This window comes from Pelophylax lessonae (genome assembly GCF_965119305.1).
Source record: "Pelophylax lessonae genome assembly, chromosome: 1".
Classification (NCBI taxonomy): domain Eukaryota; kingdom Metazoa; phylum Chordata; class Amphibia; order Anura; family Ranidae; genus Pelophylax; species Pelophylax lessonae.
In genome coordinates this window covers 329490145-329562233 of record NC_138768.1, presented here as the reverse complement: position 1 = coordinate 329562233, position 72089 = coordinate 329490145, and the positions used below count along the sequence as shown (strand labels likewise).

General features: G+C 42.9%; 1 protein-coding gene across 1 annotated transcript; it reads left to right on the top strand.

Moving 5' to 3' along the window:
• The first annotated feature begins 17879 nt into the window (after nt 1-17879).
• MMP14 (matrix metallopeptidase 14) lies at nt 17880-70735 on the top strand. Its single transcript, XM_082252648.1, has 10 exons — nt 17880-18233; nt 59382-59530; nt 61772-61894; nt 61981-62288; nt 62402-62569; nt 63458-63621; nt 63704-63842; nt 63989-64139; nt 65688-65803; nt 68462-70735. Exons 1-10 carry the CDS (start codon nt 18153-18155, stop codon nt 68791-68793), a joined length of 1731 nt encoding a protein of 576 aa, XP_082108774.1. The 5' UTR covers nt 17880-18152; the 3' UTR covers nt 68794-70735.
• Nucleotides 70736-72089: the final 1354 nt, after the last annotated feature.

Below are 72089 nucleotides of genomic sequence, written 5' to 3'. Positions count from 1 at the left end.
AGGGGAGTTTACTTCCTCTTTAATAGGCCTGTACACACATACACATATATAACAGTAAAACTGCACGACATTTAGATCAGTAAGAACAAAAAAAAATTCAAAAATTTGTGTTACTGGTATGTATTTTATCCATACACCGGTATATATGAATATGCGACAGTACGCACATACTCACATGTGTATATCACACCTCCCCCCTTCATAGTAGATTATATATTTTTTTGAATATTTGGCCCCCTAGCCACAGGTAACTGCTACATGTGTGAAAACATATATAGCACCACCTTTGTAGGAGTTGCAAATGTCAGGGTTCCCCACTGCTGCACAGCCAGGCACAAAGCATCTTCAACTTTCATAAAGACAAAGAAAAGGGTCCTTGTGCTTGTTGTTTTATTAGGGGATAATAACTAGGATAGGGATGGGAATTATGTGTAGCGGGGTTAAATATGCCTAAAGATACTGTTTGATATGTGAGAAGGAACTAGGCTCCCTCTAGTGGTAGCTGCATGGAATTTCCCGGGCTGTGACTTCCTTTTGGCAAGATGAAGAAACGACATCTCCCATGCTGCTTTGCAAGATACAGGGTGCACGGCTGCACCGCACGGCACTATGGGGGAAGTTATTTAAAGGAAGAGAGAGGCTAAGCCCAGGGGGGGCGCCTTTCTGCGCTGGACTCTGAGGAACCAGCGAGCGAGAGTGGAGGACTGATGCTGGATATTGGGCCAAAGCCTCTTAGCCTGGAGGGACGACTTTGAACCGTCCCATCTCAAGCACGAGGCACATTCCTGGAGGTCATACTGCTGTTTGCAGAGACCGGAAGTCATCCGCCAGAAAGACCTCGTGCGGCTGGCATATAGCCAAAGGACTGAGACCGCAGTGGAGCGCGCGAAGGAGGAACTTCTGTTGGTGAGAGGGCACATGCCCAATAACTGACTTTATCTGCCAAAGAGATAGCTTTGTCTACAGATAGCGGTAGCGCAACAGGAGGTGATAAACCCTGGGGTTTATCAATAGGAGACTCATAGACAAACAATAATATCTAAAAAAGGAGTCGCCAGAGGCTTACCGTTTTCGCAGAAGCTATTGTTCAGTTACACAGACACCCTGCGGTGACAACTAACAGCTTGCTGTTTTTTTTCCCTCTCTCTTGATCTTCATTCCTAATTTGGATTACAAATGAGCTCTATTCAATAACCTTGCTAGCGAAGATCAACAAGAAAGAAGAGAACTCTGGGGGAGGGACTCAGATAGGCCGACCTATCTGGTACTGTGTCTAGCCTTAATGAAGGAGGAGTGTGGGGGTATTTCTTTTATCTTTTTAAAGTTGTTTTAAGTAACCTTTTATGGGCTTGTATGGTATTGTATCTCCCTTACTCAATTTGATACATAGTAAACTAAGTTTTGATTAATTACAATCCTGTGTGCTGTTCCATTGTGTCACCCAGAAGGACTACTGTTAAAGAAGGTAACAAGGTACTGTTGCATATTGAAGTATTGTATTCCAATCTGTGTATCCATTTGATAGTCCAGTCCTATTCTGGGTCAGTTGTGCCTGAGGAGGGATCGAGCCAATTTGATTGGGTTGTTAGGCAGGGAGTAGACCCAATAACATAATCAGCAGCTCCTGCGGGGGTGGTGCTACACGTGGGGGCTCGTCCGGGATTTCTACAGTCCTGCAACACAACCCTCTCAGCCACAGAATCCCCTCCCACGCAGAAATGGATCCTGCCGCTGCTGCTGAGTGGTGCAAGGAAGAGAATGTCATAGTGGAAAATGGCCTGGTGGTTGAAATCAAGGGAGAAGCCTGGACTGAAGAAAAGCTCCTCCCAGTTTTAAGGGCACTATCCACAGACTGGGTGATTGACATAAAAACTGACACCACTGTCCCACACACGTATGCACTGTGTGAGTGGAGGAAAGGGGTCCCTGATTATTTCAACGGAAACAGTGTAAAAACTACTGACCAAACAGAACTTTTCCTGATACATCCAGGAGTTCCTACTGCGGGTCCCTCATCCACCACTCCTGGGGTATCCAGCCAAGAAAAAGGTGTCCAAGAAGGGCATCCTGAGTCATCACCTTTGTCGACTTTTAGCTCAGAACTGTGTGCTGTTCTTGGGGAGATTGTAGCAAAATGTAGTAGGGACTCCTCGAGCTATCTGATGACTGGATATAGGAAGCTCCGGACATTCTCTGGGAAACAGCCTGTGCCTTCAGCAGAAGATGGGTTCGAAGTGTGGTTAGATACCGCCACTCAGGCTTTGGAGGAATGGGAGGTACCAGAACAGCACAAGAAGCAGAGAATCACAGAGAGTTTAAGGGGACCTGCATTAGAGGCTGTACGTAATCTAAAGCTTAGCAAGAAGAACTGCACTGCACAGGATTATTTGGACATTCTGCAAGATGTGTTTGGTCGGACGGAGAACGCGGCTGAACTTCTCTACCAGTTGGACCACTGTTATCAAGAAGAGGGGGAGAAGTTGTCCGAATTCATTAAACGTCTGGATAGGATTATCCACCAGATCCTGTTAAAGAAAGGAATAGACCCCCGGAAAATAGATGAGACTCGTGCACGACAGGTTCTGAAAGGGGCTCAACCTTTAGATCCCATTGCTATACTGTTACGAACTCGTCAAGATGGCGGCATTCTAGAATACCCTGACCTGATTCGAATGGTTAGAGAGGAAGAGGTCATGTTGGACAACAAGAAGAAAAGTCGGCAGTTTGACTCAACTGCCCGGGTTGGAGTGATAAGTGTGGAAGAGGGTGACTCTCAAGTTGAACTCCTAAAGACCCAAGTGTCTCAGTTGATAGAAATGGTGTCCATCCTGACTGGTCAGGTATCCACTCTACCCAAGGGGAGTATATCGGAGAGGCCAGATGAACCTGTTAGTCTCAGCACAGATCCAGAGCCACGGCCTGCAAGATTGTTAACTTGTTTCAACTGCGGGGGAGTTGGGCATGTTAGAAGGGTATGTCCCAGCTCAGGAAAGGTTGCCACGAAACCTCGCGAGCCAGCGGGAAACTTCAGAGGACACCGGTGAAGGAGTCAACCGGGTGTCCGCCAGTTTTAAGGGACTCCAGGAGTGGTGCAGGATCAGGGAAACCGAGTCAGGGGGTCAGGCCCAAATACAACATCCCCAGTTCTAGACTCCGGGTTACTGAGGGAAGGAAAATCAATGCACACCGGGTTCAGCAGGGGCCCAGATCAAGGAAGAAAAAGGAGAAGAGGGCCAGGGTACAGAGGACTGAATCAGACAACAAGGCTACATCAAGAGAATTCCCAACTAACTTGGTCGGGCCCTCCCCAGTGGTCTCGGTTCAGGTAGAAGGAATTTACACAAGAGCCCTCCTTGACACAGGGGCCCAGGTGACTCTTTTGTATAGAGACTTCTATGATAAACATCTTACCCATCTACCTTTGCAGAAGTTGGAAGATCTGGAGATATGGGGTATCGGGACCCAAAGTTTTCCCTATGACGGGTATCTGCCAATCAAGTTGACTTTTGATCCATCAGTGGCTGGTGAAGCGGAAACCTTTGACACCTTAGCGGTGGTCTGTCCTCGTCCACCAGGGGCCAACAAAAGCTCTCTCATCGTAGGAACAAACACTGACCTGGTAAGGCGCCTTCTGATACAACTGGTCCAGGGACAAGATGCTCAGGCGCCAAGGATCCATCCCATGCTACGGCAGGCCTACCAACGATTAGTGTTGGAGCAAGAGACCCCCGCAGAAGGAGTTGGACGACTCTGGAAGCTGGACAGAGCGGAAAAGGTCTTACAGCCAGGAGAGGTGGCCTGTTTTAAGGCTTCTGTTAAACTCACATGGCAACAGCCGGGTCCTTTCATTATCTTTGAATCAGGTCAAAAGGAGAGACAGAGAGGGATAGAAGTGATCCCTGAGGTGATCCCTTTGAAGGTGTTACAGGAAAACCGTGGAAGGGTTTTAGTGAGTGTCAGAAACACCTCTATTACACCGGTGAAGGTACCGGCCAGAGTGCTCCTGGGCCAAGTCAACCCGGCTACCCCAGTTGCCCCCATTGATTTCAAAGAAAAGGAACAGGGTGAAGCGGTTATAGAGGAGCTCTGCTCTGGAAATGCTGCCCTCCCGCCGGAATGGGTGAAGAGGGCTAAGGCACAACTTGCTCGATGGAGGGAAATATTCTCTAAGGACGAGTTTGACGTGGGATGTGCCAGGAGTGCCACTCATAAGATCCGCCTGAGTGAGGACAAGCCTTTCAGGGAGAGAGTCCGGCGAGTCCCCTTAGGTGACTTAGAAGATCTACGTCAACAGCTGGCAGAGCTCAAAAAGATCGGTATTATCCGAGAATCCAGGAGCCCGTATGCTTCCCCGATAGTGGTAGTCCGGAAGAAAAATGGATCTCTGAGGCTTTGTATCGACTACCGAACGATGAACAGAAGAACCATCCCAGACCAGTATACCACTCCTCGAATCGAAGATGCCCTACAGAGTCTGTCAGGGGCGAAGTGGTTCAGTGTGATGGACTTAAAGAGTGGGTATTATCAGATCCCCATGCACCCTGAAGATCGGGAGAAAACAGCCTTCATCACCCCTGTGGGGTTCTTTGAGTTCAATCGCATGCCTCAGGGGTTGTCCGGGGCCCCTGCTACCTTCCAAAGGCTGATGGAAAGGACCGTTGGAGATATGAATTTGATAGAGGTACTGGTATACTTGGATGATGTTATCGTGTTTGGCAGAACTTTGGAAGAACACGAGGAGAGGTTGGAGAAGGTCTTGAAGAGGCTACATGAAGAAGGTCTGAAACTTTCTCCTGAGAAGTGCCAATTCTATCAGTCCTCGGTCCATTACCTGGGCCATATCGTGTCTGAAGAAGGGGTGGCCACTGACCCGGACAAGCTGGATGCCGTTGCTTCCTGGCCGAGACCCACAAATGTGACCGAACTCCGGTCATTCTTGGGCTTTTGCTCCTATTACAGGAGGTTTGTGGAGGGGTTCGCCCAGATTGCCCGACCCCTAAATGAGCTCCTGAAGAATGAAGAAGATGATGTCCCTGAGTTGGTAAAGCCGGCGAAGTCCACCATGGGACCCCGGAAGGCTAAGGAATCCATCCAGGATCAGTGGACCCCGGAATGCGAAGGGGCCTTTGTCCAGCTGAAGAAAACCCTAACCACTGCCCCTGTGTTGGCCTATGCGGACCCCACAAAACCATATGAACTGCATGTTGATGCCAGCCGAGATGGGCTGGGGGGGGTACTTTATCAGGAGCATGAGGGTCATCTGCGACCTGTTGCCTATGTGAGCAGAAGCCTACTGCCTGCTGAAAGGAATTATCCTACCCACAAACTTGAATTCTTGGCCTTGAAGTGGGCAGTGGTTGACAAATTGAAAGACTACCTGTACGGAGCTGAATTCATTGTCAAGACCGATAATAATCCCCTCACCTATCTGTTGACTACGGCCAAGCTGGATGCAACAGGACACCGATGGTTAGCTGCCCTCTCTAGCTTCAATTTTAGCCTGAAGTATCGGCCAGGAATCGGAAATAGGGATGCAGATGCCCTATCCAGAAGGTTGCATGCTCCACAGGAGCCTGCGGAAGAATGGACTCATTTGGCTCCAGAAGGGGTGCGTGCCTTATATCAGGGAACTGAATTTCGATCCCGAGGAGGGTCAAGAGCAGAAGAGATTGGGGTTTCGGCTATCGGAGTACCCAAATGCTACTGCCAGGTGACCCAGGTTGAAGGGGAGGGTTTGCCCCGGCTGTCCAAAAGGGACTTGCGGAAGGAGCAGTTGGAAGACCCTTTGGGAAAACTTCTCTTGGAAGCCTTGGAGATCCAGAGCCCTGAGTTGCTTCTAACTGACTCCCCTCAGGGGGCCCGTCTGTTACATAGAGAGTGGACCCGGTTACAGATCAGAGAAGGAGTGGCCTACCGGAGAGGTCCATCTGAAGATCTGGAGGAGAAGTGGCAACTGTTCTTACCAGCTAAATACAGAGAGGGAGTTCTGGCCGCTCTTCATGATAATCATGGCCATCTGGGGCCCGAAAGAACCTTTCAGCTTGTCAGGGACAGGTTCTACTGGCCTTGTATGAGGGCCGAAGTTGAAGGATACTGTCATTCTTGTGTCCGGTGTATACAGAGGAAGACTCTGCCACGTCAAGCAGCCCCAATGGGCCATCTACAAAGTCAGGGACCCATGGAGCTGGTGTGCATTGATTTCCTTTGCTTAGAGCCTGATCTGAGTGGCCAGGGGAATGTCCTTGTGGTAACAGACCATTTTATCAGATATGCTCAAGCATTCCCAACAAGGGATCAGAAGGCCTCAACGGTAGCCAAAGTTCTTGTAGAGAAGTTCTTTGTACATTATGGGTTACCACAACGCCTCCATTCTGATCAGGGAAGGGACTTTGAAAGCAGACTGATCAAGAGACTGTTAGATATGTTAGGCATTCAAAAGACTAGAACCACTCCCTACCATCCACAGGGGGATGCCCAGCCTGAACGATTTAACAGGACTCTTTTGGATATGTTGGGGACTTTGAGCTCAGAGAAGAAACAGCATTGGGGCAAGCATGTAGCTGCCATTGTGCATGCCTACAACAGCACTGTCAGTGATGCTACTGGATATTCCCCTTATCGGCTGATGTTTGGAAGGGAGGCTCGGTTGCCAGTGGATTTGGCCTTTGGCATTTCGCCTGATCATACCTCTTCAGCATCGCATAGAGGATATGTGGACCGACTGCGGAAGAGTCTGAAAGCGGCCTATGACAAGGCTCAGGCCACATCTGATCAACGTGGACTGCGGAATAAAAAAAATTTCGACCTAAAAGTTCGGATCCATGACCTGCAACCAGGGGACAGGGTTTTGTTGAGAAACTTGGGTGTCCCGGGAAAACACAAGTTGGCAGACCGCTGGAAGTCCCAACCTTATGTTATCTGCAAGCAACTGCCAAACCTTCCTGTGTACCAAATTCGGCCTGAAGGAAGTGTGGGTCCATTGAAGGCTTGGCATCGGAACCATTTGCTGCCTCTCTCTGAAGCGGTTCGTATGCCCCCTGTGGAAGACTTGTCAGAGGCCCCTTCGACTTCTCGCCGGTCCAGACCAGTTACCAGATCTCAGACGACGCTCCCAGATGAGGGAGAGGGAAGTTCTCCATCTGAAGATTTGGAAGAGGAAGAGGAGGTACCCGACTGGTTGTGGTCATCTCAGTTGCCAGAACCCACACCTGCCTCCCTGTCTTCATCTGACTTGGCTGATAGAGGAGCCCTTCGGGCAGAAGCCCTTGAATTCATACCCTTTCATATGCTTCCAGAAGAAGCAGCTGAGGATGAAGATCCTGAGGAGGAGGTTGCACCCTTCTCTGAAGAAGAACTGACCGCTCTTGAACCATCAGGTTCCTCTGTGTTGGAACATGAGGAGGTGGACATTGAAGAATCCTCAGAAGTGCCTGATCCTAGTACCTCTGAGAGTATGCCTCCACGGAAACAGAGGGAAAGGAGAGTCATTCACCCACCTAAGAGACTGACTTATGATCAATTGGGTGAATGTTCGGAAGAAGCTGTTTTTACCTCCAAAAGATCTCCTGACCAGCCTAGCTCTTCCACTGTAGATTTGGTGGGGGACAACCCTAGCTCACCCCCAGGCACATCTGTACAAGCCACCCAAGTTTCGGGGGTCTGTGAGAGATCATGAGAACAAAGTATTGAAGTAGAAAACGTTTGCATTTAAGTTTGTACATAAGGATATTGGGTTTGGCCATTATAATAAGCATAGTTTTTGATGTTCACAGTTTGGTTTACTTTGTGAGTTAATGTTTGTGCACATTTTGTTGCTCTGACCTCACTATATGTTTTTTTTTTTCTTTTCTCACCTTTGATGTTTTTTTTTTATTTACAACACAAACTTTAAGATGTAAGTGTTTAAGAAATTGCAAATGCACATGTGCTTTTTAAAGGAGCACTATATTAAAGCACTAGAAATCAGCACTATATTAACACTGTAGAAATCACCTATTTGCTTATCAATTGCACTTTATCGTTTTACTGTTGCACTACTTACAGAATACAAAATTGGATATATTCAGATTGACTTATTTTAGCAAAATGTTAATGTTTTTGTTGTATAATGCCAACCTATGCACTAGGGTACATACTGTTGACCTCTTTGGGGACCAAAGTTTCTCAAGTGGGGGGAGTGTGTAGCGGGGTTAAATATGCCTAAAGATACTGTTTGATATGTGAGAAGGAACTAGGCTCCCTCTAGTGGTAGCTGCATGGAATTTCCCGGGCTGTGACTTCCTTTTGGCAAGATGAAGAAACGACATCTCCCATGCTGCTTTGCAAGATCCAGGGTGCACGGCTGCACGCACGGCACTATGGGGGAAGTTATTTAAAGGAAGAGAGAGGCTAAGCCCAGGGGGGGCGCCTTTCTGCGCTGGACTCTGAGGAACCAGCGAGCGAGAGTGGAGGACTGATGCTGGATATTGGGCCAAAGCCTCTTAGCCTGGAGGGACGACGTTGAACCGTCCCATCTCAAGCACGAGGCACATTCCTGGAGGTCATACTGCTGTTTGCAGAGACCGGAAGTCATCCGCCAGAAAGACCTCGTGCGGCTGGCATATAGCCAAAGGACTGAGACCGCAGTGGAGCACGCGAAGGAGGAACTTCTGTTGGTGAGAGGGCACATGCCCAATAACTGACTTTATCTGCCAAAGAGATAGCTTTGTCTACAGATAGCGGTAGCGCAACAGGAGGTGATAAACCCTGGGGTTTATCAATAGGAGACTCATAGACAAACAATAATATCTAAAAAAGGAGTCGCCAGAGGCTTACCGTTTTCGCAGAAGCTATTGTTCAGTTACACAGACACCCTGCGGTGACAACTAACAGCTTGCTGTTTTTTTCCCTCTCTCTTGATCTTCATTCCTAATTTGGATTACAAATGAGCTCTATTCAATAACCTTGCTAGCGAAGATCAACAAGAAAGAAGAGAACTCTGGGGGAGGGACTCAGATAGGCCGACCTATCTGGTACTGTGTCTAGCCTTAATGAAGGAGGAGTGTGGGGGTATTTCTTTTATCTTTTTAAAGTTGTTTTAAGTAACCTTTTATGGGCTTGTATGGTATTGTATCTCCCTTACTCAATTTGATACATAGTAAACTAAGTTTTGATTAATTACAATCCTGTGTGCTGTTTCATTGTGTCACCCAGAAGGACTACTGTTAAAGAAGGTAACAAGGTACTGTTGCATATTGAAGTATTGTATTCCAATCTGTGTATCCATTTGATAGTCCAGTCCTATTCTGGGTCAGTTGTGCCTGAGGAGGGATCGAGCCAATTTGATTGGGTTGTTAGGCAGGGAGTAGACCCAATAACATAATCAGCAGCTCCTGCGGGGGTGGTGCTACATATGGGATGCCCAACTTGACAATAGCGAACAGAACCAGGGACAACTTCCTCCCTATTTACAGCTTCCACTTCTTCCTCCTGCACAATAACTTGGTCCTTTTTACAGCTCCACTTGGTTCACTCCTTAGAGAATGAACAGTCTTTTGTTAGCTTAGCCACAGCCCCTTACAGGCTAGGAACTCTCAGTCCCTTAGAGAAGTAGCACATGTGGAGTGATCTGCATCCTGCAATACCTTCTGCTACCTGGTAGATAATGATTCCAGCTCTACCTCTTGCAGAAAAATGCTAGCCCACCTGGCTGCCGCTTCACCAGCCCACCTGGACGCTTCTTCTTTCCAGTCCACTCGACTGACAACAGTGCACCAGCCCTCCTGACTGACACACGGAAAATCTCCCAGGGCAAGGCCAAAGATTTAAGCAGACGGCTGTCTTCAGGAGAGACCTGCTACATGTGGCAGTCTCTCCCCTTGTCTGTCCCTGCACCATTCTGATCTACTCACTCTGTCCTTCCTTGCTCCCACTACCTCTCCGGAAAGCAGGATTACAGACTGTCAGTAAATTCACGGAGCTTGTAAAATTAATGATTTTTCCATCTGTCCGATAATGTCCATTATGGATATGCAATTTGAATGTTCATAATGGACATTCATGGACAGATGTAAAAATCATGAATTTATTGAGTTGGCAACCCTGCCGGAAAGCCTCCTTCCAACTGCCTACTGTGGTCAGATCCTTCCAGGCCAGCCACTGACTTCTGGCCCGAGGTAAAACCTCTCCCTGGCAGGAGTCCCTCAAGGGCCACCAACAGTCCCCCCCCAGCACTGCATCTCCATCTTCCACTGACTCCCCTGCTTGCATGACTCATGTCTATTTAAGGGCTCACTTAGTTCCCTGCCAGGCCCACTTGCTGGGGATTAGCTAAGGGCCCCTAAATATGTCAGACAACCCTCCAATATTCTACAACCCAGAGGAGGTACCAGAAAGCTGCCTGGGTGAGTCATCCAGCCCTGGACTCTATTGAACCCTGACCCGGATTTCATGGCTCAGGCTTAGCCCTGAGCCAGACTATAATTTACCTGCATTATCTCTAGTAGTACACTAGAGGGTGCTACACATACTAACAGCGACAGCTCATCTCAGCCTGCAACGCTTTAGTGTGAAAGCAGCTTTATAGGAGAATAAGGGCTTGTTTACATTTGTGGTTTGAGGGCGGTAAAACCTTATAGTTCATTGTGGCCTGTGACCTGTTACCAAATCACTTTGGTAAGTGGCTCCCCACTCTTCAAAAGGTTGAGCAACCCTGCTCTATGCACACAATGTTAAGGAGGCCTAATGCTTATACCGGTGTTAAAACTTTTTATTAATTTTTTTATTTTGTAATGCCTAAAAAGCATTGTAAAGAATATTTTTGTAGCAGCATACTGTGTTTTTGTGTACTGAAATAAAATTTACCCATTATGCTATGTGTAACTTGCAAGCTGGACTTTTGTGTTTACAAGTGATAATGGTGAGCAGGGAGCAGAGGGCCTGAGCCAAAGGTGGTGGAACTGAGTTCCACCAAGTTCCAGCCAGAAAAAAAGCCCTGCCTGTGACAATGATCATGTGATTGGGAACCATACTATAGGCTCACGTTCATAAACAGTGATTGGGAGCTGTCAGTGACAGGGCCATCACAGTACTGGGGGTGATGAGTGATGCTGGCTGTACATGTTTGTGGCAGCACAGCGGTACCACCATCCTGCTGCTACATATATGTGTGTGGCCGGCATTGCTACTGTGGAATACACCAAACTGAGATTAAGGCTGGGTTCATACTTATGCGAATTGGTAGCTGGTTTCCCTACATCCAATTGGCATGACAGGAGACTGTGACCAGCTCTTAATGAAGTCAGTTCACACACCTCCAGGGCGGCCGCGGTCCACACTGGAAAAGGGTCCTGTGTGTCTTTGGCTCCATTTCAGGTCCAAATTCAGGCAAAAATTCAGACCTGATTCTTACTTGAAATGGAGAACAAGGATGCACCAGATCCCCTGATGCGAGCTGTGGTGGCAGCTAGTGTGAACCCAGCCTAAAGCAAATGTCTCTTCTTGGTTTTTCCAGCAGGTCACCTGAAAAGGGTCCTGTGTGTCTTTGGCTCCATTTCAGGTCCAAATTCAGGCAAAAATTCTGACCTGATTCGTACTTGAAATGGAGAACAAGGATGCACCAGATCCCCTGATGCGAGCCGTGGTGGCAGCTAGTGTGAACCCAGCCTAAAGCAAATGTCTCTTCTTGGTTTTTCCAGCCAGTCACCTGATGACACTTGCAACTGCCCCCTAATGATGCCTGCATGTCAGCAGGGTGGGGTGGCTGCAAGAACCAAAAGAGACAGCGGTCCCCTGATGACATAAGTAAAGAAGATAACAGCATGAAACCTGGCAATGCGGCGGATCAGCAAATTGCTGGAATTTCAGGATGGTAGAGTATGTATCTTGAGGATAACCCAGCAAGCAAGGTGAGAGGGGATTAAAAAAAGAAAACATGGAGGGAATGAGTCAAGTTCCTTGGATAAAATTCTTCCAGTGGAGCAATTTACTACTAAGTATGCTGGTTGAGCATATTGACAAAGTAGGAGCGTCAGTTTTGCATCCCACTTCAGTCCCTCCTTCCTGATTTTTTTTTTCTTTCCTCTTACCTGTTATCCAGAGTTGTCCTCAGTTCAGATAATAACCTGCCCAGCGAATTCAGCATTGTCCTGCTGTTATCCGCAACCTGGGTCCTGTGCCACCATCTTTCAATCCGACATCATCGGGAGCGCAGGAGGCCAACCCCTGATGATGTTTGCCAGCCAGGCCCGCTTACTTGTCACTGCTCTTGCAACCTCCTGGGATATCTAACATGACAAAGCTTAGGTAACAAAGGTGGCAGGGTTGCAGTAAAAAAAAAAAAATAAAAAAATGGAATTGAGCCTATTTAATATTTCAGAGGTATATCAAAAAGTTTTTTTTGTTTGTTGGATGTGTGTAGGGGAGGTTCTAACTAGAAAGATGTGCCAGTGGAGGGTATCATCATATATGGTAAAAAAAAAGGCTAAATAGTAAGATTTTAAATACCCATCCCGTGATCACACAAATACACTTTTGTAAGAAAAAATATATACAAAATCTTTTTTACTAACAATAAAATATTTAAAAACACATATCAAAATATCATAGCTTGCATAATGATACAAACAAATCATTGTCTGCTACAAACATGCATGGCTCGACCAACAGCATGCATGTTTTAGCAGACAATTAATTGTTGGTGTAGCAATATTTCCAGGCATTGAGCCTGATGTGGGTCGGCCATTGTTACCGGTAACACTTCCAACACATTTAGGTTGAATATCCAAGTGTGAGATTGGAGACAATGACCATTCCGGCATCTTTGGTTTGTTTTGTTTATTGTATAATGGGGATGGAAGAAGAGAATGAGTGGGATACTCCTCTGGCTCAACTAGGTTTAAGTGGGACGCTTGATAGAAAAATGCCTGTTGGCGCTGTTTTGACGCCAGCTGAATGCCGACTAACGCTTCCTGGCGCTTGGAGATCCTGTTTTGCTGAACTGTGCTAGATCAGAAGATCCAGGACTGTAGTGACACTTGACTCTTGACACTCTCTTTAGCTCAAAAGTCCAGTGAACAGCTCCCTCCAGCCTTTCACTGACTGAGGTAGCTCCTTGTAACTGCTTGTGCTTCTGCAACTCTCAACACTGTGCACTGCACGCTGTACACTTAACTCTTCAGGGCCCAACCGCTGGCGCCCCCTCTGACACTTCAGGGTCCTCTCACTAGGTACCCCCTCTGACACTTCAGGGTCTTCTCACTAGGCACCCCCTCTGACATTTCAGGGTCCTCTCACTAGGCACCCCCTCCACACTTCAGGGTCCTCTCACTAGGCACCCCCTTTACTACTAGCTAGCTCCTGGATCCCAGGGACCTGCACCGGAGTGGTCCCCTTTAAGCTGGGCAGACCCCTAGGGGTAGTTCACAGTACTCACGAACTTGGAATGCTTTCCTGGAACTGAACCCCTCTTTCTCCGCTGGTCTTTGGCACACCGGATCCTCTCTGCAGCTCAGCTCAGCTCTCTCTCTCTTTGGATTCTCAGGCAAACCACCCGAGACACCCAATCCTTCTGACAGGAGGAGAGACAGCCATACTCTCCCTCCTGGGACTCTGCTTCCCGCCAAAGACGCTGCGTCATGCGCTCCCTTAAAACTTAAACCCACTCCCAGAATCCTCTGCGACATAATCTGCCTTCTGGGTTAGATACAGGCCTGCATGGACCACTGATTGGGTTTCCTCCACTACCCAATGAGAATCCTCTCATGGAGACTCCCCTCTCAGCAGCCACACCTGGGAGACATGTCAGCCCAGCTGAAAATCATGGCTCTGCTGTTAGGCAGCCAAGGCTCACTATACTTTTACCTAGCACCTACCCTGTAGAGTGTTACATTGGTATCAGTAAGCAATCTATGACATTTTGATACAGTATCTTACAAGAGTACACCACTCACATTTTTGTAAATATTTTTTCTTATATCTTTTAATGTGACAATACTGAAGAAATTACACTTTGCTACAATGTAAAGTAGTGAGTGTACAGCTTGTATAACAGTGTAAATTTGCTGCCCTCCTCAAAATAACTTAACAGACAGCCATTAATGTCTAAACTGCTGGCAACAAAAGTGAGTACACCCCTAAGTGAACATGTCCAAATTGGCCCCGATTAGCCATTTTTCCTTGCGGGTGTCAGGTGACTTGTTAGTGTTAGAAGGTCTCAGGTGTGAAAGGGGAGCAGGTGTGTTAAATTTGGTGTTATCCCTCTCACTCCCTCATACTGGTCACTGGAAGTTTAACATGGCACCTCATGGCAAAGAACTCTCTGATGATCTAAAAAAAGAATTGTTGCTCTACATAAAGATGGACTAGGCTATAAGAAGATTGCTAAGACCCTAAAACTGAGCTGCAGCATGGTGGCCAAGACCATACAGCAGTTTACAGGACAGGTTCCACTCAGAACAGGCCTCGCCATGGTCGACCAAAGAAGTTGAGTGCACGTGCTCAGCGTCATATCCAGAGGTTGTCTTTGGGAACTAGACATATGAGTGCTGCCAGCATTGCTAAAGAGGTTGAAGGGGTGGTGGGTCAGCCTTTCAGTGCTCAGACCATACGTCGCACACTGCATCAAATTGGTCCCAGAAGGGAGCCTCTTCTAAAGATGATGCACAAGAAAGCCCGCAAACAGTTTGCTGAAGACAAGCAGACTAAGGGCATGGATTACGGGAACCATGTCCTGTGGTCTGATGAGACCAAGTTAAACGTATTTGGTTCAGATGGTGTCAAGACTGTGTGGCGGCAACCGGGTGAGGAGTACAAAGACAAGTGTGTCTTGCCTACAGTCAAGCATGGTGGTGGGAGTGTCATGGTCTGGGGCTGCATGATTGTTGCCAGCACTGGGGAGCTACAGTTCATTGAGGGAACCATGAATGTCAACAGGGCGGCACAGTGGTATAGTAGGGCGGCACAGTGGTGTAGTGGTTAGCATGTTCACCTAGCAGCAAGAGGGTCGCTGGTTTGAATACCAACCACGACACTACCTGCCTGGAGTTTGCATGTTCTCCCTGTGCCTGCGTGGGTTTCTTCCCACACTCCAAAGACATGCTGGTAGGTTAATTGGATCCTGTATAAAATTGGCCCTACTGTCAGTGGCGGTTTTAGGCACGGGCGAACGGGGCAGCCGCCCGGGGCGGCATTTTTTCATAACACATGGGGGGCGGCATGCCCGGGCCGCGGACCGGTACCGGTCCGTGGATCAAATGGTACCGGACCGCCCGAGCCCCGTTCGCCCATGCCTTAAACCGCCGCAGCCGAGCCGAGCAGCAGAGCATTGCTCCCCCCCGAGCCCGCCCATTGTGTGACAATAGCGAATGAAAATTCGCTATTGTCACACTGATCCTCCTCCTGGCCAATCAGGGAGCGGGTCCGCCATTGGCCGAGGAGGAGGCGCCGCGGGAGGACTGAAGAGACGTGAAGAGAAGTGAGGTAAGTGCTGTGCACGGACGGGTCTCGCGGGGCGGGGCGGGGACGCTGGCGCTCTGCATTGTAAAGTGGCACTCTGGCATGGCATGTCTACAGTGAAAGGGGGCATTGCTGTGGCGCTCTGCATTAAAGGGGGCAATGCTGTGGCATCTCTACATTGAAAGGGGGCATTGCTGTTGCGCTCTGCATTGAAAGGGGGCATTGCTGTGGCGCTTTGCATTAAAGGGGGCATTGCTGTGGCGCTCTGCATTGAAAGGGGGCATTGCTGTGGCGCTCTGCATTAAAGGGGGCATTGCTGTGGCGCTCTGCATTAAAGGGGGCATTGCTGTGGCACTCTGCATTAAAGGGGGCATTGCTGTGGCGCTCTGCATTAAAGGGGGCATTGCTGTGGCGCTCTTCATTAAAGGGGGCATTGCTGTGGCGCTCTGCATTGAAAGGGGGCATTGCTGTGGCACTCTGCATTTATTGGGGGCAACAATGCTGTGGCACTCTGCATTTATTGGGGGCATTGCTGTGGCACTCTGCATTTATTGGGGGCAACAATGCTGTGACACTCTGCATTTATTGGGGGCAATGCTGTGGCACTCTGCATTTATTGTTATGTTGTCATGTTATGTTATTTTTTTTTTTTTGGGGGGGGGGGGGGGGCGCCGGGAGGGAGTCTTGCCCGGGGAGCAATTTAATGTAGAACCGCCACTGCCTACTGTGTATGTATGTGAGTTAGGGACCTTAGATTGTAAGCTCCTTGAGGACGGGGACTGATGTGAATGTGCAATGTATATGTAAAGCGCTGCGTAAATTGACAGCGCTATATAAGTACCTTAAATAAATAAAAATAAAATGTACTGTGACATACTGAAGCAGAGCATGACCCCCTCCCTTTGAAGACGGGGCCACAGGGCAGCATTCCAACATGATAATGACCCCAAACACACCTCCAAGATGACCACTGCCTTGCTAAAGAAGCTGAGTTTAAAGGCGATGGACTGGCCAAGCATGTCTCCAGACCTAAACCCTATTGAGCATCTGTGGGGCACCCCAAACAGAAGGTCTCTAACATCCACCAGCTTTGTGATGTCGTCATTGAGGAGTGGAAGAGGACTGCAGTGGCAACCTATGAAGCTCTGGTGAATTCCATGCCCAAAAGGTTTAAGGCAGTGCTGGAAAATAATGGTGGCCACACAAAATATTGACACTTTGGACCCCACTTGGACATTTTCACTTAGGGGTGTACTCATTTTTGTTGCCAGCGGTTTAGACATTAATGACTGTGTTGAGTTATTTTGAGGGGACAGAAAATTTACACTGTTACACAAGCTATACAATCATTACTTTACATTGTAGCAAAGTGTAATTTCTTTAGTCCCGGTTCACACTACCGCAACTTGTCAGGCGACTGGTCAGCCTGACAAGTCGCGGTCCATTCTGTGCTACGGGAACCATTCTAATAGGAGCGACTTAAGTCGCTCCGACTTAGAAAATAGTTCCTGTACTACTTCGGGGCGACCTCGGAGCGACTTGCATTGACTTCCATTATGTGAAGTCCGTGCAAGTCGCGCCGAAGTCGCGGTGCACGCGACTTCACAGGTTGCCCCATAGAGTGAACCGACACTTAGTGTTGTCACATGAAAAGATATAATAAAATATTTACAAAAATGTGATGGGTGTACTCACTTTTGTGAAATACTGTATGTGTTTTTAAATATTTTATTGTTAGAAAAAAAAATTGTATATATTTTTTCTTACAAAAGTGTACTTGTGTGATCACTGGAGGGATATTTAAAATCCGACTATTTACCCTTTTTTGCCATATATTAATATTTCAGAGGATAGTGGGGCAGGCTGCAGATGGAAAATACTATTTTGGGATGAAAGTCTGCTTTACAGATCCTTATTAGTTAGGGGACAAATTTTGCTCACTGATCACAGTAACACTTCTTGAGGGTAAGACATGCTACTATGTGCAATCAGTTTGAGAAGAGTTCCTCATTAACTTAAACATGAGTTCAGCAACTTTTTGTGGATAAAGTTAGGTATTTTATTTATTTTATAATAATGATTTAATCCAGTTTTAAAGTTTTTTTTTTTTTTTCAATTTGAAAAAAAAAAATGATGTATGTTTATTTTACATTAAATAATATCAGTTATACTTAGGTAGTTGCTTAAAACCTACAGTACAAAAGCACATTAAATCTTTCTTTGTTCTTTGGTTACTTTGAAGAATGTAGGTGGGAAAGGCCCATAGATTGCTGAATAGCTTGTTTTTTGTGTTCCCCTCTAGAGGGCATAATGAAGGCATTGAAGAAAGCATTGAAGAAAACCCTTCAATCTCCAGTGGTTGAACAGACCACGTCTGCAGTCTGGATAAAGGAGCAGAGGGGAGGGCACACAGGAGGCTTGGAAAGTGGGAGTTGGGAGGGAGTGAAGAAAAAAAAAAATTAGAGAGATACACAGAAGCTTTGGAGAGAGTGTGTGATAGAGGAGGGTAACAAAGAGTGGATGGAGGGGCAGAAGAAAAGTAAATGACAGTGAAAGTAGACCAAGCACACAATAGTTAAAGAAGGAAGAGGGTCAGGAGACTATAGCTGAAAAGGGTGGAGGTGGGAGAGCATAAGACTAAAGGTTGATAATTTTTTGAGGTTTCCAACTCCTCACCTCCAATAGTCTCAAAGACTTGTGTGCAGTCCCTGACCCTCAGGATGGACTCTCTGAGAATTGTCTGGATATGGCTCCTGCTCTGCACGGTATACAAGTCCAGTATTGCCAAGTTCAGCCCAGAGGTAAGTGACCTTACTTGTGTATCTGTCTATTCATCTATTGGTCTGTCTTTGTATATAGGCATCCTTTATTACATCATTATCCCAGTCTAATAGTAACCTATAGCAACCATAAATCTCTCTCTGCATTCTAACTTCACAAAACAGAAATCCAATGCTATATTTTACGACTTTTCCAGCTTTGCGCTCTGTCCTGATTAGTGAGTAAGTCCAAATGTATCAATATTTTCATGCACTCTTTTTCCCCTTGAAACCCTTTGCTCCTTTCCCTCCCTTCCTTTTTTTTTTCCTGGAGAAGCCGTTCTGGGCTCTCCCTGGAATCTGAGGTCACACATGAATCCTGTTAAAATCTGGAATTGCTCTCTGGAAAAGATTCAGTGTTTAGAGTGAGCACAGAAGGAAAAGATCCAGCAAGAAAGTGTGTTCGGGAGGAGGGGTTGGGTTAGGCGCTCACAGTATTGTGAGAGCACACTTGAAGATTTCTATTTTCTAACAGGAAGAAAAGAGTTAAAAAAAAAAACTAGAAAGGAAGACTCAGCATGAAAGGCGAATTCGGGACTCCTTTAAAAAAAAAAATAAATTAGGGTAAAGAAAAAGAGATCAACTAATGCCAATTTCAAACCTTTGGATGCTTTGGTTAATTTTGGTTAATTTTGCAGCTCAAATTAAAGAATTAAAGCTAAAATTGGATTTGGTTTGATTGGAGAAGTGCATAGATCTATTTTTCCAATCATATTAATGCACTTGCAACAAGAAAATTGATTCTGTCAATTTGTTAACTGATCCTCAAAGAGAAAATCATGAAACAGTAACTAAATCTGCATGCATGGGATATTAATGTCTGTAGATGAGACCATTGTATCCAATATCCAGTTTGGCTTTCATCATAGAATACTCAGAACTATTTTTCTGGATGAAACTTACTTTGAGAACAGTTGATGTCATATAGTAGGGTCCAGTCCAAGCAGGGGGTGACAGAAGGGTAGAGAGAGGGGAGGGATAACGGGCAGGCGGTACAGTGAGAGGCTTTGGAGGAAAGAATTAATGCATCCTAAGTCAAAGCCTTAACGCTATTCCAAGTATGTTTTTAAAAGTGTTTATTTTCTGCTTTATGACTTACAGTGTCACTTTATGGATTTGGCCTTGATGTCAAAGGGCAGAATTAAAAATGCTACTGAGAGGTCTACCAGGGAAGAAAGGGTGCAGAGAAGAGGGAATGAGGAGAGCCATTGTGGGAGGAAAAGGAGGAGAGAGAGGCCACTTGGAGGATCTTCCATTTGGGCAGGCAGCTTCTCTTTGGTCTCCTTGTCCTAGCTAACCAGAGACATGAGGCTCAACAACAGGGCTATTTGTCTTGTGAATGCTGCATGGCGACTCTATTTACATAGTTATTGATTGCATAATGGAATTAATTTTAAACTTTTTGTTTTTGTAATTTTGCAGCAAGGGTTAGCTCAACGGTTTCGGTACTGGTCCAGGTATTTAGCCAAGTCACACAGCTGAATGTCTGGTTTGAATTGTTCCAGTAATAGTTTGAAATTCAGTGTGCAGTTGCAGCCTGTGCTTTAAAAGTGCCTATAGAAACATCTCTTGCATTCCACGTCATTGGATAAGGAAAACATATGATTGTTTTCCATTTTCTTTATTCCTTTGTTCTTGTCTGAAAGTGGTAATTTTAACATTATACTCACCAAATTTGATTGCAGGCAGAATTATACTTCATTATACTACATTCTTTGCAGTATCCACTGAACTTCTTCTGAATTTTCCTGGACCCGGTACTCTTGGCAAAGGGCAGTGTTATAAATTAAATTTGTATGCTATAACCGCCCAATCAGTCTGCAACCATAATAACTGTCCTTAGCTATGTGCTACGTCGGCATAGGAAAGCATCTTGAAAGGGTTGTCATTAAAGCTTGAATTCATTGTAGCATTTGTAGCATAGAAGGTATGCTACTAGCTAGACAGTTTTTTTCATCTGGTGTATCTGTCACCCCCATCCCTCCTTTAATTCCCCATTTTTTTTTTTAAAGCACTCCCCCAGTGCCTTGTTTTGCATTGGATAGTCAAGCAACTATATTTCTCACAGCTCTTCAAATTCTGCATACTGAAGCATTACATTCCATATAACAGGTTTCTAGATAAGGCTGCCCCACCTGAAGAAGGGGGAAGGAAGGGCCTTAAATTGAACCTGTGGCCAGGTTATGGACATTCAAGCATATTATTACTCTTAACAAGGAGTAAACGAGCTTTAAAACAACCCCTCACTGATCTCTTTAGCTGCAGACACTGTGAAGCAATTCATCCTCAAAGTTCACAGCAGAAACACTGCTATCCTTTTCAATTGTTCTCTCAGCAGTTGCTTACCCTGCTAACCCTTCCAGCAGTGATTTGGCAGCCTTCCAGCCTTCTAATCTCGAATGTAAACAGGAGCTCTGAGAAGGGGAGCAGGGGGAACACAAAATTTACAACAAACATAAAGGAGTTATGGACTCGGTTCACACTATGGCGATCCGACTTCGGGGGCGACCTGTGAAGTCGCGTGCACCGCGACTTCGGCGCGACTTGCACGGACTTCACATAATGAAAGTCAATGCAAGTCGCTCCGATGTCACCCGGAAGTAGTACAGGAACTATTTTCTAAGTCAGAGCGACTTGAGTCGCTCCTATTAGAATGGTTCCCATAACACAGAATGGACCGCGACTTGTCAGGCTGACCATTCGCCTGACAAGTCGCGGTAGTGTGAACCAGGACTAAAGCATACACCTTTATAACATAAGCATTATAATAGCAGTACAATCAATAGCTATTATTGACAATTCAACATAAGCTTACCTGAAAAATCTCTTTTCATGTTGTGAGTTCTATCTAATGGCCATCTCCTTCCACAACTTCCTAGATTCCCTGGATGCTTTGCAGTTTTCCTCTCTTGGTTTATTCAGTTTCCTCTCTAGGTTTATTCAGGACTACACATCCAATGATACCTTGCTTCCTGCAAGCAGTGATTCCCGGACTGACCGTGCTTTTTAAAACTCATCATTACCTATTCACAGGGCAACTTAAACTTTCAATTTTAAAATTTTGACAATAGCTATGCTTTAATGCTTCTGCTGTATACATTGAAACTTTAAAAGCTTGTTACCTGTTTACGAAGGATAAAATTATTATAAATGCCCACAGCCTTGCCACAAGTCCACTTTAAACATTTTAAATTCTGACTCATATTACTTTTAGTAATACTTTGTCATACTTACCTGCTCTGTGCAGTTGGTTTTGCACAGAGCAGCCCAGATCCTCCTCTTCTTGGGTCCCTCTTCTGTGCTCCTGGCCCCTTCCTCCTGTTCAGTGCCCCCACAGCAAGCAGCTTGCTATGGGGGCACCCGAGCCGAGCCGCAGCTCCCTGTATCCATTCAGACTCAGAGCCGTGGCCCAGCCCAATCCCCTTTCTCTCCTCATTGGTTAATTGAGTTTGATTGACAGCAGCGGGAGCCAGTGGCTCTGTGCTGCTGTCTCAGCCAATGAGGAGGGAAGTCCCAGACAGCCGGGTCGCTCGTGCAACATCGCTGGATGTAGATGGACATCAGGTATATTTTAGGGGGGCTGAGGGGGGCTGCTGCACACAAATTTTTTTTATTATGCATTAAGATAAAAAACCTTCTGCCTTTACAATCACTTTATAGCTAACCTAAATAGGTTAGCTTTGAAGTGGTTGTAAAAGCAGAAGGTTTATTTGCTGTAGAAATGATAATTAAACACTGAAGGTTAATAAAACCAGGATGATCTGATGTACAATGGTGTAATACATTAAAGATTCAAGAGGGTGTAACCTTTGCTAAACTATTTTTTGTCCCTTCTCATAAGGACATTACCAACTGTAGCAGTGCTTCAAACAAAGGCATGCTGCAATCCCTACTATTCAATTGCCCTTTGGTTCTGCTGTACATACACTTGACCGCATATGGCCTGTTTTTATCTCCATGGGAGTTTGAGATAGCGGGTCAGGTGACAAAACCTCTCCTTGAGCACAAAATTGTAGATTTGTGCAGATTGGACATAATATGTAAAGCTGCAATTACCTTTGTGTTTTATAGCCTTTGTATACATTTTATCAAGGCCGTCTGTAGATACATGCTAACATTATGACACTGGTAGCACCTGACAGGGGTATCCATCCGCAAAGATGCATCTGTTTTGCCAGTATGTAATAAACTTTAAGGGATAGTCAATCCAGAAGTCAAACCTGGCTCAAATTGTGGCCAATTCCTGCTGAAATGGCCAAAAAACAATCCATGGGTGGCCCTACTGGCACCGCTTGGCATGAACATTGTCAGCCGAAAAGTGACTGTATCCATTCCAAAATAATAGTCAGCAAGGGAGGTTCTTTAAATCAAGATGTTTAGCGTGGATAGAGAATTCTATGTGTGTATGGCTAGCCTCAGTTAACATCTTACCTGCCAGTAGAAGGAGATCTCTCTAGGTTTACCCACTGGTCATGCCCATTTCCAGGAAATCTTTCTAGTACTGTTTTTTTTTCACATTTAGAGAGACTGCAGTGAGGGGAATCTCAAACTTCTTGCTTCAGTAGAGAGATTTCATGTAAGGGAGAGGATTTCAGCAGCAGAATTTCAGTTTTATTTGAACAGACCCATTCTGTATGATTTTTATTGTTGTGATGCCTAGCCAAACCATGACTTGACGTTCACTAGCAATGCAACCAACCCAAGCTGATGTTAAATAGCCAGAGCAGTGGTCAGCATATAGCCGCTAATATTCAAAGACAGCAAGCATTCTAGCAACATGGAAATTTCTGCACATGACAAAGGATTGTTTCCTGCTCTCCAAAGAAAAGCGAACAATTCACTCACTGCTCCCTGGGAGATCTGCCTTAGATAAGTCACGAGGTTCTCCCCTTTTCCCCTAGAAGAATAGGAGCCTCAATATTTTGCCCATTGAATACACTAGACCAGATGTTTTTTATTTTATGGCCTGTGGTCTAGAAAGTGGGTCACCATGCCATTTTGGGTGAGTCATAACAATCCTCTGGTTTAACAGTTAAAAATGTCTATCTACACTGCCATGTTCTGCCATGTGATGTAAAACTTGCCGACAGTCAATTTAAATACATTTCCAAATGTTATTTTGTAATGGCAGTCACAGTGGTATTATTAACTTATTAAATGTTTTCCATCCACCATATTTATCAAATGCAGTGTAGTCTTCCCCCCACCAAATGTTGTATCTGCCTTTTTTCAGAGGCGTGGCCTAGCCCTATCATTAATACTCCTTGGATCTGTCATGATAAAGGGATTTTAGAAAGGACCACAAACCCAGTTGTCCGGTGTGAAACAGGGTATACCGCTAGACCACTTTTTCCCAACTTGTAGTTTACACAACCCTCAGCAAACTTTTTACAGGTTCAGGGGTACTTCATAGTAAAATGTCCCTCTTGTCATTGCCAGTTTTGGAAAATACTTATGTATTGGTTTAGTAGGCAGTGCCAGGTGACTGCACTTGGCCTCAGTCAGCTTCTCGATCATTCTGGCAGCCCCAAAGCCAAGGGAAGTCCTAAAATTTTAAACGACTTGGCCTCACCTCCTTTTACCTTTAGTGACTCATAACTGACCGAACAGTGTGGTGAGTGGCCTTTCTTAGCAATCATAAGACCCATAAGTGGGTCATGCAGAATGGTTCTGGTAGTGACCTTAACTGACCCATTTATGCAGACTGAAATGACTGGGACTTCTCATGAAATCGGTCCTGGACAGTTGCCCATTTTCTTTGCCAACTTCATGTTTGTGGTTAATTGTACTCTTAGTTTTAATATAATCTGGAAAGCTTCAGCAAAGACAAATGCAATTGTAAAATTTCCAGGCCCAAATATGATCACCTACGACTGCTAAGATATTAGTCAAAATGAGTTTACAGCTATCATTTCCTTTCATTTTTAGGATATGTTATAAATATAAGTGTTTGGAACTCACTGAAATTCAGATGATTGGAAATAACTGTACAAATCATGTAAAACCATCTCAAAAGAAATGTTTGCCTAATTCTCTATATATGATAATTCTAAAGATATTAGAACATCACATTCTTAATGTGGAACGTCACCCTCTCTTTTTTTAATCATTTTTATTAAATGTTTCTTTGTTAAGTGAGAAAAAAGAGAGGAACAATTCAAAGCAGAACAACAAAACAATGTGTACATAGCTATGTATACATGGTAAAGTTGGTACACAAAAAGAAAACAAAAGGGATTATGGCTCCATTCACACTAATGCGACTTGTCAGGCGACTTGTCAGCCTGACAAGTCATGGTCCCTCGCGGTCCATTGACCGCTACAGGATCCGTTCTAATAGGAGCGACACAAGTCGCTCCGACTTAGAAAAAGGGTTCTGTACTACTTCGGGGCGACCTCGGAGCGACTTGCATAGACATTCATTATATGAAGTCCATGCAAGTCACGCCGAAGTCGCGGTGCACGGGAATTCACAAGTCGCCCCGAAGTAGTACAGAGTTGTGCCGCTACAGTGTGAATACGGGCTATAACGACAGTGTTGAACTGTCCAGGAGGTTCAGTATGGGTACATACAAATTGAAAGACTAAACAAAAAAAGTAAAAAAGAGCTTAAAAACTCTACATTATAGTCCATCAACATGGTAATGAATAGAAGAGGTCCATCTAGAGAGATAACTTAACAGGTTCAACTGTGAAATATGTGAGGCCCATGAGGCATAAGGCGGAACTTCACTCTCTCAATCAACATTGACTATTTTTAATCCTTATGCTGCCAGCATTAGTAAATAGATAAGAAGGTGTATTATATTTACTTGTTTTCAACTTTTTTTTTACATTTCTTCAGTTACTTCCTGGTTTCAAGGCCTAGGCAAATTATATTATACATCCTAGGAGTCTTCAGGAGGGGAGGAGGGGTCTTATGAGCTAAGCACACCCTTCTTCCTACATGCCCGAGCTAAGGACAGATGGATTCCAGAAAGTAAATCTGCCCTTACGCAAGATGGCTGCAGCCAGAAATGCTAGGGGTTTTTTTCCAAAGTGATTTCTCAGCAAAATAAAGCATATAGACATGGAGGATGGGGGAGTTTGCTTTGAATATTAAAAATGTATTAGATAGTATTTGATTTGTGGTGCTCAGATGCAGTGTAGTTCAGCTTTGATGAGTCTTATCAAAAATCGGCCCATGCAAGGCTAGCCTAAAGCCGCCTACAGACATAATGTGGTGCTGGCTAAGGCGTTGGCTTTTCCTCTCCATCTGAGGTTTGCTGTGCTGTTTGCTTTTTTTATGAATGGATAACTGGTTTCAATTGTGTGGGATTTTTGATACTTGCCTGGAGTTCAGCTCAGCTTTTATACTGGTCCTACAACAGGCCAATTACACAAACGCCCTCTGCATAGTTATGGCTTCTTATTGACTGATTGGCAAGACAGCCTGGGTCACTTTCAGAGCTGAACTTGTCAAAAACGAAAGCTGCTTACTGTCTTACTGTATTTTACAATTAGACTTTGAAAAACTCAGTGTTTGTCTATAGGGAAACTTATTTCTCTGCTGTAACCCAGTCAATCAAATAATGTGGTTAAAATATGTTTTTTATAGGTCTGGTGGGACTACTGTATGTTACTACAACGAAGGAAATATTTTTCTTACTTTAAGGGTCTCTCCAACTCCTTTTGATCAATGGCATGACGTGGCAAAAGGAGAATTGGCCATGCTTTAATAGAAAGAAGAGCAGATTAAAGGAATTTGGGTGGTCAGTAATCTCCTTTTACAAGGTGTTGACTGTAAAAAGATGCCTGGATTGACTCTAACAGCATGTCTAGGTCCATGCACATATTTATCCTGTGCACCAGATTATCAGTGGTGTAGAATGAGTCATTTTTAACAGATAGTAGATAACAATCTGACCATGTATGCACATAGCTTTTTTCTTTTTACCACAAGTGACCTGTGCGTAATTCTGCGTCATGTTGAGTCTTGATCCCCCTGTTTTCTTTTTTTTTAGAGCTGATGACCGTGATATACTGAGAAATTTTCTTTCACTGAGTCATACACTTTAAAAGGTTTAGTGAATGGTAGTGCACACATTATTTACATTACAAAGATCCCTTTTTATTACCTTCTGTGTAAGGCGAGCTTCAGGATTCCTCTATTTTCATGAGAATTCTTTGTATGGCCTTAATATAAAATCTTCCTAGTTCTATAGCAAAGTTTAATACCGAAATGAAAATGTGTTTTGTATATCAGAAGGTGTACCCATACACAACGTAATGGTACAAATATTATACATATCTTGAAACGTATACCTTAAAGAGGTTGTAAACCCATGAACCCTTTTTTTTTTTTTTTTGCTGCAACCTGAAAGAGAAACCCATAATGAGCTAGTATGCATCGCATACTAGCTCATTATGAAATACTTACCTAAGAACGAGCCCCTGCCGTGCCGCCCGCTCACCTGTATGACGGGCGACATGTCCAGTCGCCCGTCTTCTGGGATCGCGGCATCCGGCCATCTGATTGGCCGGAGCCGCGGTGACGTCACTCCCGCGCACGCGCGCGGGAGCCGACGGTTACGGCACGGGGATCTGAAGAAACGGCACCAGCGGCCGTTCCTTCAGAGCGCATGCGCCAGTGATGTCACTTGCTGCATGTAAGGTAAATATCTCCTAAACGGTGCATGTTTAGGAGATATTTACAGTACCTATAGGTAAGCCTTAATATAGGCACACCTAGATTGATAAAAGTTGACTTCTCAACTGACTTTTGTTAAAGGAGCTGAGTAGAAAATTGTCAGTGGATCAGATGCAGGCACTGTTTGGGAATTCTGCCATCTGGCAGAATACTATAGCCTAGAGTGGAAGATTTATCCATTAGCACAGTTAGCAAGGATAGAAAAATCTGTTTGAAATCTATACATGTGTAGCCTTGAGGTTTTTTCTCCTTCATGCCGTAACCTGTAAGTACTAGGCAATTCTTTTTGAGTACCTTAAAAGGGGAGTTCTAGCCTCTAAAAAAAAAAAAAAAAAAAAAAACCTAAAAGTCAGCAGCTACAAATGCTGTAGCTGCTGACTTTTAATATAAGAACACTTACCTGTCCAGGGAGGGATCCCGCAATGTCGGCAACCTGAAGCCGATTCCTCCATCAGCTCGGGTGCAGGCGCCGCCATTGCAACTAAGGGAAACTGGCAGTGAAGCCTTCAGGCTTTACATATGGTTTCCTACTGCTAATGCGCGAGTCAAGCTGTGCTTTCTGAATGGCCCCCTTGTCTTCTGGGACACACACAGGTCCTAGAAGGCCGCGGGGGAGGAGGGGCCGATGCAAATGCCAAGATGCCACGGCAAAGTAGGATGGAAGTCCTCCTGCAGAATAAAAAAAAAAGTACAAAACTACACAAAAAAATAAAAGGATATCCAAAAACAAGCGGGGGTGGAGTGCTCAATTGATTAAGATCTGGTTTCAATTTAGCTTTTCCGCTTTAAATAGAATGCAAACATTACAGCTGTAAAAATCAGTCAACATAAAGCACATTTTTCCAAGTTCTGTTTTGGTTCTATTATAGATATAATTAAATATTTTCAAGGTAACAGGATACAAAAATTGTTGTAATACTTTGTTTCTTACATGGTGAGGTAAGTAGGAGAAGCAGCAACATTTGGCGATTAGGATAAGCAGCTCCAGGAGCCAACAACTATTTCTGCCTAGTGGTATCAGCTAGTGATTGAAACTTTGCTATTAAAATTTTTTGTTTCATTTGCAATTTTTTTCTAAGTATCAGCTGAATTTTGGTAATTGCATTGGTTGTGGTTTACATGTAAGACTTTTTTTTATAAGTGCTGTATGCGGAAATCAGCTGGCTGTTAAAATCTGCCAGACTCACGTCATAGAATTAATTGCACAAAATGTATAGATTTTCAAATGCCCCATGGCCTAGCCTTTTTCCTGCTTCATCACAATGCTATCCCACAGAAAATATATAAACGCTTGCTTTTGATTCACCTTGTAAATGCTGCTAAAGCTTGTATTCTCACACTTTGGTATAGGTAGGAACCCCCCTCCCCACTCTATCACAATGCAACAGTTTCTTGGAATCATATTAATCTCACGGGAGACCTTAAATACACAATTAAGGGAACCGAGGAAGCTAAAAGTGAGAAATGGTTGTGCTAGATAGAATAAAATCATACTACGTCTCCACCTGTACATCAAATCTACCTTGAGAGGTATCCTAAAACCTTCCTTAACATGTACAGGACATTGGTACAAACAGACAAAAGACACTGTGATGCAGGGACCTACTGCTTCCTTCCCTACCCTTCTATGCTGTCCCTCCACCCTTATGACACTCCTTCCTCCCTCTCCTCTCCTCTCCTCTCCTTTCTGCTGATACTCTTGACGTACATCCTTCAGCCCCTTTTCTCCCCCATCCTTTGATTCTACAAGTATAAATTCCACATACACTGCAGGGTTTCTCAAAGAATTTTTATTGAAAAGCAAAAGAGCAAACAGAACAAACAATGTGGGTTCCAGATAAAACAGCCATAGACATATTGACAAGAAATCACAGTCCACCATTGAAAATTTGCATAGTTTACCCACAAAGCCTGCCCACCGTACTACAGAATAGGGCCAACATAGCAGTATATAAACAAGCAGTTATTCATTCCTGACCATATTAACAACTATATTAAAGAAGTAGTCTGTCCATGACCAAATCCACTGGGGAACGCAGGGGTGTCTAACCACAGGGACCATAATTTATTAAACTTTCCAGGGCGTCCTTTGTGTTGAAAAATATACTTTCTTTTTCATTCATCCAGGGACACAGCACTCCATAAGTCATAACTAGTGGGTTATATTTCCTCCTTCAGGAGTAGGACTAGGCAGAACAAAAAACACCTGGCTACACCCATGGGCCATCCTCTGCTGGTATATAAACCCCCTCTCTGCTCTATGTAATCAGTTTTAATCTGTCTAGTCAGGAGTAAGTACCTAGGCTCCCAGCTGGGATCTCTGGTCCTAGCAATTTTCTCCTTTCTTACATAATTTTTGTTTTTTCTCTCGGGAGATCTACAATCAACTGCTGGGTTGGGCGACGGGCTGGATAATCTAGATCCAGTGGTCCCCCTAGCCCAGCCAACAAGGTCCCCCTAGCCCAGCCAGCAAGCGCGTGCAGACTGCAGCTACTCGCTAGGTTGGCCGCGACATAGCCTCATGTACAGAGGCTGGCCCATGAGTTAACCATCTCGCAGGGTCGCATACGACCGGGCTTGGGTCTGAGTCGCAGTGGTTCCTTGGTCAACAGCTCCCCTACTTCAGTGGTGAGGAGTTCTGTCTGGAGCGTTACCCGCACCATGGAAGGGTAAGTACAGTCCCCCCTCTCCACTTTTGGTAGTTTTCTTTGGGGTGGACGAGGGTAACCTCCAGGGATGGTCGGACCTGCCTGCAGGTTCCTTCCTCCCATCCTTAAATCTCTCACTGAACTGGGCTTCCCCCACTACCATTCCCCCCTGTCTGACCTAGAGTCTGGTGGTGGTCCCAGGGCAGAGAATGCCGCAGAGACCCCTGGGGTCTCCCCTGCTATCCCTACTCTGTATGGGTCCTGGGATAGTGTGTGTCCTGGTAGTCTGGAGGGGTCCCAGTGTAGTGGACCCCTAGGTGCATGCCCTGCTGTTTGCAGTGTGGGTATAGTGCAGGGGAGTCCCAGTGCAGAGACCAAGCCTCTAAGAAAGCTCTCATTGATCTGCCCTTTCAAGGCAATCGCTTGTTTGGGGCTACCCTGGATGACATCATTAAGGGTTTCACGGGAGGAAAGAGTACCTTCCTGCCACAGTCAAGGAAAGGGAAGGAACTTCGCCGCACAGGGGGGCCCTCCTTCTTAGCCCATAGAAAATTATTTTGTTCTTCTGGGATGGAGAATAAGGGAAATAGATCTTTTAAATCTTCCCCGGGAGGTTTCAAGCAACCTTGGTCTGGTAAGCCTAGAGCTTGCTTCCCTGTACCAGCAGACAAGACTCCTTCAGCATGAAGGTTTGCCCTCTCCCATTGTTGGGGTGGGGGGACGTCTTTGCTGGTTTCTGCCTCGTGGACTTCTTTGGTGAGCATCAAGGAGATCCGCAAAATGTTTATTTTGGGGGTACCCAAAAAGGGGGACAAAGCTTACCCTTTTTTAGGTTTTTTAGGTCCTGAGTCTCCTTGTGCGGATTTAATTCCTGCAAAGGTTCAGGTGATGTCTGAACTACCTAAGGTCTTCCCTATCCCTGTTCAGGGAATTGATTTCCTAGGTCTGATTCTATTTCTGACCAGGGTGTTCCTTCCTCCGCACAAACTTCAGGGACCAGAGGCCGTGATTCACCGCCTGCTGTCACACAGATAGTTCTCTCTCCGATTTTGCATATAGGTTCTGAGTCTGGTGGTATTCACCTTCAAGACAGTTCTGTTTGCACAGTCTTACATGCAGCTTTTTTAGCAGGTTCGGCTCACAGATGCTGCAGGCTTCCAAGGGCCACAGTATGGCCAGTATCATCCTCGGCTAAGGCTTTTTCCGCAGTTCCTGCGAGAAATCAAGAGCGAGGATCTTACAATCATCCTGGTGGCTGTAAACGTCCCTTGAGAGCTTCCTCTCAGAGAAGACCAGTTGCCCCAAGGCCTGATCTACCATCCTTCTTTACAGTCGCTGGTTTTAATGGCTTTGCTAATGAAAGCCAGATACTGAGGGATAGAGGTCTGTCTGTATCAGTGATCCCTACTATGGAAAAGGGACCCCTAGCCACACACTCTTTAATTTGTACCTTCATTCAGGGGGTTGGACATGTGGCCCCTGTACGGTCTCCTTTTCCGCCGTGGGATTTAAATTTAGTGCTTTCGGTTCTTCAGAAACCTCCATTTTTTTAGAATTTTTGGGGGATTCCCTTGCCTACGTTATACTAGAAGGTGACATTCTTGGTGGCCTGCAGGGTATCAGAATTGGTGGCATTATCTTGTCGCAGTCCCTATTTAGTGGTTCATAGGGATAAAGTGGTTCTTCGTCCCTGTCCATCATTCCTGCCCAAAGTTGTCTCTGACTTCCATTTAAACGAGGACATTGTGTTGCCTTCCTTTTGTCCCAAGCCAGCTCATCCCAAGGAATTTGCTTTGCATACCTTGGATGCGGTTCATGCGATTTGGGTGTATCTGGCAGCTACTGAGTCTTTTCGGAGGTCAGACTCGCTTTTTGTGGTTACGGACGGACCAAGAAAAGGGCTGGGCGCTTCTTTGGCTACCATCTCCAGATGGATCAGACGGACGGTAACTCAGGCCTATTCCATTTTCCTATTCCATTCCCTGTCACAGTGCATTCTACTTGGGCGCTGAGTGATCCGTCATCAGGCTTCAATATCGCAAGTTTGCAAGGCAGCCACTTGGTTGTCCGTGCATAACTTCACTAAATTCTATAGGGTACTGTAGATACTTTGGCATCTGCGGATGCTTCTTTTGGCCACAAAGTTTTGCAGGCTGCTGTTTAAGAGGGGCTGTTCCCTCTTGAGGGGTGTTTTTTCTTTAAACCTTTATTTTTCAGATGGGGGTCCTGCGACCCAGTTAAGGCTTCTGTGTCCTGGTTAAGGGCTCTTATGTTTAGCCTTGGGTTATTTTTCCACCCCTCATTTTCCTTTTGGCACTGCTTTTGGATGTCCCACTAGTGATGATTTATGGAGCGCTGTGTCCATCGATGAACGAAAGAGAAAATGGGATTTTTGCAATTACCGAAAAATCTATTTCTCTGAGTTCATTGACGGACACAGCACCCACCCCTCTATGGAGTTGTGATACTTCTAATACTGCTTGCTACTAAACTGATTACCTAGAGCAGAGAGGGGGGTTATAAACCAGCTGAGGACGGCTCATGGGCGTAGCCAGGTTTTTTTTGTTCTGCCTAGTCCTACTCCTGGAGGGGGCAATGTAACCCACTAGTTATGATCTATGGAGCGCTGTGTCCCTCGATGAACTCAGAGAAACTGATTTTATGGTAAGTACAAAAATCCCATTTTTCCAACCGTAGGGTATCCCCCATTAGGGTAGTCTATTCCTTTAATTTAGGAGGGTCAGCGCCTTCCAATGCCCAATAATAAGCTTACGGGCCTGGAAGAAAGCTCTGGCAATAGCCTGTTTAGGATTATCCTCAATTAAAAGTTCATCCAGAATATCTAATATGCATAGTTTAGGGTCTGCCTTGATGTTGACCTGGAATACCCTAATAATGGTATTAAGGACACTTGTCCAGTAGAGATGTAACTTAGGACAGCGCCACAGAAGGTGAATAAGGTCTCCATGGTTCCTGGACCATCTGGTGCACTCAGAGTTCTCCTTTACTCCCATTTTATATAATCTTGCGGGCTTAAGGTGCACCCGCAGGGAAACATACAGTTGAGACAAGCGTTGTGCTGCATTGAGAGAACACATATGTACTGCTTGTAGGACCTCCTCCCACTTTTCCTCCTCAAATGTGACCACTTCTCTCTCTCACCTGCCCTGAATGGAAAACCTTTTTTAAAAGTAGACAAAAGCATTGAATAACACCTGGATATGAATCCCTTGTAATGGGATACCTCTGCCATATAATGGAAAATGGGGGTTGGGGATTGCAACCATAAAGCTCCACCTGATTGTGCCCTAACTGTTGTAGCTGCAGGTAGTAAAAATGCACATATGATAAAGTTTAAGTCACATGTTTACCTTGTTCTACAAATAGTAAAATGTTTGGCACACTAAGGAAGATCCTAATGTAGGGGACAGAGAGACATGAACATGCTGGTTGTATCCAAGTCAATCGATGGATCGACTTGGGTACAATCAACCTGCCCATAGATAGTGTGAATCTCGGTCGGTCCCTGCTGAATTGGCCGAGATTTGCACTCTATGGCTGGCTTAACTCTTGCACCTTTACCTTACAATTCTCTTGTTGAATTTACAGTACCTGCAGTTGTCTAGAAGTAGACAGAAGAAAAAAAAAAGAGATCTCAATTTGGTTGTTTTGAAGCTCAGAGCTGCCCTCCCTTCACCTGCTGTCTATGGTCTCTTTAGAAAAATCTCCCTCAAAAGGGGACCAAAACACTAATACAAACCCAAGAGAGGTTCTAAACCTTCCTATTTTATCCAAAACAAAACATTTTCACTGGAGTTGGGATTTAAGAATGATCAAAATATGTACAATTTGGCAAGTCTAAATTTGTACTACTTCAGGGTATCAGCACCCCAACAATGTGATATGTATGTCAAAAATCCTCATGGTAACCAATTTGTTATTATTTTCTATTTTATAAACTGTTCTAGAGAAATGATTGTTGGATGTTTTTGGCATAAAAATATATATTTATATAATAATATAAAATAATATATTTTTGTTTGCCTTTTTTTCTCCCTTTAATGTTGGTAAAACTGTTTCTTATCTTTATATGCTTCTGGCATACCTCCAGGGGGATGAAAATGGGAATAGTAAGCATCTGCTCTGACATAGTACAACCCCACCTTATTTCATCATGGGGAAGAATAAATACTGGGAGAGTTACTCACTGGGGACTTGAACATATCTTCACTGACACACCTTTTCACTACTATTTACTGGAATGCATGTTGTAAAATCACTGTGATATCAAGTGCACTTGTAAGGAATTTAATGGTACATTTTGCCTCTTTATAGTTGATATAACTCAGGTTTATATGGATTATTTATATGACAACACCCCTACAAACTATTGTACACAGCACCATGTCCCCTCCTGTAGATACTAGTTTTCTAGCTGTAATGCTGATCCAGTGGCATCAGTACGTTCTAAGCAATGGACCTAGAACAAGTATGCTGATTGGGAGCTCTAAGAAAATGCTGACATTTACAATTTGCTTGTTTGTTCCAGTTCCGGGATTTAGAAAGTCCTCAAACCAGAGACATCCAAGCAACTAGCATTTTCTGGAGGTCAGCAACAACATCCTCCATAGTTCTCTCACTATAGGTTTTCTTGAAATTTTTTTTATCCACTTTTTCTGTTACTAGTTTTTTTGAAGTTATCAGAGTATTTGTTGTACCATATAGACTGTCCATATAGAACATTGGTCTCCAATCTGCAGCCCGAGGGCCAGATGTGGCCTTTTGTTTACCTTTATCTGGTCCTTGGGGCATTATTTCATCCTCAGATACCAACAATGGGGCACGATTCCCCCGCTAACACCAATGAAGATTTACAATTCCTCCCAATGGGGCACAATTTCTCCCACTGACACCAATGATGGGGCACAATTTCTCCCACTGATACCAATGACGGGGCATTGTTTACTCCCACTGATGTTGGGACCTTTTCTACTCCCACTGGCCACAGTCCAGCCCTCCTAAAGTCTGAAGGACCTTAAACTGGCCCTTTGTTTAGAAGGTTTGTAGAACCCTGGTAGAGACTATAACCATACAGAGATGCCATTATTAGAGGTACTGGACGAGTGTAGGCATATTTCCCAATTGTCCTATATTCCGAGGGACCGTCCCTCTTTTGGAATCATATCCCTTTTTCCTTTTCATTTATCCTCTTTGTGGTGTGAAGTACACATCTCTATGAAAATATACTAGGGCTGAAAACAATCTGTGGTGGATCACTTTCAGAGGACAGTATAGAAGCAGATGGCAGGTGCCCAGGAGATGCTACTGCTGCCTCCTGCTGCTTTTTTGTTATACTTTTCTTCTTTTTTAAATTACCGAACTGCAATTTTACGTTGCGGAATTGAGCCGCAACTGTGAGCCAAGTGTTTTACTAGCAGTTGCGGTGTGGTGTGGTCCCGTGAATCTCAATGGGTGAATTTGATAGGCAGTGCATCCCAAGCTGAATTTTCTGGGACCATGGCTCTTTAGACTGTAATGTTAGTATTGAGGTAGGAGGCTGGGTGCTGTAAAGTCGTGGTTTAGCCACCCGTGTGCCCTAATAACCAATATACCGGTAACCAATAAAATCAATTATTTTTGGAAAACACATTGTTAATGGTGTGCACAACTGAAGGCATGGCAGGGTTTTGTCCCAGGGGGATTCAGTAAGGGCTAATTCACACCACAAAAACGTACTCCAGATCCATTCCAGATGTTTTTCTGCATGTGCGTTTTCTATGCTTTTTGATGCATTCCGATGCATTTTCAATGTGTTTTTGATGAGTTTCCAGATATCTTCCAGATGCTTTTTTTCTTCTTTTTTTTCCCTGGCTTTTTTCACTGTACTGGGGTCCGGTGCATTTATGATGTGTGTAGGTGCGTTCCGGTGCATTTTTGATCCCTTTTACCATGTTCCAGTATAGTTCTGTGCAGGACAAATGCAGCATGTTCTATTTTTTTTTTTTTGGAACCGGAATGCACTGAAACTGCAAGCACTGGTGTGAACTTTGCCATAGAAGACTATGTAACCTACTTTCCAAGCCCCCCTAAACCACCTTTCTAACTCCCACTCTGCTCTGAGCAATGGATTTCTGCTCATTGTACAGAAGCAGGAAATTCAAGTCTTATCTCAACTTAAAATGTGTGGGTGCCACACTTGAAATATACAGTATCGTGGTGAGTACTAAATGGTGGCCTTTATTTTCATCACAGAAGGTCACAGATTCAATCTCAAGTAATGATATTCAAGTAAAAATGGTTGCAGGAAAGAAAATCGCTTGATTCCTCCAACACAATCAGTGTTGTTCGGGGGAATCCTTCCAGCAGAGCTATTGTGTTCCCCCGGTTGGGGGCCAGCTTAAAAGAGTTGTAAAGTCAGAATATTTTATTATCCTAATGCATTCTATGCATTAAGATAAAAAAACCTTCTGTGTGTAGCAGTGTCCCCAGCACCCCCTAATACTTTTTTTTTTGAAAATTGTTTTTATTGTCGTTTTTCAAAAGGTAGTACAAAACAGAGCCTATCGTTTATACCAAGGCTTGTACACCAAACAGGAACCAAACACAATACCATAACTACAAAGAAACCAACGTATACGTCGGTATGCTCAGACCACATAGGCAGGTTGGCTCATAAGGATAATGAAAGGGGGATTAACCTCCTACCGGAGTATATAGGAACAAAACCACTATTACACTTGTTACTGACCTTTTTTTAAAAAAAAAAAAACAGTGATATTTATTGAAGTTTCATCATAATACAACAAAAAACATTAATAAAGAGGACTGTTCAAGTACAGTGAAATCACAGTAGAGCAAGGTTTAACAATGAGCATGGGTAAAGAACAATACTAATGGTACCATGGGTCAGTGATCATAGATAAAGATTGCCCCAAACATAACTTTTTAACATTCCTAGACACATGTATCTGGGCTTTGTAACCATCTATCCCAAATTTTGTTAAACTTAAGGGGACAACCCCTGTGCTTATATAAAAGCCTATGAAAGGGGATAACACTGTTGACCTCCCGTATCCACATGTTAAAATTAGGGGGGTGTTCTCACATCCACTTTCTGGCAATTAGTTTCCTGGTGATGAATAACGTTTCCTGCAAGAATACTGTTAGGAATTTATCCATGTCGTCATCCGGATATACACCAAGAAGACATTGCTTGGGGGCCAACTGGAGGGGCGATCCCATTTTGTCATGGAGAAAAGTGACTATCTGTCGCCAAAATCCCTGGATCTGGGGGCAACCCTAAATCAGATGGAAAAAGGTACCTGAATTAATGCGACACATCAGGCAGCTAGAGTCAAAGCCAGTTTGATATCTCGCCAACCTGTGGGGCGTGAGGTAGGAGCGGGGAATTATGAAAAGCTGAGTAAGATGGTCAGACAGTCTAGGGGAGAGTTTCTGGCAGGTCTCGGGCCTCATCCCAATCCTCATCCTCCATGACCCCGACATCGTGCTCCCAGTGAGCTTTAAGGGCGTAAGCTATCGTGGTGGAAGAGGGCAAGTGAAGCTCTGTGTAGAACATGGAAATCAGGTGCTTGGGGTCAGTACTCTTAATCAGTTCCAAAACCGGGATGGACTCAACATGGGACGGGTTATTAGCAAATTGAGTTTGGTATGCATGTTTGACCTGCAAGAATCTAAAATACATATGACTAGGTAATGAGAATCTCTCTCTCAGGTCGTCAAACGTGCTCAGAGTGCCTGCTGTCAGTATGTGATCGAGAAAAAAAACACCTCTACAACTCCAGGTCGAAGGGTCAGGGAGCGAGCAGAACTCCTGGAGAACTGCATTGTGCCACAAGGGGTTATAGTCATGTAGTGGGGAGCAGTTCAGTCTGTCCAGTAGAACCTCCGAGATCCGACTATAATGATATAAGAGGGATTTAGGGTCAGGTATCACTATTACACTTGTATTTAAATATAGGATAGTGTACTGGTTATTCGTCTATAGCATCTGCATTTGTAGAATAGGCTTCCATCCATATGTTCCACACTTTATGGATTTTTTTTGGCACAGCCGCGAGATAAGTGGCCTTATACAGTGGCAGAGCCAAATTGACCAAATTCTTCCAAAATATAATTGATGGTGCCATGGGGGATTTCCATCGGAGAATAATGGCCTTGCTTGCATTCTAAAGTAGCAACCCAATGAGGGTTCTGACTGCTCAGCCAGGGGCCAAGAGGTCAACAAGTCCTAACAGACATACCTCCACTGTTAGTGGTAATTGGACAGTAGTGACAAGCGCTGACCTGAATTTTTTAATCTGAGGACAGGACCAGAACACTTGAGTAAAGTCTGCTGATGGGGAAGCACACTTCCAACAGAAATATGGTATGGAAGGGTATATTTTCTGTAGACGCATGAGTATGAAATAGACCCTATGCAAGATTTTTAATTTAATTAATCTGTCCATGGAGGAGACCAGGAAAGAGAAGGAGCACCTCCACATATCCTCCCAATCTTCTGCCTCTAATGAAGGAACGTCTCCCACCCACTTGGCTTTGAGAGACTGCATCCCCACGTGTCTAGTTGGGCAATACATTTTTATAGATATTAGATAAAGGCTTGACCATAGACTTGCCCCTGAGCAGATCCTCCAGAGTCAAAGTATAGAAAGTCACCTGGGAGCTCTCAAACTGGGAATTAAAAGCATGCCTGAGCTGTAAAAATCTGAACAGGTACAATTTGGGCAAACCATATAATTGTTTCCACTCATCAAATGTCTGCATTCGGCCTCCAGTACAAATCTGGTCTAAATATTTAATACCTTTGGATGCCCATACACTAGGATCAGATACTGACATAAACTCCGGCAGTTTCGGATTAAACCAGAAAGGATTATGTGCTGAGATATGGCCGAAGGTGTAGGGTGTAAGGAATTAGCTGCAGACCATGCTTTTAGAAGAGTTTTCATAGCCTTTGTCAGGGGGAAAGGTGCGCAGGGCCCTCGATAAAGCCGATTCCTTAGCGCTTCATAAGAGCCCAAGCAAGCTGCCTCTAGAACCACTGCTGCATTGGACCTGTCTGAGATTAACCAGTTATGTGCATGGGACAGTAAAGCGGCCAATAAGTATTTAAAAAAGGTCAGGACAAGCCAGACCACCCTCACCCCATGGTCTTTGTAACACTGTTAACTTTAATCTGGGTTGACCTGAGCCCCAAATAAAGGAGAGCAAAAAAGTATTTACAGTATCAGGTGAAAAACCTTTTTGGGTATCCACACTGGGGAGTGCCTAAGGACATAAAGAAATGCAGGCAAAAGCTTTATTTTAAACACGTTTATTACCCGATTAGGGAAAGAGGGAGATGTGCCCAGGCTTTTAGCCTAGCCTTCATTGTTTGTATCGAAGGCTCTAGGTTCAATGAGTGATAATCAGTGGCAACTGGGGAGATGTAGATGCCAAGATATTTAATTTTGTTAGTACATAATAAAGGGAGATTAGGGTCCATTAGGGATCTTGCCGCAGTGTCAATTGGTAATATTTGGGATTTATCCCAGTTGACTTTGAGTCCCAAGCAGTCAATGAATCCAGAGAGGATGTTTAAGGTTTCTTTAAGAGAGGGACCAGGATCCTTTAAAAAGATGATAAGCTAATCCATGTACAAGACCAGCTTTTCATCTATGGAGCCAACTCTGGTGCCCTTAACTTCATCAGCCTGTCTGAGGGCTGTGGCAAGCGGCTCCATCACCAGGGCAAAGAAAGCTGGTGACAACAGGCAACCTTGTCTCGTACCCCTTCCAATTGTGAAAGGTAGATGAGAGAGCACCACCCAGTTTAATCCGAGCTGTCGGGCACTTATATAATAAGATGTCAATCCATCTACAGAATTCAACCCTAAAACCCATGACTTCCAGAAATGAGGACATGTAGAACCAGGCCACTGAATCGAATGCCTTTTCAATGTCTAGCGCCACCAACACCCTAGCAGAGGTCTCAGATGAAGGCAATTGTATATGTGTAAATACTCTACGCAGATTTATGTCTGTCGACTTCCCTGGCATGATTCCAATTTGGTCAACCTTAATCAGAGATGGGAGGATCGTCTATAACCTGGTTTCTAACATTTTTGTCAGTATCTTGAAGTCATAGTTTAGTAAGGAAATTGGCCTATAGGAGGCACATTGGGTTTCGTCCTTGCCTGGCATAGGGATGAGGACGATATGTGCCTGTTGCATAGAAGGGGGCAAGGACATCTGCTCTTTACACTCGGCATACACCTGTAAGAGTTTAGGTGCGATTAGTGCCGCATACGTTCTGTACCATTCACTGGGCAAACTGTCCTAACCAGGCATTTTACTGCTGGGAAAAAATGGATCTCTTTTTCAATTTCAACAGTAAAATCTTTGCCCAAAAATTCAAGGTCCTCTGTTAAAAGAGTGAGAAATCGCAAGGCTTGCAAGTACTCACTTAGCCTCTCGCTTGGCCAACCAGGAATGTAGAGGTTCTCATAGAATGTCCTGAACTCATTCAGGATGAGGTCAGGGTCAGAGATAACTCGGCTGTCCGAGAAACAGATTTCAGACACCACCGTTTGCATTTTGAAATCAGCTACTAGATTTGCTAGTAGTTTGCTATTTTTGCCCTGACTCAAAGATCCTTCCGGCCAATTAACTAAGATATAAATGTGTACCTGTGTACCCCCTAATACTTACCTGAGCCCCATCTATATCCAGCAACACAATCACATGGATTTTTTTTTTTTTTTTGTATAAATAGAATGCCTTAGTGTCGTTTTTACTCATTGGATGATTAAAAGACGAGTGCACTTAAAGACAATGGTTGAATGAAAAAAACTGACCCGTTTCCCCCATCCACACACTCGATGTGGATGCAGGAGTCCTCTGCGCTATGTCTTTGTATTCTGATAGCAGGGAGACCTCTCTATAGTCTGCCTTGCTGATCGAGCACAAGTGTTCTTACAAAGCGGTTGAACAGAAGTTGATTGTGGTTGAACAGAAGTCCATCTACTAGTGTCCACACATGGATCAAAATTTGTCTAGTCCCTGTTGAACTACATAACCCGTTGGATCCAGGGCTCTACCCCATGGATGCGCCCACATATATACTCTTTTACCTGAATTTTAATCCATGTATGGGCAGCTTAAGACCTAATATGTAAAGTTCTCAATTAGTTCAAAAACAAAAGTCCTTAAGCATTTAAACAGAACAAAAAATGCGGATGAACTGTAAGGTGATAAGACAGTTGTAGAGTATGTGGAAATAGTGCTGCAGGGTAGATGTATAAGAAAGATTCACAGGTCTCTGGCCGGTGTGTAGTTTCTGCAGTCGAAACTCAAACTCCACTTATTATTTGTGGCTTGTCAGGATCTGTACTCTTGCAGGTTGAAGCCTGCACTTCATTGTGAGCCAGCATAAAACATGAAGAGTGGAATCAGAATTACTGAGGGTAGTAAAAACACACGTGCATAGAAAGCAGATTGAGAGTCTGGTTTTCGTTAGCCACTGCCTTGAAGGAAGCACTGGAAGTAACAATAATTAATTCTTTATATTTTGTGCTCGCTAAATTGTCGTAGGCTTTTTCTATCAGAAATAGCTTACAAAATGGAAAAGGGTGACTTCCTGTCCAGGTTAAGTTTTGGCTTTACAAATACTTTAAAAGAAGTATGGACTTAGAAAAAAAAAAAAACATCTATACTTGATCTAATGCTGCATCTGTCCCCTGCTGGCTCTGCAGTGAGAACTGAGCAATCAAACACCGCTAAACGCTCAGTTCTCCCCCTCTGCTCTGAGCTCACTGGAGTGCTGGGCTGTGGATGTGGTAGAAGGGGCTGGCTCAGGCTCTCAGCAGATCACTGAGGGGCTGAGCCAGGTGCCAGTTTAGGCATCTGGGTACATCCTGACCATATGGTTAGGATCTTTCCAGAGCCTGGATCGACTGATGTCAGCTGAAAGCGGACTTTAGTCTGCCGTCAGCTGAAAATGGGTTACAGGAGTACAGAATAAACTGCACTCCCGTGACCTACAGGAGAAGTTTAGCCAAAATAGCTTTGGCTATACTTCTTCTTTAAAAGCTCAACCCAAGCTAAAACTTTAAATGTCTTATACCCCTGTTTCTGTCTATGCAACATAGTATCAAATGGACAGGAAATGATGGGAAATCTTTCCAGTGGAGACACACTTTTTTCAGAAGATTGGTGAATGGGTAGGAATAAGGATGAAGTTGCGTTCAGTCCGATGTTCAGCTGAACCTGTAAGGAAACTATTGGTGCCGACCCAAACAGCTGCGGTGGAGGTATTCCCTGCCCCAAAGCTGCATGTGCACAAAGGTGTGGGGATGCTCATGACATTGTTGGCCTAATTTGATCCCATGGTCATATTAGAGCAATGACATTGACCTAATAGGGCAATGAGGCCCTAATAGGTCAATAATGTCACATGAATCCCTGCCCCTTTGTATGTGTGCAGCTGAGGAGTGGGGAATGTCTCCACCACAGCTGATTGAGCCAAAACTGACAGCTTCCTTTCAGGTTACATAGTTAGTCAGGTTGAAAAAAGACACAAGCCCATCTAGCTCAACCAATATAAAACAAAAAAGAGAACACAATCATACAATCCCATATACACAATCCTAGTTGATCCAGAGGAAGGCAAAAAAATGCAGCAAAGCATGATCCAATTTTCTACAGCAGGGGACAAAAATTCCTTCCTGATCCCCCGAGAGGCAATCAGATATTCCCTTGATCAACTTTACCTATATATTAGTACCCAGTTATATTATGTACACCTAGGAAAGAATCCAGGCCTTTTTTAACCTCCCTGGCGGTATGATTCTTTTGGATTTTAGGTGCTGAAAGCGGTACCATTATTTTGCATGTAATTCTTGTAAATGAGCAGCCCAAACCAACTGTATACATTTATTATATATATTATATATATGTATATATGTATGTATACATATATTATGTATACATATGTTATATATATATATATATATATATATATATATACGTATATATATATAATGTATACAGTTGGTTTGGGCTGCTCATTCACAAGAATTACGTATATATATATATATATATATATATATATATATATATATATATACGTGTATATATAAATATATATATGTATATATGTATATATATATATATATATATATTTATATGTATATTTATATATATATATATATATATATATATATATATATATATATATACTGTATATATATATATATATATATATATATATATATATATACATAAAAAGTACAGTAAAACGGCAGGAAAGGGCACTGGGGGGCAATGTAATGTGAATTTTTTTTATTTTGCATTGTATCAGTGTGTTTGGTGTGTTTTACATTTGAATTTGGCGCCAGTTCCACCCCCCTGCGAACGTCATGTCGCTGGAGACGGAAGCTGGGGCTTGCAGACGATCGGGAGGAAGCTCCGCCGCCGCATACCTCCCGCATACTTCGCTGGATCCCGGAGAAAAGGTAAGTAAAACCTCTACCAGGATCCAGCGATCTTCCTAGCGCTACCCCGAGTGTGGCTCGGGGTTACCGCTTTTGGCTGTAAAATCTAACCCCCAGTCACGCTCGGGAATACCGCTAGGAAGGTTAAAGCAAATAGGTGCGGGCCAAACCCAAGCTCATCTCTAGTTAGGAACCGTCTGAGGCTGCTATTGCTGTCAGTGCCCTCCTGTCCCAGTGACCTCCTCTTCCTCTCATTTCTTGTCCTGAGGTCAGATGGATCACATTTGAGAAAAATATTTCTAGTGGAGTCACAGAGAGCAATTAATACATTGACAGAGGCTCTAATCCTTTCCATCTCTATTTAAAGAAACTCTGTCTCAAAAATGAAAGTCTCAATAAACGCTGTCCCTGGGAAGAAAAAGAGTAAGTATTTACCTCTGATCTCACTGAATGCCACTGTGATAAAAAAACAAATCGGTGATTGAAGTATCTTAGAAACGGTCAATTCCGAAAAAGTTGATCTCCCGTGTTCCCCGCTGCAGTGATTTCTTCTACTATCTAAAAGTTAGACACATTTTCTAAATAAACTCCTAAGACAGTGTGAAGTACCATTTTATTATTATTTTATTATAGTGTAAAGTAGTAAACGTCTTATAAATGCATGCACTACCCCTGAAAAAAATTGGCAGATTTGGACTCAAAAAAATATAACACAAGGCCTTTAGGATCAACCATTTTGATTGATCCCCCTTGTCTTTATGAACAAAAATGTCATTCATTAATTCCCCTGAATTTGGAAACATTATATACAGTAAAAGCATGGAGAATCAGCTGAAGTTTCCAGAAAATAAATACTGGCTGGCTGGAACACAACATATGGCAGAGATAGGCAAAAGAATTGTCAAGGTGAGGAGCAGACTGGAAATAGCATTAAAAGGGCCAGCAACCTCTTAATTAGCATTATTATCTCAGCCAAGCAGTGGGTAGTGTTCTGTGGTGTTGTGGCCGTACATAATAAGCTATGTTGGTTCTTGATTTGTGTCTGGATGTCTGCTGAGATGCGGAAATGTCTACGCAAATAATTATTTCTCTAAGCATTAGAGCTTCTTTCTCTCTTTACAGGAAAGTATGCAGATGCTCAACTTGCTAATACATGGCTATGCAGCCAGGTCTGTGGACATAGAATCATGTTATACTCACATGCAATTACTATGCTATCTTGTGTTTTTTTGTTTATTATCAGTAATAGGGTGTATTTGTTCAAGACAGTCCTAGAGAGATTAGGCTGGGCAGAAATTATTCTTCTGCAACAGATTTTATAAAACAGGAGCAGAAGCCCTAGGTAATGAGCAGAGACAAACCTTTCGAGCTTGCTATATCACTTGTAATATAGACACCTAGGGGTTGATTTACTAAAACTGGACTGTGCAAAATCTGTTACAGCTGTGCATAGAAACCAATCAGCTTCCATGATTTTTGCCAAATCCTATTTGAACAAGCTGAAGTTAGAAGCTGATTGGCTACCATGCACTGCTGCACCAGATTTTGCACTCTCCAGTTTTAGTAAATCAACCTCCTAGTCTCTAAAAATTCCACTCAAACAATCATTCTCACTGCATTTCTAAATCCTTTGACTGCTTATGCATGTCATATGCGCGTGTTATATCTCTTTATGAAAAAAAACTCCAAGGCCCCTTTCACACGGGCGATCCGATCCGCCTGCCAGTTTTTCAGGCGGATCAGATCGGATGCTCCATGAATCCCCATAGAGCGGCAGATGTCAGTGAAGACATCTACGCTGACACCCGCTGCTATCCGATCCGATCCTGTCCGTGAAATCTGGACGGATGGAAACCCTATTTTCCCTCCGTCTGGCGGATCGGATCGGATGGGTTTGGATGAGAACGGACAGGCGATCCATTCTCATCCGATTCCCCCATAGAGGACAGCCAGGATCTGACAGCTCCATCTCTGTACACAGTGCAGAGACGGAGCTGTCATCCACCTGCTCAGTGGGGATCGGCGGATTGATCCCCCGCTGAGCAGAACAGACTCAACGGAACGGACCAGTGTGAAAGGGGCCTAAAGCACAAAATGTGATCCAGTCAGGGTTGGTTCATCAGCAGGATATAAAAAAAAAAAAAGGATATACGCCCATAATGTAAACCATAAAAAAAACATTTATTCAAAAAATAACAAGTAAAACTTGCAAATCCTTGGGTAATAGGTTTAAACAACTTGCATATAGCAATAAAAACAGATACAATTGCTCTCCCAAAAAGCTGCAGGCTGTATGGCTGCACCAGACTCTACCACCGGTCAGCAAGCGTGCGTGATGACGAAGTGTTGTAGTCACGCCCAATAGACTTTAATACTGTTGGTGGGAATTAGATAGACATGCATAATAGAAATATATATACAGAACAAATGGGGATGGCAAAGTTTTCGATCCATTATATTCACCACTTGAGTATCAAAGGTAATTCTCATATGCTTCCATTTTTTTTTGCAGCTGATGGAATCACCTGTAGGTCTGGAGCTAGGGCTCAGTGACCTATACTGTACAATACTACTATGTTTGTATAAATGTAAAGCTTCAGGTGGCCACCAATATTTTATATATGTTGGCCCCCATGGCGCCCTAGGCACTGCCAATGCCTACTTTATAATGTATGCTAATATACCATTTACACTATAATATGCAAATGGACAGTTTGCATAATAATACAAATTTTAGTAATATTTATCTGGGATTCAGATGGGTTTTTCTAGAAGTTTTTTTAATACAAGTGCAATGACTAATATAGTTTTATTGTTGGTAGGGAAGCTGTTGTTAAAAATAATTCAGAAAATAATACTTAATAGAACCATAGAAATTATAACTATCATGGCAACTTAAGCCAGCTATAGATAGCTCGAATCTTGGTCAGTTCAGCGGGGATCGGCCGAGATTCAAACCATCTATGGGCAGGCTAAATGTTGATTCATCCAGCATGCTTGACTTGTAGCCACTAGCACACTAGCATTAATCACTGTGTTCTCCGGTCAGGGACGGCTCCTCTTTCCCCGCTGCCAGGAGAAAACAAAAGCTCCACAGGAGGGATTCCCCCTGACTGACTGTGTTGATGGGGGAATCAAGCTAAGTATAGTCAGTTTTAGGTGGGCGGGGAAGCCATCACGGCCAGGAGAAGACAGTAATTATTGCTAGCAGCTATAGCAGCCGCTAACGCTAATAGAGAATACAGCAGGCTGGTTGTACCCAAGTTGATTGATCAATCAACTTGGCACATTTGGCCTGCCCATTTACGGTGCAAATCTTGGCCGGTTTCAGCTGAACCAACTGAAATTAGAACCATGTATGGCCGGCCTTAGTCTGTTATAGACTTGCACCTTTAAGCTAGGGATCCTCAAACTATGGCCCTCCAGCTGTTGCAGAACTACATGTCCCATGAGGCATTGTAAGACTCTGACATTCACAGACATGACTAGGCCTTATGGGAATTGTAGTTCCTGAACAACTGGAGGACCATAAGACCCCTACAGTCTAAGCAATAGCTGGTCAGGAACAATGGAACATGAATAGTGAGGAGGGTACATGCAATCACTTGATGATATCATATATATAATGGTAAGCAAGTGATTGCCTGTCCTGTTGGGGAAATCTGGGCACTCCTAATGTATGAATGAAGGAAAGCTTACAGTATACATAATAAAGGAAGGAAACACACAAAATTGTCTCAGGAAATGCCAAGGGTCAAACACCAGTGGAGGAAGTCATCTGAGAGCAGGGGTCAGAACCATTTTAGCAAACCAACAATATCACACAAATAGAGAATGAAATAAAGACAATCAGAAGCTCTGTCATCAGAAAAGGCCTCAGTGTTTAAGTTGGAAGCAGGACATGAGAATGTCTAGTCTTTGTCAGAGCTCCTGGTGATGGTATTCTGAATCTCACACTCCCAGGAAGTGTCTCCTCAATGGTGACATGCCAGAGACAGATAATAAAACAAAAGGACTGTTAAGCTTTATCCCATCCGCTGATAAGCTTTACTGGAGCATAATACGAGCTGAAACTAGCAAAGGTCAAACTAGAAGCCAGCTAATGCGGAACTACACTGCACAGGCAGGGATTGCATTGGCAACTATCATCTTGGATAAAGTATTAATATTGGCTTAAGTATTACACTTCAGCGAATGCACAAAGCGAACATTTAAAAGCAGACAACTGCAAACCACTAAACAGTCTACAGGTGACCTGAGTCTCTATATAACTTTTCCATCTCTCATTCAGTCTACTTCTCAATCTCACCACCCTGTATTATGCAATCCCTAATTCTCCTTCTCATATTTGCATCCTCTCTCCTAAAACTTTCTCTCCTTTACCCCTGTACTCCGCCCCACAGCTTGTATATATCACCCTCACTCCTATCCTCACCTTATTATTGCACTCATCAACTCTTGCTGATTCTGAACCCACACACCAATAAAACCTCCAAGATACTGAGATGTGTCCCCCCACACAAATCATACTTCCATATCACCTCTCTCACCCTTCTGCCTCTCCTAACCTCTGGAGATATTTTCCCAAATCCTGGACCGCCATCATTTACCTTTGGCCAGCATACCCGTCACCCCCTGTCCACTGACATCAGCTGAAATCCACACAATCTGGTTTATATTCCTCTTCTACCTAGAGCCAGCCTCCCCTTCTCCTGCGCCCTCTGGAATGACCGCTCTGTTTGCAACAAACTCACCTCTGTCCATGACCTATTTATCACAAACTCCTTCAACCTGCTTGCAATTACTGAGACCTGGCTTCAAGAATCTGACTCTCCTTCTCCTGCTGCCCTCTCCCAACAAGTGCAAAGAAAAAAAAATAGCTGTTTATCCAGCTAGAAATCACAGGAGCTGATAACTTCCCATACTGTCTGCCTTTGGACTGTTATCAGTCAACATTGTTCCCTGCTATCTCTGTGGACTAAAAAACACCTACCCTTGTTATCATAGAGAAGAGTGGAAGATATTATGTAATCTTAAAGTGGTAGTAAACTCAGAATTTTTATTTGAACCTATAGATAAGCTTGTATTAAAGCCTACCTGTAGGTTTAATGAATATCTCCTAAACATGCACCATTTAGGAGATATTCTAGGAAGCAATAGCCCGGTAATGTCACCGGCGCATGCAGTCTGATAGAAATAGCATACCTGTGCTGTTCCTTCAGAGCTCTGTGTCGTTAACAGTGACTCCCACATGCATGCGCGGGAGTGACATCATCGTGGCTTCGCCATTCAAGCTGGCGCAGCCCGTGAATTCGCAAGGAAGACCGGGTGAAGATGGAAGTCTCTGCATCGGTGATAGCACGCCTCTGGAGGGCTTTATTTCAAGGTAAGTTTTTTATAATGTGCTAATATGCAAATAATAGCACATTATGCCTTTACCTTACAGGTTATTTCTTTTTGTAACATTTACTACCGCTTTAACACAGTGTTATGTAGTCCTAACACGCTAGCTGTCCTAGAGTGACTAAGCTGCTCAGTATGACTGTTACCCTTTGCCAGGAAGTGAGTTCATGGGAGGATTGCCAAGGTAAAATAAATGGGAAAAGTGTGAATAAATCTGCAGTAATATACATTTTTTGTTTTTGTGTTTAGTTTAGAAAAAGAGAATTCCCCTAATAGTGGGACTTTTTAGGCACTGGTTCAAAAAATGGTGTAAACAACAAAAAAGTTAAATAATGAAAATATAATTTATTGAAAAATACACAGTAGTTTAAAATATGGCAAGCTGTATACAATACATGAAATCAGCGAGCAGATAATAACCACAGGACCCCAGGGTGTGAAACCAGCGTTTCGAAGTCAAATTGTAACTCATTCTTCAGGGGGGACCTTGGGTAGCGGTAGATTCTGCTTTGTTGATTAAGATTGTGGGCCTGCCAGCGTAATGTTAAAAACAGGTGATCAGAGTGCTCAGAGGTCTGACCAAAAAGTGCTGCTCAGGAAAGTCAAACAGGATTATCAATGATGATCCACATTACGTGATCTCAGGGATATGTGCTAGCCAGCCAATGGCCGGTTGGGAACAGCTGAAATCCAAACTTTGGAGATCCTTGGAAATGTTCAGCAGCAAGAAAATTGTTGTTGTGATTAATTATCACAATTAATTGTGTTTCACAATGATAGTAATTGTTGATCGCTGTTGGAGATGTTTGAAACAGAGGGGCACTTTCGCGCATTTATGGTGGTCTTGCGACTTAATAAGGACATACTGGTCCAAGATTATTAATCTCATCAAACACATCACAGGCACCTCTATGGTCCTTGATGCTGCATGCTGTTTACTTCATGTAAATAATCTCTTGTATAAAAGCTATAAACACTCCTTAGTCAAACACCTACTAAATGCGGCCAAGGCGGTCATACCCCTTCAATGGAATACGCAAAACACCCCCAATACCAAAGACTGGGCGGACAAGGTGAAACTTATATATGACATGGAAGAGACCATCGCTATTAAGAAGGAATCGGATGTCGACTTCCATGAAACTTGGAGACCCTGGGTACTCTTCACATTGTCTGATGATTTTCCTAAATTGATTACACATTAAATAGTCTTGAGATGAGGCTACACAGCCTTCTGAGTTATTGACCTTTGTTTACCGAATATTATATCTGGTACATGACACCCAACCTGATTGATTAGGAATGCTCGCTGCAGAACTCCCTACCCCCATACTCACCTCACCCCTTCTATCAATTTCTCTTTTCTCTTTCTTTATCCCTCTCTACTCTGTCTTCCTTCCTCTCGGCCTCTATGGCCATCTGGTGTAGTGGTTCTTTCCCTGACTACACCAGTACCGGTTGATTTGTTGACTGTACGAGACTTTCAGGACATAATTCTTGTCAAATATGTCAACTTTTATACTGAAATGTCTGTCTGTATTCTTTCATGTTATATATTCTTGATGTTATACCAAAATGCTTACATTACTATTTTTCATTGTTACAATCTTATTCCTCAATAAAGCTCTTATTGAATAAAAAAAAAAAAAGAAAATTGTGTATTAGAGAGGATCATTATCTTCCTGGCAAGGAGGCATTGCTCCTTGCCAGGAAGATAATGATCCTCTCTAATACACAATTTTCTTGCTGCTGAACATTTCCAAGGATCTCCCTCACCTGTGAGAGATTTCCTTTCACTTCCTGTTATCACTATGGAAAAGGAAGCAAGGAAAATCTTAACAATGGAACACAGATGGCAGAAAAAGTTGACAGGGGCTTTAGTCCTACTATACTCTATTAGAAACAAAAAAACATATGCCTGTAGAATGGGCATGCATACGTGGTGTGTCTGGGCACACCCTAATCACCATGTGCAGCGCAGATTCCCCTTGATGCCCTTGCCACCCCCTGTTAGCTTCCCTTCTCTCCTCTTGCTACTATTGCGGGCACACAGGGGAATGTTTCAGGATGGAGAGCGGGGAAAGGGTCTGTAAATATGTCATTTACTGCATATACTGGCCCCTTTCTTTTCTGAATGAACACAGTGAGTGAGCGGTACTGCTCACTCACTGTGTTCATTCATAGCTGAAGCATAGTAAACTGGGTTTGTGAATGACCAGGAAGCCACTGGGCACAGAGTACTTCCCATATATTCGATGTCCAGTGCAGATGAGGCTGCAGAAAAAGGTACTGACTGGGGAATCTCTGTCCTCATTCCCTTTCCCTGTCTCAAAAGTGAGACATCAGGGGTCTGTTTAGACCCCTGATATTTCACCAAAGCCCCCCAACAGAGTTCCTAAAAAATTGTAAAAAAAATAATAAAAATATAAAAATGTAAAAATATTTCAATTAAAATCTACTGACACTGTCCACTGCTCTACTGACACCGTCCTCTGCCCCACTGACAAAGTCCACTGCTCTACTGACACTGTCCACTGCTCTACTGACACCATCCTCTGCCCCACTGACAAAGTCCACTGCTCTACTGACACTGTCCACTGCTCTACTGACACCGTCCTCTGCCCCACTGACAAAGTCCACTGCTCTACTGACACTGTCCACTGCTCTACTGACACCATCCACTGCCCTACTGATACTGTCCACTGCTCTACTGACTGACACCATCCACTGCCCTACTGATACTGTCCATTGCTCTACTGACTGACACCATCCACTGCCCTACTGATACTTCCATTGCTCTACTAATTGACACCATCCACTGTCCTACTGACACCAACCTCTGCCGTACTGACACATCCACTGGTCTTCTGACACCATCCACTGCCCTACTGATACGTCCATTGCTCTACTAATTGACACCATCCATTGTCCTACTGACATCAACCTTTGCCATACTGACACATCCACTGCTCTTCTGACACCATCCACTGCCCTACTGATACGTCCATTGCTCTACTAATTGACACCATCCACTGTCCTACTGACATCAACCTCTGACGTACTGACACATCCACTGCTCTACAGACACCATCCACTGCCCTACTGACTCATCTATTGCTCTACAAATTGACAGCATCCACTGTCCTATTGACACTAACCACTGCCGCACTGACATGTCCACTGCTCTACTGACATCATCCACTGCTCTACTGAGCTTTGGGGTGCAAACCCTAATGCAATAAGCTGTGCACATCTATCTTTAAATTACTATCTACATTTTGTTATTGGGTTAAAGGTAAAGCTTAGGGCCTACTTTCCAGTTCTTCTGGTCCACTCTCTGAAGTGCATTAGCAGAGTGGCTAAGTGACATTCTTGTTTTGTGGTTCTGGGTCTTGGGTTCTGGATCCGTATTCCTCCAGGGACAATATCTTCATGGAGTTTGTCCCGCAGTGTCTATGTGTGTAATAGGAACATTAGATCATAAGTTCCTTTAGGGACAAAATTTAAATAGTTATATACACTCAATAAAGAACGACGTAATATATTGGCGCTATTTAAGTAAACAAGTAAAAGTGTTGGGATGGGATAAGAGTCAACTGTTTTCTTGTCGCATTGCACATATTGTACTATTATTTATAATGGACTGGCATTAGATAAAAGCGGGGAAGTGGGATGATTGCGCAAAGCTTAAATTGTACAGCTTGTGCAACTGTTCATGTGACAGTATCTTCACTAAACTCAACAACAACTTCGCCTTTCCCTTTACTACTGGCCCCTTCTTGCCGGTCCTGCATCTGTATAAGGTTTTCCTGTAACTTTAAACGGCTTCCTTTATGCCCAGCACCATAACCATCCCTCCCCCACACACACTTTGAAGTTTCACATCCATTAAATGTAGCCTCAGGGGAGATATATATATATATACAGCATCAGGAACATCCCCCACAACCTCTCTTTGAAGAGGCAATATCATTGCTGTTAACCCCTTACCTATCATTAGACTGCCAAACTTCAAATCTTTGCCTTTTTATGCTTACACCATATGTTGCCTTGCATATATATATAATAATTTCACATTAGATTGTCCTATAGTCCTATTGTTGTTTGTGATATCCCATTTTTTGAAGGGTAGCTCAACTAACAGCAACTAAATAGAACTAGTCACTTTAGACAACGGTCTGCCGTTGTTGATCTTCTTTTGAAAATTCTATTTTCAAAACTAGTCTAAAAGGTCTGTAAACCAAGAAGAATCAGTACAACACATACACTTATTAATTCACATACAATTGAAAGCAACAAAACAAATAAAGGGAAAAAAAACAAAAAAAAAAAACATTTTTATTTTGTATTTGTTTTGTTGTTTGTTAATTGTATGTGTATTGATATTTGTATGTGTTGTATTGCTAATTTTTGGTTTGCAGACCATTTAGAGAATTTTCATGTTTATAGGGAACAAGAACCACTCATTGGTTTCAGCTGGTTTTTCAGTATTTTAGTAGGGTGTACTCTTGTTATTATTAAGTACAGATTGCGTGAAACACGTTCACAGCTGTTCTCTAACCATCTGGAGCTGTGATGTTGCTTTGACATTTTATATATTCAATAAAGTTTGCAAGATTCCCTTTCCCACCGGACTGGCACCAACCCTTTTGTTTTCTCTGGAAAACTTGCCACCTCGGACCAGACCAGAACCCAAGCCTATAGACAGTGGGCAGATTCTAAATGTTACAGGGAACCATGCTGCGTAATGGAATAACACTGCTCTAGGCAGTATTCTCCTGGAAGTCCAGGGTGGTGGGCAGAGCCTTCACAACCTCGGTTTACAGGACGTGGGTTGAATGATGATGGGTGTAATTCGATAGAGGAGTGGCACCATCTTGCTGGATCGATGAGTCCACCGGGGACAGCACTGAAGATCAGGTAAAGCTTCGTACACACGCAACGATTACCGGCCGACCGATCGGCCGTCTTTTGTCCAGTGTTGTTGTGTTGGTTGAAATGTGCTCTAGACTGCACACAAATTTTCTCGGCCAACAACAGCCCACTTCAGAAGTGATGTCATGTGCTGGTTTACTTTCCGTGTGTTTTTTCTTCTCTGAGCATGCCCAGTCTTGCTCATCTGATTTTTGTCTGCCGAAATCTGTACTGACTGACGGAAAATCAGCCGTTCTAGCATGCACACCAGATTTTGTTCGGCCGAAAAGTCACAGTCGGTTGTCGGAAGCATCATACTAACAAGCCGAAAATTGGCCGATCGGACGTTGGCCGAAAATTCACGGCCAACAATCGTTGCGTGTGTACGAGGCATAAGTATAGCAATTGTAGTTGCTTTGTTTTTTGTTTTTTAAAGCTGCTAGAAGTGCTTTTTTACATATAGTGCTCAAACTGAAAATGGACTTTAGGGCCTCATGCACACTGGACGTTTTTGGCTTCAGATTATCTCCCCAGCATGCTATCCTATGTGTCCATGCACACATAGGCTATTATCAGCAGTTTTTGGCAGGGGCATTTTCTGGCTGAAAAACCCCAGAACTAGAGGGTTTTAGGCCTCCTGCACACTGGACGTTATAAAAAAGCTTATGGCTCAAAAACGCTGATAAATGTTGAAAAGCTACATTTTTCAGCGTTTACTAGTTCTGGGGTTTTTTCCAGCCAGGAAACACCCCTGCCAAAAACTGCTGATAACAGCCTATGTGTGCATGGACACCAAGGCCTCATGCACTCCGGATGTTTTTACAGCTGCTGTTTTTGGCTTCAGATGTTTTTTTTCTGCAGCTAATAATCTCCCTAGCATTTTATCCTATGTGTCCATCCACACATAGGCTGTTATCAGCAGTTTTCGACAGGGGCATTTTCTAGCTGGAAAAAAACTCCAGAACTAGTGGGTTTTGAGAGGAGTTTTTCAGCTGTAAACACGCTCTAACTCTGATAAAAGCTTAAAAACGCTGAAAAACTTTGGTGTTTATCAGCGTTTTTAAACTATAAGCTTTTGTGGGAGTATAGTTTTGCTAAAAAACGCTACAGCTGAAAAACCCTAAAAAATGCTGGAAAAACTCCTACAACTACAGCTGTCTACTGGCGTTTTAATAATGGCCAGTGTGCATGAAGCTTAAGGCCTTTTATACTTAAGTCCTTATGTGCATACTTTTTCTTGGTCAAGGTATCAAGCCAGAAGATCAGGAAGACAGCCAGGAAGCTCAAATTTTCAGGTGTGGTTGGCAGTGATATCCTCCACGGTTTTCTTATTTCAAGTTTACACAAATTACTCTATTACCGCTATTCAAAACCACAGGGGTTCTTAATCACCCTATTATTGACCTTATCAGGGAGGACCCAGTTCTACTTTGCACAAAACTGCCAAGAGTATGTTTTCCATATAGGCCATGGTTTTCCATGTCCTGCCTGTGAACTTATCATTCAGACCCGTAAATGACCCCTACAATTATTACTGGGAGTGGTGATCTTGTGTTTTTGTATTTCTGGAATAGGACTGCAGCTCTAATAAACACATCACCTACATAGTACATAATTTTGTAAAATGTCATGCTTTTAGGTTCTCATTTTCACCTTGTTATTGTATTATTCTTTTCAGATATTTCTATATTTTTTTGATATTTCCCAAGTAGAGGAGAGTCATATTTTTCATTGAGCTACTTTGTACCTGTCTTCCTTAATGGTTATTATGCTTAGATAATGTTGGTGTTTTCCTGTTTTGTGGGATCTGTAGAGTTAGTTTGCAGATGAAGCTTCAAGGGATATTAGAGATAATTGTCGTTCCGCAAGAAGTTGCTGGCCTTGGGCGTTAAGGATGAAGAGAGATGACGTAAAGACTCATTAATCTAGATCCATTAACTCTTATACAGTGAACTGCTGAAATTTATGTCACCCTTTTAGTCAAATTGTAGTCTTCATTGTTGTTCAGGGTAGCTGGTAAGAGTTTTTTTTTTTTTTTACAACATTGCTATACACAATGGAATTCCTCAATGGCATTAGCCAATATACGTATCTAATATGGACCTAAAGTGACCTGGCCTCCATTACTGCCGTTTCCTTGGAAATTCACTTAGAGACATTGCTCCCTGGAAAAGAGACATCTGCTCCCTGGGAAAGCAGATAATGACAGTTGATATTTTTGTACTATGAACAGGAATTGTTAAATGCAATATTATTGCATTGGGTATTAACATGTAGATGTTTTGAAAACTATTTTCCAAGTTTCTTAACTTTAGGCGTCATTGTTGCTTTGTGGGTAAAATTAAGGAATTAAAATGGGCAATGTTGTAGTGATTAAAAGTGATTTTGGTGGTAGTTTTTGTCATAATGATATGTGAGCTCTGGATTAACTATAACAGCGGTTACAATTTATTTTTTCAATTGTGTGCTCACATTGTATAACAATAGGTTAATTTTCCCTTCCTCGCCCTCTTTGCCTAAAATGGAAAAAAAAGAATACAACAAAGAAATGTGGGTTTCAACTTATAGCTCCACCTAGCGACTCTTTTAGCCTATTATGAAATGTTGTTGAATGAGGACTCAACTGCCACCATTAGATGACATAATTATACTGCACACAATAAGAATATTACAGGTAGACTTGCCAAGTAAAATTGAAATATACAGAATAACATTGGCTCAAAGTGGAGCCAAGAAGGAACTGACATCCACTTCCCATCCTTCTAACGTCTTTCACATCTTCAGATTGTTTTCTCCACTCTTCCGGTACTGTGCAGAGCTATGTCAAATAAGGTGAACTGTAGTCTGTAATGACAGCTCTACTTATTTTTGTGCAACTTATATTAGGACTGTTATATGGGGTTTTTTTTTAGCAATTTTCCTTTTTTAGAGTGATATTGAATTCATCAAGAATGATAAATGCTTTTTTGAACCCACTCAAGCTAGATGTCTTTTAAGCTGCTCTTTTTGCAGACAAAACATTAGTTAATCACAACCGTAGGTATAGCAAAGTGTGTGCTATTAGGATTGTCTATGTTCCCACATCAAATAAGGGCGAGCCTCCACATCTGATGTTTCTCATTATTTGTGGATTATTGACTGAAGAACATAGTTTAATAAGACAGCTTTATTTTAATGAATATACTGCTGAAAATGCACAGATGTCAACATTTCTCCATGGATCCCCAAGCTAAACAATATTTTCAGCAAATTTTTTGGTTTGCGCACCAGTGATTTTTAAACCTCACCCTAACCGTTTAAGCTGTGCCCAGTTTTCAATTACCTTCAAAGGCATTAGCAGGCTCATGTGCAAGATAAACAAAATCCAAAAGCATTGTTCCATAGCAGGAATAGACTAGCATTGGGCCTGCAAGCTGCATTGGAATTAAGTGATATCATATCCATAACCTCACTTGAGTAATAACTCCACTTCACACCCAGCAATGTTATTATTGAGCCCCGTTTTCTGTTCCCTACCACCTACCATGTGGTTACTGATGCAAACCTAAAATCAGTGAAATGTGACAGGGCTTCAATCCTTTATATTCATACCATGAACACTCTTATTTACCTCTGAGGTATGAGAGGTAAGAGCGAGACTTAATTCAAACTGTGTGATTCGACGCTGGAAATTTAAAAAAAAGACAAACGTAGAAAGTAGCAATCAATATGAGTGTATTTAACCCTGCAATTTACTGATATATCATTTCTAGATATCAGCTGCCCAGCAAGGAATGGAATTTATAGTTTTCAATAGTTCTCAATTATACAACATAATGTGTACAACATTACAAAGAAACTATAAATTGGCATAAATTGGAGCCCATAATCAATCACTGCAAGATTATATTCCAGTATTCATAATATAACACAACGGTCAAAATCCAGCATGTACTGGATGGCAGCCATGTGCTATAATGTATATAATACAATACATCTTTTATAACCATAAACCATTCATCACCTACTGTTTCAGCCAATCCATCACTCCTTACCATAGCCAATCCAAAGTCATCTACCAGCACTCTGCACTTTGCAGCTTCTAGCCACAAATTACTGTATCTATTGTATCTATCACCCTTTCTCCACATTCAAGCAATTTATCACCCCTCCTTACTTTACATCATCCCCTTTTGAAACCTTTGGTCAACCTTTTTCATCCAATCCTTCACAACTATTTCTGTAGTAGCCATCCTTTTAGCCCCTTCTATATAAGTAGTCATGCTTTCTTTTGTATGTAATGCATTTATAGACAACTTTACTGCCCAAATCAAGAGGAAAAAATACTTTCTTCAGAACAGTTTCCACATATTGTAGAAGTGATCAGTGTAAACATTTGAGATTGACTCTTTCTTACGTAGGTAGCAAATAGGGCTAGCAGATTTCCACTTCCTCTTCTCTCCGATGACAGGCTTTCTTAGAAAACCTGGGTCTGGGTGGTGTGGGCACTTTGTAGTATATCAGATTGTGCTGTCAACAACCAACAGCACAGCAAGGCCTTTGGTGAAGAAAGAAGATCAAGGAGATCAGATGGTTGAGGAGATCAACTGCAGGCCATTCTCTGAGAGCTAAACACAGATTTGACTTAGCACTCCGGCATATACTATTACCAATGGTGTGCTTCTCTATTGGTCATGTATTTCCACTAAGGGTGACCACTCCCCAACGCAGATACCAAACTATTGCCCAAGGCATTGCCCCACAGGTATCCATTTTACAAATATGGCTATGCATATCCAGAGAGACACTTGCTGATAGGGTAAGATGGAGCTTTTTCCTTAATACGAATACTGGCTACAGGTTGACCAAGCTGGTCCTATGGCAAAAGATGGATTAACTTTACAGAGGTAGTTGGAAAAATGATAATGTTTGAAATGCTATAGTCATCTCTATGTTTCTAATAAATACACTGTTCTCTTTTTTATACATTTTACGTGCCTTGTGGGAATTTTTACAATTAGTTAAACTAGATGGAAATCAGAAACAGAACAAAGAACCAGGAGCTGATTGGGTGTGCTGTTTTATTTCCTTATTCATGCACACCCTCTTCCAGATTTGTAAGGCAGGAGTGAGCTCGCTGACCTCACGTTAACAGCTGTGCAGCAGTCTTTTTTTTTTCCCTGCCTGTGGAGTCCATATAGCACTCCCTGCCAAACAGAAAAAAAAATCTTTCCTTTGGCTTGCCAAAAAGTATTCCATTCTTTCATTGCTGTAAATCTGCATCCAAGAGAATCAGCTTCAAGCCCCATGGCTTAAGTGAGCTTGGATTTATATGCATGATTGTGATAAACAAAGAAGCATGCCCATGCACATTATTATTTTTACAAAACACACAATAGATTTAAAGTGCTTGATATCTGTTGTAGAAATTGTCTAATATGTTACAGGTGACAATTTATTCCCTTTTCTGATAATGATGAGAAATCATATAAAGCAATATGTTGGTCAACACAGTGGCTTAGTGGTTAGCCATTCTGCCTTGCAACACTGGAGTCCCTTATCTGCATGGATTTTTTTTGTTGTCCCTCTGCTTGTGTGAGTTTACCCCAGGTATTCGTGGGTTTTCTCCACGTACTTCGGTTTCCTCCTACATTCCAAAGACATGCTGGTAGGTTAATCAGCTCTTGTCTAAATTGGCTCTGTGTGTGCATGTATGCATGCATTATAGATCGGGATCTATCTTGTAAGTTTATTGAGGGCAAGGACTGATGTGAATGCACAAAATTTAAAGTGCTGCATAAATTATGAGCACTATATAAATTGCTTTTATAATATGTTTGCCCACCTTAAGATCTCATAGGTCAGAAATAAGTCAATAGTAATATTTTTTATTGATTTCGGTGCTACATAATAATACATTATTACAATTATGTATGTTGTATATAGATTTACATGTGTGATATCATATCCTGATTTGAATTCCCGTTTTTCTGTATCCACAGGGCTGGCTACAGCAGTATGGCTATCTTCCTCCAGGTGACCTCAGAACTCACACATTACGCTCCCCACAGTCTATGTCTGAAGCCATTTCTGCTATGCAAAGGTTCTATGGGTTGCCAGTGACTGGGAAGATGGACAGTGACACAGAAAGGTATGATATCTTTCTCTAAATTTATTTTTTTTGGCCTAAACAAAAGTAACCGGAGCAGCATAGCTCAGTACAATTTGGTAAAAAAGAATAAATAAATAAATATTAAAGTTAACCACAAATATGCAGATAGTGGGAATCTGATGCAATAATTTTATTTATCTAATTTACATTGTCAATCATGCAAAATTAGTCCCAATCAATTAATCAATGTATAAGACTGGTACAACTTGTTCTGGTTACTGGAACATCATACCATTTTCCCCAGGTCTTTATTGTTATTATTATTATACAGGATTTATATAGCGCCAACAGTTTGTGCAATGCTTTACAACGTTGGAGCAGACAGTACAGTTACAATACAATTCAATACGGGAAGAATCAGAGAGCCCTGCTCCTTAGAGCTTACAATCTAAGAGGGAGGGTCAAGAGATACAAAAGGTAATAACTGCAAGGGATGGGCAGATGAAGTAAATGAAAGTACAGTTGTTAGGTGGGGGCAGGATAGTCTTTTCTTAAGAGAAAAGTTTTCAGGGATCACCTAAATGTGGATAGATTTGGAGATAGTTGGACAGATTGGGGAATTCCACAAGATAGGGAATTCCAAAGTATGGGAGAAGCTCGGGAGAAATCCTGGATGCAAGTATGGGAGGAGGTGCCGAGGGAGCTAGAGCAAGAGGTCTTGGGCGGAACGAAGAGGACATTATCATTATATTATTATTACTAGTACTATATTTGCAGACGTAAGACTGTCCAGATCACTGGATTAGCTTCAGATGTTGATAATAAATTGAAAGCATACTGTATATACATAATACAAATGAGGGTTTATGAGTAATATATTTGTTATAGAGACACATGTTTGGCATGCCTCAAGCATGCACTAATTTAGTCTTGTGCTTCTCATACTGTGGCAATGTATATCAAGCATCTAGAAGCATTCAAAAGCACTTTCACCTAGCAGCAAGAGGGTCGCTGGTTCGAATCCCAACCACGACACTACCTGCCTGGAGTTTGCATGTTCTCCCTGTGCCTGCGTGGGTTTCCTCCGGGTACTCCGGTTTCCTCCCACACTCCAAAGACATGCTGGTAGGTTAATTGGATACTGTATAAAAAAAATTGGCCCTACTATGTATGTATGAATGTGAGTTAGGGACCTTAGATTGTAAGCTCCTTGAGGGCAGGGACTGATGTGAATGTGTAATGTATATGTAAAGCGCTGCGTAAATTGACAGCGCTATATAAGTACCTGAAATAAATAAATAAATAAATAATGACACATACACTACACATTACACGTACATGAACTTTAATGGCATCCCAGTTTTAGTCCGTAGGGTTCAATATTGAGTTGGCCCACCCTTTGCAGCTATAACAGATTCAACTCTTCTGGGAAGGCTGTCCACAAGATTTAGGAGTGTGTCTATGGGAATGTTTGACCATTCTTCCAGAAGTGCATTTGTGAGGTCACTGATGTTCGCGAGAAGGCCTGGTTCGCAGTTTCCACTCTAATTCACCCCAAAGGAGTTCTATCGGCTTAAGCTTAGGACTCTGTGCAGGCCAGCCAAGTTCCTCCAACCCAAACTCCCAAACAACCCATGTCTTTATGGACCTTGCTTTTTGCACTGATGTGCAGTCATGTTGGAACAGGAAGGGGCCATCCCCAAACTGTTCCCACAAGGTTGGGAGCATAAAATTATACAAAATGCCTTGGTATGCTGACCCTTAAGAGTTCCCTTCACTGAAACCAAGGGGCCAAGCCCAACCACTGAAAAATGACCCCACGCCATAATCCCCCCTCCACCAATTATTTGAGACAGTGCACAAAGCAAGGTCCATAAAGACATGGATGAGCAAGTTTGGGGAGGAGGAACTTGACTAAGTCCTGACCTTAACTCGACAGAACACCTTTGGGATTAATTAGAATGGAGGCTGGGAGCCAGGCCCTCTCGTCCAGCATCAGTGCCTGACCTCACAAATGCGCTTCTGGAAAAATGGTCAAACATTCCATGGACACACTCCTAAACCTTGTGGACAGCCTTCCCAGAAGAGTTGAAGCTGTTATAGTTGCAAAGGGTGGGCCAACTCAATATTGAATCCTAAGGACTAAGATTGGGATGCCATTAAAGTTCATGTACGTGTAAAGGCAGGCATCCCAATACTTTTGACAAAATAGTGTAAATATACATCGATTCATTTCCATGTCATATTTATTCTTAGATACTAATACCTGGTTATCTTTAGGGCTATGAAAAGGCCACGCTGCGGTGTCCCAGATAAATTTGGTGCTGAAATAAAAGCCAACGTGAGGAGGAAAAGATATGCCATCCAGGGTCTAAAATGGCAGCACAAGGACATCACTTTCTGGTATATTAAAACATATATTTAGAAGGAGAATCTGTTTATATTAACATTTCACCTTTACTTTTAGTATAACGTTTGTTTTCTCCCAGCATACAGAACTACACACCTAAAGTTGGCGAATATGAGACAAATCAAGCCATCCGGAGAGCCTTTGCTATTTGGGAAAGTGTAACTCCACTGCACTTCACTGAGGTTCGATATGTGGACATTCAAGATGGACATGCAAAGCATGCTGACATCATGATCTTCTTTGCTGAGGGGTTCCATGGGGACAGTACCCCTTTTGATGGAGAAGGGGGCTTTCTGGCACATGCATACTTTCCTGGGCCAGGTATTGGAGGAGATACTCACTTTGATTCTGCAGAGCCATGGACAGCCAGAAATGATGATTTAGATGGTAAGGACAAAGTCACACTCAGAATGAGAAATTTTTACAGCATGGAGGATAAGCAGATTAAAAAGGAATCGGTAATATCAGTAATAAAAATGTAAATACTTCTGTTTACTTAGGTAATGATCTGTTCCTTGTGGCTGTTCATGAACTGGGACATGCATTGGGATTAGAACATTCCAATGATCCATCAGCAATCATGGCCCCATTTTATCAGTGGATGGACACCCAGAACTTTCAGTTACCGGATGATGACCGTAGAGGAATTCAACAGATATATGGAAGTGGTAAGAGGCTGGAGACAACACAGTTAAATGAAATGCTACAAGCTATGTCAAAAGCAGATATATTAGTTGAATAGCATTTTAGGAATCCATATGCTGTACTCAGTGCTTTAAGTGGTCCAAAAGAGGTGCCGGTACTCTATTATAGCCCCCACCCCACATCAGGGTCCCCACAGAGCACCCCCCCGGCCTGGGCTGGGACTCTGGAGCAGGGGGACTCACTGGTGGTGACTGATCTGGCTCTGGAGTGAAAAATATTCTTGGGGGGGCAATTGAGGTGCAGATGTCAAAAATGAGCGTACTGGTACGCTAAGGCGCACAGATAGGTGACGGTATGCTCAAGAGCCATATTTGGGAGTGGCTGTACTTAGTACCAGTGCATACCGGCCCACTTAAACCACTGGCTGTACTGTATATACACTATATGTGAATGTCTACAATTATGCAATAAATTAATAGAATATGTGCGTATTTCAAAGATTGTTTACTCCTATGTTTTGTCCGAGAGTTAAAGTGGCCATAGACAGTTTCGTTTTTTTGGTTCAGCCAGGGGGGCTGGGTGGAGAAATGCCCCCCCCCTCCCCCCCCCACTGGAACATTGTATTCTGACAGCAGGACCCAGCCCTTTCAAGATATGCTGATCTACAAATATTTCCCAGCTTGCCCATTCGACAGAAGTCAATCTACTGATCGACTTCTGTAGAAAAGGGATAGAAAACAAACTGACCAAAATTCTGCAGGTCCCTGCAGGCCAGCTTAGAGTGTCCATTTGCCAGTCTAAGAGAAAGTCAGTTTCTATATAGGTGACTGGGGGATAACTGGGCTATTGCTTGTATTATGAAAACAGATATATTTTAAACTCATGTTTACTGATTTTCCACTTATTCTTAGGCCATGGAGAAGGACCACCACGTCCCACACGTGCACCTCAGCCAACTCCACGATACCGTCCAGATGTCCCAGATGACCCAAATGTTCCTCCTTACGGACCAGATATCTGTCAAGGCAATTTTGACACCGTTGCTGTGTTGAGAGGGGAGATGTTTGTGTTTAAGGTTTGTGATCAGAAATCTTTCTTAATTTAAAGACTAGGTTATCATCTACGTATCTCTTGATTTAAACAAAATATCTCTGCAGGAACGCTGGTTCTGGCGTGTGCGTAATAATCGTGTAATGGATGGTTACCCAATGCCCATTGGACACTTCTGGCGTGGGCTCCCAAACTCAATAAATTCGGCTTATGAACGAAAAGATGGAAAATTTGTCTTCTTCAAGGGTAATTAGTCAATACTGTAGATTTTTCAGTGTTTAATAAATAATTATTAACTATCAATTAACAATAAAAAAACAGGACACATATCATGTTGTTATAATAATTTTGAGATATTCATCATTATTTTCTGTCTTTTTTTGTGTGTTCAGGGGATAATTACTGGGTATTCGATGAAGCCATTCTTGAGCCTGGATACCCCAGAACATTAAAAGAAATGGGCCGGGGATTACCAACTGATAGGATTGATGCTGCCCTGTACTGGATGCCAAATGGAAAGACCTATTTCTTCAGGGGAAACAAGTAAGTGATTTTGTGAACTGAAAAGGGAGGAGAAGATAGGACATTTCTACATCCTAATGGCTAAATGAAAAAGACAACTCCCGCCAAACAGTTAAATCATCAATAGAAAAACATGTGGGAGCTCTTTTACATACCAATGCCAAAAGATTTCTAAAGGAATGACCATGTTTTGTGACTAGTTATGACTGCTGTGCTACTCAGCCGGATAACATACTCAAAGTGACTGTACTATTTAGAGCCTCTAACTGTGCAGGCTTCTTTTGAGGCTTTATCCACACTATAAGCTTAAAAAATGCCATAAAAACCCTGGATTACAAACTTTTTTTTTTTTTTTTTTGTGCCAGCTTCTAGCAGCAGTTAGAAGCTTTCAGCTTTTTTTTCTGCTGGAAAATCGCACCCAAAAATGCCTAGAAGGTGAAGCTTTAAAACCGCGTCTAGACTAAAATAGTGTGCATGATCATAAAAAAATGCCCAAAAGCTGTTGCTAGTAGCTTCTTTTTTAAGCTAGTGTGTATTGAGCCTTACTGAATACTACTTTGTTGTTGATCCAGAGCAAAAGCTTACTTTTCTGTAAGCTTAAGAGCTTCCCACTGTTATTTATCAGTTTACCCAGCAGGCATTCCCACTGTAAGTTTGCATACCAAAACTAAGCTGACAAAAAAGACAGAGGTTATGAAATTAAACTAGCTAAATTTTTCAACAAATTTGTACATTAATATTGCCTGGAGTTATTATTTGAAAGAGAAGTATGGCCAAAGCTTTTTTGGTCATACTTCACTTGTGGGTCACAGAGCTGCTGCAGGCTCTGAAAGATATTGTTGGGATCCACCCAGCTGATTGACAGCTGATTGTGGCCGAGAGCTGAAGCCAGGTGTGACTGCCCCATGTCCTACCCGTTGCTCCAGGGAGGACTGGAGGAGCAGAGTGGAGAGTGATGACTGGCAGTCACTGCGCTGCGCTGCAAGAAGCCCAAGAACTGAGCAATCAGTGGTCATATGATTGCTCAATTCACGGTTTTGGAGCCCAAGTGAGAGAGCTGCAGGATCACAGTGAAGCTGCATCATAGAGGTAAGTATTTGTGTTTGTTTGTTTTTTTTTTTTAAACCCCAAAGTTAAACCTGTGCTTTGACCATGCAGTGCAAAGCAACAAATTTGTTTAATTAGCCCTTCAGTCCATCAGCCCATACCATTCCTTTGCTTCTCAATCGCTCTGGTCAACTTCTGGGAATAAAGAAGAAAGACATTTCTGTGTAAGCTCCATGTTGGTGCCATTAGAGCTTTACCAGGGCTCAGGACTTTGCCTGTGACAATGCTGACCCAATCACCAACCACCAGCACTGTCACATAGAGTTAGTCACGTGCTACCCCATACCCAGAGGTTTCAGGTATTTTTCCCTTAAAAAAGCAATGGATAATTTAAAAAAGGGTGAGTATACAGTATGCTGCTTTGGTAGAGGGGCAATAAAGCTGTAGATAGGCAAAGCACAGCTTTGCTTTTAGAAATATTTTGGGGTATTATTCACATATTTTGTCCCTCTTTTCTTTCAGTTACTATCGGTTTAATGATGAGATGAGAGCTGTAGATTCTGATTACCCAAAGAAAATCAAAGTATGGGAAGGAATCCCTGATTCTGTTCGAGGAGCATTTATGGGAAGTGATGGCGGTAAGGAAGGCATATTCTTACAAATTATGAGGAATTATTCGGTTTGTCATGTATGCGCACATGTACAAAACCATTAGGACACACCATGTGAAAATGGTGGTTTATTCTGAGAGTTTTGAACACACTATGTTCTCTAATGTGTAAGTTCCCTGACCAACTTTGCGACAATGTTGAATTCACTGCATCTGCCTATACACATTAGAGGACAGGATCTGCATAAACTTGTAAGTTCAGGTTTATCTGACTGGAGGGGGGAGTGGGAAGCAGAGGCTGCAGGACACAAGTGACAGAATTTGGAGGCAAGTTTCCAACCCATCTGATCTCTCATTCCCCTTGGCAGGGCTGGTTGGCTTTGCCAGCCTCTGCCCATACACACAATATTGTAGCCCAATCCAACAGTTTCTGGGTTACATTTCATGTCAGTTAGTACTTTTAAATCTATTTCTATAACCATTTCAAGGCAGTGCCATCTTAAGAGCATTAAAGGGCCCCGGGCAATGCAGTGCACTGGGGCCCTCCCTGCACAATCACCCATGAGAATGAAAATGCAAATTATCGATAAGGTGATATTTATTGGTACAGCAGTGCCAGGCTAATGACAGCTTCCAAGTTCAGCAGCTGGGTCCGGTGAACACACACACACGGACGGGAGTCAGACTCAACTGTCCTGTGTGTGCCTGTTCCCGTGGAGGCGGACAGGCATTCCTGCAGTTGTGGGCTCCCCCTCCATGGCCCAAGTGGCCTGACAGCAGCACAGGGCCAACAGGCACTTGCCACCTGCTGATGCACATGGGAATCTGGACTAATGCTTGGCTGGGGCTCGGTCGCTGGACAAGTGGGGCCCCCGGGCAACTTCCCATCGTGCCCATTCGGTAAGATGGCCCTGTTTCAAGGGTCAGTGCAAGTAATAGTTGAGACTGTAAATTTTGTCAAATGGATATTGTTTACTCCTTGATAAGCTGAATCAGAGGTGTCTGAAATAAAAAGTAAAGCGGGGTAACACAGCACATGCCTGTTGTTTTGCTTCCAAAAGTTTCTTGTCTACTAAGCCCAAACGAAGGGACACTGCAAAATAGGTTTATCTTGTGTCTTGGTCTCCTGTACCGCATGAGACTTGCTGACATCTGGACCCCCTCGCCAGTGGGATCTGGTATGCTTTCCTTCCAGGCGGGTGGTTTGATGAGTTGGAGGTCCCTTATACTTGGTTGATCACTCAGCCGAAGCTTTAATATTATCCTTCACAGATTCTGATGCAGTTGGTCTCATAACCTATTAAACATGTTGTATTCGCCAGAACTCCACCATGTAACCAGCATGCAAGACAATACAATTATTACCTAAAGCTTTGTTAGAAATGAATATAAGATGCTGAAGGGTGAGGGTAATCGGGGTAGGTTGTGAAGGAATAGATGTATCTGTTGTCTGATAGTCTCTTTATTGTGGATAGTGAAAACTTCATTATCAACAGCCTTAATGAAGCTTGTAAACATGTGTTTTAAGCATAATTGAACTAGTTTTATACTATACTACTTTTATATATTTTTATGTTGTTTCATATATCTTAACTGGCACCTGCAAAGTCCCAATACTAGGCAAGAATCTTATTGAAAAAAACAGGAATGCTTGCTGTGCATGCCTTCCCCCGTGACCATCTCTCAATAATAGCCTTAAACAATATGATCGTTTATGTTTAGTGCTGGCTGGCATAGATGCCCATGGTTGTTTGGTATTTCCTGTACATTCAACCACTCTCTAGTATATTTAGTTAATTTGTAGCTTATCTAAACCAAAAACAAAAATGTTATATATTTCATCTTACAAGTCCTCATATGTGGTGGCTGCATTCATTTTTAGCTCTTTTGTCCTTTACTTTCATCTTCTAATAACACACTTCGTTCCTTCATGTCTACACTCATTTCTCCACTGTATTAATGGAGGATGCCATGGTTGTCACAAAGGCTGGACTACCTTTAATCTCACAGGAAGTGACAAGTTCAGTGCATTTTTGGCTAGATCAACAAGTTTTTTTCTCTACTTGTTGAAAATGTTATTAGCATGACAAGGGAAAACAAATGTAGCCAGCACATCTACAGACTGGCAAGCTGCCATATATTAAAGTGGAATTCCAGTCTAAATCTAACTATTCTTAAAAATACTTCCTCCCCCCTTCTTACATCTGTGCTGACTAACCTGTGTAAGAAATATGTGTACACTTACCTATTTTCAGCCTGCGTGGGCTCCCTTGTGTCAGTCAGCGACGACTGCAGGGGAGAGGAGGGACCGCCGACAATGCATGGGCCATGGGAATCTATGGATGACCTCACTACTCCCAGGCATTCCCAGCCACTGTCAAGCGCTCTCTGCAGTCATTGCTGGCTGACAGAGGATTACATGACTGGATCGAAGCAGGTTGAAAATAGGATAAGGGATCTACATCTTTTTATTTTTATTTTTTTACACAAGTTAGTTAGCATAGGTACAGTATTTGGAGGGGATAAGGAGCATTTTTAAAACTAGGTAGATTTCTAGTTTAGATTGTTTTGGGGTTCAGATTTGCTTTAAGACGATGGGGAAAGAGTCTTGGGGGTTTCATTAACCTTTTTATTTTACTGTAGCATTTCTTAATTCTTAGGTTCTCTTTCCTTTTATGTTTTGCAGCCTTTACCTATTTCTACAAGGGTAACAAGTACTGGAAGTTTAATAACCAGCAGTTGAAGACAGAATCTGGTTTTCCCAAGTCTGTTCTGCAAGACTGGATGGGTTGCAGAACCGTCAAGCAACCTGAAGATAATGATGTTGATGATGACAGAGAAGTAGTAATCATTGAAGTTGATGAAGCCAGCGGAGGAATAAGCATGGCAGCTGTTGTAGTTCCAGTGCTTCTTTTGCTTTGTGTCCTGTTCCTTGGACTGGCCGTATTTATCTTCAGGCAGTATGGCACTCCCAAAAGGCTTCTATACTGGCAGCGATCCCTGCTGGACAAAGTGTGAGACATCACATATCTGGACCCTCCCCCCCATTGCTGTCTCTCTGGCCCTCCCATGCCTCCCTCACACAGATTTCATGGGGAGCAGTAATAGCCTCCTGGGGAGGGAGAAAGGGAGAGAGGCAGTTTGCACCATCTTTGCCGCTATTTATGTGGCACACATCATTGCATTTAACCCCTCCATTGCCAGACTGGAGCCATGTCTTCCATAATGGTTATTGCACGGGTACAAGTTGTAGTTTTTCGTTAGTAATTTGTTGGGAAGTGCTCTCAGTATAGCTACCACTTGCAGGAGTCAGAGCAGAGATGGACACCCTTTTAAAGGGTCTGGAGACATTACCTTAAGTTGTGTGTTTATTCTTTCCAGAACACTACAATCCCTTGCTAAGATGAATAGTTTTTTTGCTAAGAGCATACAGCCTGAACCTTAGTCATGGCTGGGGTACATGGAAGTGCAAGTGGGGGAAGACCACCCTGTCTGGCCATGTGAGCTTTTGTCCAAAGGTTGTTTCCTCTGTGCCATACTGCCAACTGCCAATAGCACAGCTAGCTTTACTAAGAGCCAACAGAAGGACGTTATTAGTCAGTAAGAAGATATTGACTTCTGTATATAACCTGGGTCACAGCTGTGTAATGGGGTACAATGTTCCAGACTTTTGTGACAAAAGCATTTATAATAATTTGGTAAAATAGAAGGGCCTGAGGTCCAATTTAAGTTGGGAAAAAAAAAAAAGAAAAAAATATGTTTTCATAGTAACCAAACGTGTGTGACAAGGACAATAATGTTTTGTCCTTAGGATTTTCAAGTACTGTCTGTGATATATGATCTAGAGGAAGCTGAGATAGGTAAGTGTATTTTTGCAGAGCAGGAATCTGTACCTGGAGAAAAAGAGGGACAAGTTTAAGGTCAGTGCCACCCAACTCCCAGAGTGCCTTGAAAAATGCCCTGTAAACCCATCCATTGTACTTCTACGTTGCCTCTATGCTCTATTCTTATAGATATAGAAGGAAAGCGTTTCAATCTCAGGGTCTTCTCCTGGTATCTGACTTGGATGATGTCAATAGATGCTTATATATACTTGGTTTAGTCACTACTTTCAGGTCCTGGCAGAGGCAGCATTGTGTTGGCTTTCTGTGATGTAAGGGGTTGATCACTGCTCTGAAAGATTCTTGCAGTTCTCTTGTCAGAGAAAGGACTGGGCTCACAATGTTTCAGTCCATACAAAATGTTAACAATTGCTCTGCAGGTCTCTGGCTGTAGTGGGGTTAATCATGGTTGCTTAGTGCCCCTGTAATTGACAAAAAGAAACATCAGTGCTCTGTGAATCTCATGCACAGGGAAGGAGTTATTCACAGCTCTGCAAGTTTCTGGCGGGGTGAGGTTAAGAAGGGCAAATTACATGGTACGGTCAGGGGGTGGGGGTCACATTTCCTGTCTTGTTTCCCGTCTTCTTATTTTTTGTTTATATTTGATTATTATAATTAATATTATTTGATATTAAGGCAGCTCCTGCAGGTCAGGCCGCTTTGCATCTCCCACCTGTCCACTGCCAGAAGGATCCATCTTGTTCCACTGGTCCCTCTAGCAGTGAGTGGGTGACCTCTTCACCCCTCCCCTCCAAGCATGGAGCTTGGGGTCAGGGTTTGCACAAGATTATGGGGGCAAAGAGAAGCATGTGCCCTTTCTAACCTAACCCCCCCCCAAGTGCCTTATATCACCTGTAACCTCAAACCTAAAATGTGCATCATTCCCTTATTTTAATATGTGCGTGGAGGGGTGTGGGAGATCTACCAAATGGAATTAATTAAAGCTTCTCTCTTGTGGACAAAGTTGTGTTTTTTATTTTATTATTTCCTGAAGTCTTTTTTTAAAAAATCTACCAGAAACTATTTGTTATGGACCTATGTTTTTTTTTATATCAGAAATATAAAAAAATATAAAAACAGAGATTTATCTGTGTTCATTTATCTCACATACACTAAGTAGTACATTTAAAATAATTGTGGAATCTCTTAAGCTTGAACATTTAGTTAAGTGACCATCCTAACTTTATACATTTTATATTTTCCTAAATTGTGCTTTTGGTGTTTCCTTCTTCTTTTTATGATTTTTGGTAATCTTCTAAGCCAATCTAAACACTACACATTTCACATCACAGACCATATGCACATATGGCCTTTTACTGGCATATAAAAGACTGTGTTTTTCCATGTTTTTTTACTGTTACTGCAAGTGATCAATGCAGTAAAGTGATTCACATTTTTGAAATGTATAAAGGATATATTAGCTAAACATACAATGGTGGATTGGAATTGTTTTTCCCCCAAGCCATCTAGTGCACATTTTTGTCTGGGCAGGTTTATTCAGGAAAAAATGAAAAAAAAAAAATAGATTTTTGCATTGTACCATATTATGACATTTGTATTGTATTCTGCTGTGCTTCAAGGCTATGCAAAAATGTATTTTTGTATAGGCATAGGATTTGAATAACTATGCTGAAGGTAGAGGAGAGAAAACGAATAGATGAATATCTTATATTCTGTCTAAAAATGATGTCAGTCTCCTCTGAGACCTTAAGACTTGGGCTTAGTGTTGCGAGGAAAGCAATCTTTCCAGGAATTCTTTCCCTGTACTATATGGAAAATCCATTTAAGTTATAGCTCTGACTTTCTGTATTTCTGGTGTTACAATATCTCACTGAGCTGAAAGGAACTGCAGTAGCTTACTGTGAAGCTGTTTGTCCAATTTTCGGTATGCGGTGGCCTTTTTGAAGAACCCCTTTTGTGATAGTGGTAGACTATTTCCCAAATGACACTTCACTCCCCTAGCAATTATAAGCTCAGTGCGGAGGCAGCAACAATAAAAAGCAATAAACCTACGCAATATACAGCGGTTTTGCTAAGGATTGAGGCAGCATATTATTTTTGGTAAAAGAGGTTAGGAATAGCTTCATGAGGAGGATGAAATATACTGATCGCCCATCTAAGATGGCTGTTAAATGTTTCTGTACATTCATAACTCACGAAAACTGTATTACTAATCTGAAAGTGTCAATAGGCCCTAAGAAGGACTTATGAGGGATGCGGGGTTAAGTATGCATAATTTGACTTAATTACCAAACACTGGAAAAGCAAGTACAAGGGCTCTTTATCATGGGTTAAAGCTATTAAATCCCACTGTGTTAAGTCTCAGTAGGAAAGTTTTTAATTGCTACAGAGAAGGACGGTGGGAAACACACATACACTGTATATAGCAGTACAGATGACAGAGCCCACACTCGTATATGCATAAAGCCCCTT

Bases quoted from the DNA above. Each gene is read 5' to 3' on its own strand.
- MMP14 (XM_082252648.1), top strand. From the start codon at position 18,153: ATGGACTCTCTGAGAATTGTCTGGATATGGCTCCTGCTCTGCACGGTA. The intron at 62,289-62,401 runs GTAAGGACAAAG...CTGTTTACTTAG, and splicing joins CAGAAATGATGATTTAGATG to GTAATGATCTGTTCCTTGTG. The intron at 62,570-63,457 runs GTAAGAGGCTGG...ACTTATTCTTAG, and splicing joins TCAACAGATATATGGAAGTG to GCCATGGAGAAGGACCACCA.